The following is a 50,629-nucleotide window of genomic DNA, read 5'->3' as shown; positions in this document are numbered from 1 at the left end:
GAGACTCTTTTATTAATATGCCAGAAATCCGGAAACTGGGTTTTCTAGGCAACCGATCGCCAATGTACAAAACCTTGCAGTGTCACGCCCGCTGTCCCTAGAAATGATTGTCTCACGGTGTGGAGTAAGGCTGGGGTGGGGGAGGGCGCGAGGAGGGGCGAGGTGGCATCCCCCAGCGTGGGGGAGGTCTCCTGGTCTTAGGGGTCCCCTCCAGCTCTGCTGTGGGCGGCAAGGGCGTCAGAGTGGGGTGATGTCTCGTGTCACTCAGACTCTCAGCCCTGGGCGAGCCCTGCTTCACGGGCCTGTGTACAAGCTGGAGGGTCCTCGTGGCAAGGCCCCTGGCGACCCCACGGGGAGAGCTGACCTCATCTCACGACGAGGGCGCCCCCCACCGGCTGGAGTCCAGCCTGTGGGTACAACTGCTCCGTGGCCCTCACGGCCCTGGCTGTGACCAGGCCTTCCCCACACAGGGCTGGGGGTACTGGCCTAACCCCGCCTGGCCTGGTGCCCCCTAGGTTCGCAGCCCCCCGGGGGACTGGCCCCTGTCCTCACCACCCATTTCACTGCACAAGAGCTGAAAGGCACCGGGTTGTGCAAATACAGCTGCCTCTCTGGAGGGGAAGGGGCCTGGCCTGGGGCTCGGTGCCGATTCCCCAGGGCCAGCGGCCCTCCAGACAAGAGGATAACGTCAGGCTCCTGATCCCCTGTGGGAATCTCAGTGGTCCTCCCAAAAGGCTGTGCTTTTAAAACAAGTGACCACCACTGCTCCCTGGGTGAGGGACTTGGGGGAGCCACCCCTCCAGGGATTGCAGATGGCCCGGGAGAGGGGCTGGAGAGCCAGGTACTGAGCTCCTGGGATCAGCCCTGTCCTGCTGGGTGAAGGTCGGGGCGAGAGGGGCCTCTGCCCGCTCGCCTTCCTGTCATGGGAGGTAGTTGGAGAGCTGGGGTGGGACCAGGCTGCCCAGTGGGGCAGCATCCCCTGCCGTTCTACCACCTCTGCCTCCTGCACGGTGCTAGGTCTGCGGCCCTGGAGAGCCGACCCCAGCAACCACCAACCTCAGCTCTGACCCTGCCGCTGCGGCCTCCACCGCACCCTGGGCCCGGCATCCTGACGGCCTTCTGGAGACCCAAGCGCTGCCCCGACCCCACTGACCTCAGATGCGCTTAACTGAGGGCCCCCCAGAACATACTTCTGCACCAACCATTCCCGCTAGCGAGGACTTTGGGGTGAGCAGAAGCCCCACTCCTGCCTCTGCTAAGCCCACTTCATGGAGGGCGATGGCCAAGGTGAAGGGTGCCGGGCCAGGCAGCCAGGCCGGCTCAGCCTGGGGCTGCTGTGGACGCCCTCAGGGGCACGCGCACTCTGCTCCATTCTCATCTTTTCTGCCTGTGCAGGGCCCGGGCTCTTGAGCAGAACCCGACTTAGCCAAGGCCCTCCTGCTCCACAGGAAAACCGCAAGGAAAGGGGACTCTGGGGAGAAAGCCCCCTCCCAGGAATCAGTCCAGAATGGCAGCTCTTGCCTGCTTTCCTCCTCCCCAGGGCCTAGAGGCCACAGGCCATCTTAGGATTTTTCAGCAACAAGAGCAAAAACCAAAAATGAGAAGTGTACAGGGCCAGGGCCTGTGCCCCGGGCAGTCTCTGCAGCCCAGAACCAGCTGGGAACTGACCTCGCTGTAGAACCGCACCCCTGGATTATTCCCCCCCTGAGCCCGAGGCACGGGTCCCCCCGAAGTGGGGGACATTCTGTGACATGATCATAGAGATGCAAATACCCCAAAGATGTGGGGCCTTTCCTTCCTAAGTGGTTCTGTCCCTAAAGCAAGACACAGAGGCCCCATGATGTGGGGGTCTGGGGGGCAATGAGGAGGCTGTCAGCTGGGACGTGGGTCTAGAAGGGGCATCAGGAAGCCGGTCTGGAGCGGCCGGGGGGAGGGGGACTGGCCCACTTTGAAGGCAAGCCCTGCGGCGCTGGCAGGACCTACACAAGTGGTCTGGGAAGGGCCCTTCTGGAGCTTTCCATGCCACCAAGGGCTCCCAGGAGCCCTCTGGGCCCCTGCAAACCAACTGACTTATGGGGTTCGGGAACACCGGGCAGGGGGTTACAGACTGAGGCCATCTTGTCTGTCATTCCCTCTTCCTCTATATAAATATGTGCATATATAGGGACGTGTGTGTACACCTGCACACACACGGTCTCGATACGTCGTAGTAAAATAATACTATCGTGTTATTGCATAGAAGAGATGGCTTTCTCCAGCGGGGCTTAGGTGATGGTCTGCGAGCGCTGGCGGCCGCCTGCGGGCTGCCTGGCGGCGGGGAAGCCACTGCCGCTGAGCTGTCGCTGTTCCTCCTGCTTCCGGGCGTGCTCCTCGTACCACTCCTACAGCAGAGAGCCGACAGGGTGCTGAGGGGGCCGTGCATCCCGCCATGCATCCCCCCAGCCAGCCCTGCACTGCCCCGGCCTGACCAGGTCCCCGGGTCACCCGGGCTGGGCGTCTGTGACCTCCCAGCCGAGGCCGGCAGCAGGGGGGAGGTGTCTTTACAGCTGAGAAAATAGGAACTCAGAGCAGAGAGCAGATGGGGTGCTCACCCTACTCATATAAAGCAGGGTGCAGTCATCTGCCCCTCTGATGCCCACGGTGCTTCTGCTGCCCCCACTAGGGCTGCGAAGTCATTTTGGCAAAAATCAAATGGCCCACCTGCCTGGACCATTTCTGTGACACCTGCAGGACGGGGTTCCCCAAGGGGCTAGGGGATTAGAAGTACCCCCTATGCTTTGAAAGAGTCAGAGTCGCAGAGCTTTAGAGGTTGGAAAAGCACCGAGATGCCCTAGGTGTGCCCCCTGTTACAGGGGGAACATGGAGGCCTGGCAGCAACCCCCAGTCCTGAGGTTATTAGCCCCATGTCTCTCCCACTGTATCTGCCCCAGAACCCTGGCCGGGGCTCGTGTTTCCAGAGAATGCCAGTCCCCCAGGGTGCCTTTGGGCATGGTCTGGTGACCCCTCTAACCACAGAGAACAGCACGGGCACAGCGCTGGCACAGGAGACCCTCCCCAAGCCCCGCCCCCCCCCCCCGGAAGGGAAGCCCCAAGGCAGGGTGGCCAACCCGCATGTTGCTTTGCAAGATCTTTTCCTTACCTGCTAATGAGGAAAGGCTGGGAGATTTTGTTTGGGGAAAAGAAAGGGCGGGGGGGGGGGGGGGGGGAGGGGGGGACTTCTCCTTTCTCTTAAATTAGAATGGAAAAAGCAAATAGTCAAAAACCCTAAGAGACCTGGGCACAGCGGGGTGGCAGGCCCACTGGGGAGCGTGGGAGGGACCTTGAAACAGGCCTGCTCTTTGAGGAGCGAGTCCTCGCCAGCCCAGCGTGCCTGCCCTGGCCCTGCCCGGCCGACTCTTGCCACGCACGCGACGTGCACAGCTGGCTCAGAGCAGGAAATGGAGACAAGGCTCCGCAGAGAGCACAGCGGCAGAGACCAGACAGGAGTGCTGCCTACCAGGGGAACCGGGTCTGGGTTCAAGGTGAGCCCCCCATCCCCCCAGGGCCCCCCAAACCCAAGTCCGGGACACTGCTGCAAGTGGGCCCAATGAGTGGTCTCAAATCTCCCCAGCAATCCTCCCACCCTTACTCGGGCCGGGGGGCGCCCCATCCAGCACTGGGGGCCTCTCAGGCAGGGGCTGGGCAGGGTGGCCTGGGCGCTCCCACCTGAATCTCCTCCTGGTACATCTTCAGGCTCAGGTCACTTTTGGTCCTTGATCTCCGCCCCAGGAACACCACGGTGTTTTGCTGAAGAACAGCAGAGGCTGCAGGGCCAGGCCGAGCCCTCACCCGCTCCTCTGGCTTTCGTCACCGTGCCACCCAAAGGTGTCACCAGGAGCTGAGGGGCGGGGTGACGGGCAGCTACAGCCCCCCTCCCGTGGTCGGGCTGCTGCCCCTCACCTCGTATCTCTCCATCTGGGACAGGATCTTGAGCAGCTGGGAGACGTCGGAGGCGGCTCCCCGCACCTCCCGGTACGGCTTGAGGATGGCGAGCAGCTCGTCTTTGGAGATCTCCTTCTCAAGGGTGATGCCTCCGTCAACTGCAGGAGGGGGGGCAGCGTGGGAAGGAGCCTGGGGTCCCCCTCTGGCTGGGTGGGGGTCAGTCACTCTCCCACTGCCCCTGCGGGCACACACCTGGGCCAGCCCCACAGGCCCTGCCCTCCCACCGCAGGGCCCCCCTGGCCCAGAGCGCCGGGCAGGCAGCCCCTTGCAGGGGATAGCGAGGGTTGGAGGGGGTCCCCAAAAACATTCAGGCAGCTTAATACAATAGAGATTTGGAAACCAGCAATAAGTACAGGACAGTTTTGATGAAGAATCTGGAAAGAATGAAGGCCCAGGGAAGGGCCGCTCGGCAACGCGGTTGACAGCCCTCACACCTTGACAGCCCTCACACCAAGGCGTGCGTGTTACTCAGAGACATGGAGACAGAAACCGCAGAGGCAGTTTCTGGGGTGGGTGGGGTGGGGGGTTCTGGGGAACAGGCCGCTGTGTTCACATTAGCACCTCCACCGCGTGATCTTTCTTAAACTGTGATGTGTCATGGGTGTTTTTCTGTCATTAGACATTTGAAATCAGTGCAAATGAGAGGTCTAGGAAGGCAGAGAGAGCAGCTGAGCCGCCAGCCCACCGCCCGGCGTGCGCCCCAGCTCCCTGCTCACCTTCCGAGTCCTGGTTCTTGCGGCTGAAGTTCATGCGGAAGACGAAGGCCTCGAGGATGAAGGCCACGATGATGGTCATCACCACCTGCGGGCACGGGGCAGCAGGGAGAGAGACCGTAAGTGAGCAGGGGAGAGGCCATGGCCCCACCTCGGAGCCTGGATCCCGGGCCCCTGAGCCACCACCCGGTGAGCAGGGGCTGGGGACCATGGAGGACGGGGCTCCCGGTGCCTACCATGGTCACGATGTAGAAGGTCATGAAGTAGAGGCGACTCCAGTGGGAGGTCTGAGAGGTGACGCCTTCCTGGAGGCAGGGAAAGGGCCAGTGAGTGGGGGCTGGTTGCTGTCCGCTCAGCGGCTCCTGTGCCCTGGCCCTTTCCAATGGGTTGAGGGAGACGCGGAAGGTGGCCTTCTCCCCAGGGTCTAGAAATTCCTCCGGGTGCATGAGCCCTGGACACTCCCAGGTCTGTGTCCCCAGGAGGCACAGCACTTGGAAGCGGTTGGAGACTAGGAAATGCCCCAAACCAGCAACCCTGGCCAGGCTCCTGACTGAAGTCACTCGCTTAGCGGTGAGTGGCGGCCAGAGGCCGACCGGCATCTCTGGCTGCCAGGGCGTGTGCAGGGACAAAAGCCAAGTCCAGCAGACTTGGAGAGGGGTGGGGTGGATCCTCAGGCCCAAAGCTCCTGGGTCAGGTCCACGCTGTGACCTCGCTGTGGAGCCCCGACCTGTGACCCAAGACCTACAGCCCGCAGGGCATGGGAAGGGCAGTGTACCACACTGGGGGAGGGGAGGCCTGGAGCTGCCTGGGATAGTGGGAAGACACCCAGGAGCAGAGCAGGGTCCTTACCATGATGATGTACCAGTTGTTGACAACTGTGAGCTCGAACAAGGTCACTGCCAACAGGAAGAAGAGAACCATCTCAGGCAGACCCACTTTCCCAAGTCAGTTTCAAGGGGCCTTTCTCCCCCATCCTGGGTATCACACCCCTAAATGATGGCGCCCTCATCTGCCAGCTTCGAGAGATCAGCTCAAGAGATCAGCCACGGCCCTTGCCGCATGCCCAGCTTACAGGGCCTGCTGCCACTGTGACCAAAAGGGCAGACCCTTGGCCACGATAACCTGTGCTGGGCAGGGCTGGACGGGGTACTTGGTGAGGATCTGGGATGCCACGAGGGGCTCCCCCTTCCTCTTGGAGAAGCTGCGTCTGGTAGAGCCACAGCCCTTCTCCTCCACCCCTCCATGGGAGTTAGGAGCAGAGTTGTGCGGACCTGAGCTGGGGCCGTGCAAAGGCACTGAGGCAGGCTGAGCGGCTGACCCCGCCTTGGCTGGAGTTGTTTCTATAGTACTGGCTGTACCCCCCGCCCCCGACAGGTACCAAGCTCTTCTGCTCCTGATACTGAAAACATAGCAGCAAATGGACTAAAACCTGGGTCCTGAGAGAACCCTGGGATCTGGGCTGCACTGCACCTCTCAGGCAGACAAACCACACACTCCATCCTGACCAGAGGGCCCCAAGAGTGGCCGGGGGCTTGGGACGGGGAGGCCTCGGACAGCTGCGCCCACCACACCTGGGACCTGCGCGACAAAGGCAGCGGCCCGGGGCGCCTGCCCATGATGTCACTCACCAAAGCTGTTCAGGATGTTGTCAAAATTATTGAGATAGTAGTAGCCTTCCTCCACCACGGTCCTGTTGCCCACGGTGTGATTGAGCCAGCGGTAGGAATCTGCTACTGTGCTCGAGCTGGCGGGGGGGACGCAGCAGGGAAGGGGGTTAAGCAAACCAAGGGATGTCCCACAAAGCTGTGCCCTGCCACCGCCCGGTCCCTGCCCGGTGCTGGTGGGAATCCCCAGCTTGTCCCCCCTTACTGACCTCTCTCGGCATTTCTCTGCTCCAACTAGGCCCCCCCTCAGGCACCCAAGGGAGACACTGCTAGGGAGGAGGGGAACAGAAGGCAAGGGTTCCCCGGCATTCGCCCTGGAGGCCAGGGCTGAGGTAGCACCCCAGGGAGGGGGCGTGGCTCTCCGCAGCACCTGGGGAGGGTTCTAACGGCTGACCCTGCTCTCAGGTCTTATTCGCTGCTCTCTTTCCAACCCTTTCTGGCTGATTTCTTAAAATCCATGCCAGTGTCTCTGTGCCTGCTCCTGGGCCGCCAGGGAGCGTGTCAGGAAGGCTCTTGCCTGTCTCAGACACACGAGGTGGGGTCTGGAGTTTGTGCTTTTGAGCAGTTCCCCTGGTGATTCTGATGCACCCTCAAATGTAACCCACCCCTCTGGGGTCTGGTTCCAGGCTGAGCTCAACACTCCAAATGTTGTTGAGGCCTCAAGGGCCGGTTTGCGGGAGAACACTGCAGGGTGAAGTGACGGCAGAGCCCTCCACAGCGGTGGCCCAGGAAGAAGGGAGGAGGAGAGAGGGAGCCGTCAGGAGGCTGTGCTCCCAGCAATCCAGCCCACCCTGGACCGTCCTAGCGTCTGTCTTATCCTAAGAGGCGGACCCCGTTGATGCGTCAGGTCCCAGATGCTGGGACTTGGGCCTCCAGCCTCAGCTCAAAGGGCGAGCAGATCAAGGCCCAATGGGAGTGCAGTCCCAGCCCATGCAGGGGGCTCGCGTCCTCACTTCAGAGACTACCCCTGCATCAGGCCCCTCCCTGCAGCCAGGCAGGGGTTCCCAGGGCTAGAGGCGTGTGTACTGGGCGCGCTCAGGCCCTCCGGAACATGAGCTGCTGCGGGCAGTGGGCTGAGCACACTCACTTGCAGCAGTTGGGGTAGAGGATCCCACAGAAGCATTCCATGCCCACGATGGCGAAGGAGTAGTAAAAGATGAGCAGGGTCAGGCCCAGGCTGGGGAGGAGGGTCAAAAGGGACAGGGTGACTGAGGGCCAGGCAGGGACCGGCTCCTGCGCAGCCCCGGCCTGCTGGACCCTCTGTGCTCACTGTGGACAGGCATGCCCCTAGCCAGGTGCACCAACTGGAAAGTGCCTGCAGGGAAGGGGCCTCTGATTCAGGTCTGGGGTCAGAAACGGCTCGATCAGGACTCTATTAACAGATGCCCCTTTACCTGAGATTCACCCCTTACCTGTGAAGGTAGACTCACAGGTGACCCCTTACCTGTGAATGTAGACACAGGTGAGAAGTGAGTTGACAGCTCCCTGCCCTCCCTACTCAGTGTCTCAGGCAGGTCAGAGGAGCAAGTGCTGGAGGAGACCTCTGTGCTCAAGAGTCCGGTCTCCTTGAAGCCCCGCCGACCCTGCGGGCCAGTCCCTTCCGGGAATCCTCCTCTCCCCGCCCCCAGCAGCGCCCCCACCCTCCTGGGGCACAAGCCCCGCAGTGCCTGGCCCTGGGGGCCAAGAGGCAGGGCCTTACCTGGCCATACGGGGCAGCAGCTCAAACATGGTGTCCAGCACGTTGCGGTAACGGGTTTTCAGTTTGAACAACCTGAGCACGGGAAGAAGGCCGGGTCGGCTCCAGATCACCCGTGGCTGCTGTGTGGCTGGCCACGGCCCCGTGAGCGAGAAGGGCTGAGGGCCCGCAGCTCATTCACCTAAGCCTGCTTCCATCCCCCAAGTCAGCCCGGCACTCGCCCAGGTACTCGCCCTGGGACATGGGGCCAGGTGGCCGCACGTGTCTTCTCAGTCCTCACTCAGGTGAGGACAGTCTATTCTCCACAGGTTACAAAGCCAGCCGGAGAATCGTGGCAAGACCTTGCTCAAGACACTGGGGCACCCCCGCGGGGAGGGGACAGACGCGAAGGCCCACGAGGAGCAGGAGCAGCAGGCAGGGGTCAGGGGACCAGACCCTTGCCTGGCAGGCCCAACCTCGCCTCCAGGGGCACATGGCAGCAGGCTCTCCAGAGAGACACGTCTGCACGGCCTTCCTACCTCCACCTCTCCTCAGGAGGAAAACCCGGCTGCTGAAGACACAGCAACCTCCATCTGCACAGGGCCCTGTGGATTTCTGGCAGCGGTCCCCAGAAATGCCCCTCCTGGCCCTCAGAGGATGCGGCTCTCTGGTTTATGACTGTGAGCCTATGTGTCTGTGGCTGCAGCTGCCCCCACCGTGGGCCGAGTTCAACTGAGCCGTGTCCACAGTCAGGGTGACCAGGGTCTGGTGATGTGAGGGGCCCGCAGGGTGGAAACAGTGACAGGCTCTGACCCCAGGCTTGCGAGTCTCCTTGCTCCAGCCGGGCACTTCCCAGCCCACCCCAAGGCCTTCTAGGCCCTCCCCGCTGCCCGCCTCCCCTCCCCATCCCGGCCTGTCCAACTCACCTCAGCAGTTGGAGGGGGCGCAGGACCACTATGAAGTAGAAGGGCTCCATGTTGAAGGCCAGAGCGAGCAGTCCCAGGAAGGCGAATGCCGTGACCGAGAAGTCGAACCTGGTGGCAGAGGGACGGGCCGGCCATTCATTCAGCCCACCCGGCCACCCTCCTGGCTGGCCCCATTCCTGGCCTTGCTGTCCCGGCTGCCACTCAAGGGCCCACCACCAGCCAGGCCAGAGAGACAGCGCCATGGTGCCCGTTGCAGCCAGCCTGGGAGAGGATTCCTGTCATGTCGGGTTCCTGAGGTTGATGGGCCAGGCCCCCGCTACAGCTCAGAGGTCATGGGCTCTGACCCATGGGGCAGAAAAGCTTGGAAATCCCCTCCTGAGGGTCCTTTCTGCGATGGACTAACCAGGGCTGGCAACCAGAACGAAGTTACTAAGGAAGAGGCAGGGCTGCAGGGAGATGGGGCAGCTCTGCTTAGACAGAGGGACCCCTCCTCTACCACACACATCGCAACCCCAAAACAGCAAGTACGGGGCTGCCTGTTCTGCCCAGCCGCTGCTCTGTGAATGTTAACTTGTTTATTCTCTGCCTGGTTTCATGTCCAGAGGGACAGTGCGGGTGGCCTGGGAGTGAGGTTAGAGCCAGGGCAGGCAGACCTGCGATGGGGACGGAGGCCTTGGCCCCGCCATAGGCCTTGAACCTTCTTCCTGCAACGCAGGCACAGGGCGTGTGCTCTCAGACAGGGCTAGGAACCCGCTCTGCACTTACAGGTTCCATCCGGAGGACAGGTACTCCACGGGGCCCAGGCCGGCCACTTTCAGGAACAGCTCCACCCCGTAGACTGCAAGAGGAGGGCAGCAGTGAGCAGCACCCCCCACCCCAGCCCTGGCTCAGTGTCCGCCCTGCGTCACCCCCAGCTCCGCACTTGAGAGCGGGCTCTGGAGGAGCCCCCGTCAGCACACTGAGGCCTCTTGGGCAGCGGAGCTGAGGCAGGGGCTGCAAGGGACGAGGGCACTGGGCAAAGAAACCACCCGCGAAGGCCCAGAGGTGAGAGGGGAGGGCGCTGGTCAGGGGCAGGCACGGGCATGCAAGGACCACCTATGACTGGAAAGGCGGAGACTTGACCCTGACGGCAGCGGGCATCCTGAGAGAGTTTAATCAGGGAAAGGGGGGCAGACTCAGCTTCTGCTCCATCCTGAGAACCAGAGAGAAGAGCCCCGAGCTCGGCAAAGCCGTGGTGGCAACTTACTCGTGAGAAAGACGAGGTTACTCCAGGGCACGTGCTTGGAGAAGAAGTTCCCACCTACACGGGGAGGAGAGGCAGCTGCTCAAGAGGTGGGCGGAGTGCACGTGGGGCGGCCGGACCCCCAGGCGGGGCTCACCTTTCAGCATGAACGTCTCCACCAGGACCCAGACACCGTTGATGGCCACCACCAAGTCTGTGAAAGACAGGCCCATGAGGGATGCGGGAGTGCGGGCAGGGGAGGTTCCGGGGGTGGGGGGCGGGGGGTGCATGCAGCGGAGCGGGGCTGCCAACCCCCACAGGCCAGACGCTTCTCCCCACCTAGTGCCTGTCCCATGAGCTACAGCCACCAGCGGCTTTGCAGAGACACAGCTAGGGGCTGCTAAAAACTGTTCAGATAACAGTGAAGTTCCAGTAAGTTCCACCGATTAGCTCAGGTTGGTGTAAAAGAGGAACAACATCCAAAATTCAAGTATTGGGACACTTGAAAATCAGGATTTTAAGGCGGGAACTCTGGATAAGTGAGAGTGATGGTGTTAGGGAAAACCCCGTGGTCCTGAGCTTGAGTGAGAAAGCGCGGGATAGACTCACGATAGTTTATCGTGAAAAAGAACATTCCACCTCCGTCGGAGGAAAGCCCTAAAAACAACAGCCAACTTCAAATAAGGAGCCCACAGGCATGTCCAACCCGGGTCTCTAAGCAGCGCTCCCCGCCCGCTGGAACCACAGCACTGTGGATGGACTGGACCCGCCCAGCCCTGCATCAGCTCAACTGCCCAAGAGACGCCACTGTGCGGACGGGGCTCCTCCGTGCAGCCCCTTCCGGAGTCATTAGCCCAGGCGGCTGCTGAGCGTGGAAGGTGGCTACTGGGGGGGGGGGGAACCTTTATTTTAAGTCAGCTTAAATGAAAACAGCCACCACTCTAGATGTGACTGCTCCTCCTGGGAAATGAAAGAAACAAGACTCAAGGGCAAGCCATCTGCTCCTCCCCTCGAGAAAGAGGGGAAGGGACGAGGAGGAATCTACAGAATAAAATAGACTTAAGCGACGTTATCAACCAACCACTCCGTGGTTCTGGATTTTGCTTCTGAAACTCTGGTCTGGGGAGGGGACGGTGAGCCCGGGCGGGAGGTGGCGGGCACCAGTGCCACCGGGCGACGGCGCGTGGGCCGCGCTGCGCTCTCTGTTCTACACGGGCTCAGCGGGACCCCGGGACTCAGCTCTTGAGCCTCCGCCTTCTGGAACAGTGAGAGGTGTAGGAGGAAAGGGCCAGAGCTGAGTTCTCATACTCACACATGAAATACTGGAAGGCCTTGGACTTCACGAGGATATTAATTCCTATTGGAAGAGAAGAAAGGTTCGTGCTGACATCTTCAGAGGCCACGGCCCTTCCCCTACCTGGCACTGCACTGGGCAAGCAACCAGGGTGCTGCTGCCCGGAGGTAAAAAGGGACCCCCAACCTCAGAGGGATGCCCCGGTACAGGACAGTGCCGACGAGGGGTTTGAGGGGTCCCAGCACCCGAGGCAGGACGGAGCTGAGCCAAGGTCAGCTGGCGGCTGCTGGAAGCGAAAGCGCCGTTACTCATCCACTTAAACGATGTCGCCCGTGGAGTGGACACTCCTCTAAGGTCGAGTGCCCAGAGGCCTCGCCAGGGAGAAATCAGAGTGACCACAGCATCTTCACCCTTCTCTGAAGCCTGACCTGAAGCTTCCCATGATGGTGCTGAGCTACCCATGCTCCCAGGTGGAGCTTCAAAACCAGCCTTAAGTGAAGAGGCAACTATTTGGTAAAGTAAGTAAATAAATAAATACAGGCATCCCGATTTAAAATCTGAATTTTATACCACGCCAGCATGACCCATAGATCAGGCCATCAATGCCATCAGGAGGGAAACCAAAATCCATTATCAGATAAAAAGGCAGAGGGTATGATATCATCCTGTTTCAAAGATGCCCAGAAAAATAACACAGCAGAGTGACAGTGGTTATCTCTGTGTAGTGATTTTTTGTTTTCTTCTAATTGTTGGGCTTTGTAAATTTTCTTCAAAGAATGAATATTCATTTTACAAGCATCTTTGCTTTGGTTTTTAAGCTTCCTTCCTAGTCCAACACTTATTTCCCCGCTAGGGTAATCACACTGTTTCTTTCTTTTTTTTAAAATGTGTATTTATTTATGCATACAAGAGCTGGGATGCAGGCCAGAAGTGTGGGGAAGGGAGTGAGAAGATTCACCAGAGCCGGAGCGGGGAGCAGAACAGACGGATCTACTGAAATACACTGCTGAGGGGAGCAGCGGGAGAATCAGGAGAGGTCTGCTGCACCATGTGGGTAGCTCCCTGGCCAGGGATTGAAGTCATGATGCAGGGGCTGCTGATAGCTTCATAGTGCTGAGACTTAACCCCTTGCATCACCAGGGAGGCCCACACTTTTCTTTTCTACACACACACACACACACACACACACACACACACACACACACACACGAGCATGCTATTTGAATGCTCATCTGTGGTCTCCAGAACCTCTGTGTGTGCCCAGCACTAGGCGCCCACCAGAGGGCCTTACCTTTGAAGATGAGGAACGCTGTCCTGGGAAGCTCATCAAACCAGTGCTCTCTGTTTTTCTTTGCCTGGCCAGGGCAGGGCCATGTGAAAGAGGGCATTAGGACCAGACCAGCACCCAGCCCTCGGGGCTGGGATGCCAGTGCACCTTCCCTGCTCCTGATCCCCCAGCTAACGTGGGGAACAATGGAAACACTCACTCTAGGAGCAGCGGCGCCAGCAGTGTTCACTGAGCACGGAATGTGCCATGCATGGCTCTGCCTGTACATGACCCTGAAAGCGACTGTGGTGGGGCTGATCGCTGTGGTGTTCCCCGTGTGACAAGCACTGGGAGGCTCGGTCACTGGCCTGACACCACAGGTGAAAACGGGACGTGACAGGTTTGGCGCTCTCAGCCAGGACACCATGTGGTGAATGTGCAGGCAAATGCAAGGCCAGAGGCCCTGGGGTAGGGAGTGAGCCCTGAGGTGCAGGGTGCCTAGCCTAGGGCTGAGCAATCCCAGCAGGGAGGGCTGGATGCCGCCCTCCAAAACCCTGTAGGGCTGGGGCTGCCCACCCCTCCCATCTCTCAAGAGTACCCACCTTCCATTTCAAGGCTGCGACTTCGTAGATGTCATAAAAGTCCTTCAGGCTGTCACGAGCAACATGCAAAGCAGAGTAGTGAGCACGCTGGCACCGAGCATCAGCGCTCACGTGACTGCCTGTGCACCCTCTAAGGGGACCCCAGCGCAGCAGGGCACCTGTGGGTCATCAATCGCTTCCTCCCTCCAGGTACCACAGACGTTGCATCAGCTGACTGCCCTGACTGCAGACAACCCCAACCTCCCTGGAGAGGCAGCCCCCCGGTTCTGATCACCCACAGACCAACAGAAATGGAGCCTCGTTCACAGAGACTTAACGGGACCATCGGGACGGAGCCCGGGCTCTCTCCTGTCCCCAGCGGCTGCTGCTTTCCAAATCGAAGAGAAGGGTTTTGGTTATGAGCCATTCAGAAGACCGACACTGCTGTGGGGGTCCCCGGTGCATACTAGGGGGTGTGGGGGTGTCCCCTCTATGCATCTGCTCATGTGGGAGAACCTGGCCTTGCGCTTGGTTGGGGGTGGGAGTGCTGGGCCGGTCCACTCATGAGCCAATATGCTCTTTTCTTAAGTTGCCTTGTACTGAGTTTGGGTTGGACTTTCGTCTCTGTGAAGAAAACTAAAGTCTCTAACAAGTCCCTCTGCCCGACCATCTCCGGCCACACTAGCCAACCTTGGGGCCTGCTCTTACCTGAGCAGAGGTGAGTTGCTCTGATTCAGGGCCTTGAAGGTAAGGTAGCGCTCCCCTGCGCTCATCCGGGGCTTATAGAAGCGCATCAGGCCCTCAAACCGCCTGTAGGAGATGCCGCCAGGCTCCTGCGGGAAGAGGAGGGCAGCAGTGGGGGTGCAGCCCGGCCCAGCCTGGCAGCGCCTCCCTAGGGGTGGCCACTCTGATGCCCAGCTCAATGGGCTGCCAGGTGCCCAGCACACGCCTGCTCAGGGCAGAGGAGGGAGAGCAGGCCCAGCCCCACCCCCGCGCAGCCGCGCTCCTTACCCGGGGGCCGGCGAGCAGCCGGTAGGCGTGCTGGATGGCAGTTCGCTTGTGCAGCAGCAGAGACTTGAACTTGCGTTTCTCGACGTCGTTGAAGGTGTCGAACACCACGGCCAGAAGCTGTGAGGGGAAAGCACAGACTGGCCCCCTGCAGGCAGGGTGTCCCCGAGGTTTGGGGGCTGGGACAGACCATCTGGCTGCCCTCCTGGTGTGGGGAGCTTGTCTCCAAGTCTCAGAGAGGAAGGGCGCTCGTGGCCATGCATACATTTCCTGGCTTCAGATACAGGAGACACTGCGTCTACACTTTCCAGCTCCCTCTGCTCCCACCCACTGCGCACCCCTGGCCAGGCAGCTTCATAGAAGAAGGAAGTGGCGGGAGGAATGCCGGGTTCAGGCCCAGTCAGCTCCCCAAGTGGGCCGGGGAGTCTGTGCGTCCATCCTCAGAGCAAGAGGGAGCCACACTGGGGCTGCATCCTCTGCCCACGCCCTCCTGGAGAGCCAGCCGCAGGCACAGCCCCCACAGTCAGGGCAATGAGGCGGCCTGCGCCAGACACAACATTCTGGAACCACCTCTCACCAAAGCCAGCCTGCAGGACACAGTCTGTGTTCTCGGAGGGCGCTGAGAGGGTGGGAGCAGAGGGCAAAAGAATCCTTTCTGGAAACACTTTCTGTTATGAATATCTGAAGGAAGACTCTTTTGTCCTTTCCACCCTGTCACATCAGTCCCCCACCCTTTCTTTTTTCCCTGTTGGCCCAGGGTCAGCAAACTTTTCCTTAAAGAGCCAGAGAGCAAATATTTTAGGTTCTGAAGGCCAGATGGTATCTGTTGCAACTACCCAGCCCCGCAATTGTGGCAGGAAATCAGCCACGGATGAGGCGTAAACAGCTGGATGTGGCCGTGTGCCAATAAACTTTATATAAAAGACAGGCAGTGGGCCGGGCTTGGGCCCCAGGCTGTCCCTTGCCAAGCCCCATTCCAGATTCCACAGCTGCAAATATCTCACAAATTAAAGCAAGTCAATTACATATCGTAGGTATTTCTGTTTCTAAACTGACAGCAGTCATGCAGGAGCTCTTATATGAACAGGAGAGAGCCAACGTACTTCCTTTTGGCTTTGAGGAATTTTAAAAAGATTTTTTTAAATTGTTTTCCCCTTTTAGCATTTAAGACTTCAACTTTTTTAGATTTTACAGGCCTGTACCAGGCCTGACATGGCGACCAGTACGAGAAAGCTCATGGGAGCATAGAAATAAGACCTGCTGGGGGCCTCTCCCTGATGATGCTGATGTGGGGGGCCCCAGGGGTGACCTGCTGATATCAGGAAAGTTCCTGGGGGCCAGCCTGCCCCCAAACACCTCCACAGTCTTGGGGTGTATGGGGAGCCATGTCTCCTAGTGGAATAGGTTCTGGGCTGGATTTTCCGGTGGGCGTGACAATCGGGGTGGAAACACACAGGCCATTCCTAGGCCGTGGGTGCTGCAGGATGGAGGGGACCAGAGCAGGGCCCTGGAATCAGATGGGCTCATTGACTGCCCAGGCTGTGTAGCTGAGTAGCCGCTCAGGCAGTCTGACCCTGTGTCCTCATCTATAAACTGAGACTCATCTCTGGATTCCCACGGCTTTTGTGTTCATGGGGGTCGTCCTCAGGCAAAGAGCACTCTGCCCAGGCCCGGCTGAGATGGAGCGAGGGCCAGTCTCTATAGCTGCTGTGTCTGCCAGGGGAGTGAAAAGGTGGCAGCGAGGCCTTGGCTTCTACGGTGGCGGCAGCAGCAGTGGCAGTGTCGCCAACCAGGAGGCTGCTTGACTGAGAACCAGTTGGGGAGTTCCCTGCCATGCCACACCAGGGACCCCCAACTCTGCACCCCAGAGCCCGAGGCAAGGCCACTCACCAGGTTCATGATGAAGTACAGCTCAATGGAGAGGTACACGATGAAGAAGACACAGGACCAGGGGTTCCGGGAATAGGAGGGCATCATCACATCTGGAAAGCTGCATTTGCGGAGGGTTACTCTAGGGCCCCCGTCTGCCTGTCCCCATCTCTTTGAAGGACACCTCCTGCTTTCCTGGCCCCCCCACCCCCCCCACCACTCTCAGGGCACGGCTTTGAGAGCACCAGACCACTCCCATCCTTGCAGGGCCCCAGCACCTGCCTGTACAAAGATGTGGAACATTCTCGGCTGGAAAGAGGAGGCCCTGGACACTAGCAGAGGGCAGAAGCCAAAGCAGAGCCCAGACTTACTTGGCTGTGGTCAAGAGGACAAACAAACTGATGATGCTGTTCTCCAGGGTGCTGAAGTACTGGGAGCGGGAGGAAGAGGAAGAGGGCCTTGGCACCCGCGAGGCACACACCAGTCTTCCCCCTCCCACCCACCATCTTGTCCATGGAACCCCTCCAGTGCCTCCCAAGGAACCCCACCAACTCCTCCCAAGGAACCCCAGGGATGGCAGAGAAACAAGCAGAAGTGGAGTCCAGGACTCCACCTTCCTGAATTTGATGCTTCTAGCAGAAACAGCCAACGTTGTCCTGTTCTCCCAGAGAATCGGGTTTAAATAACCAGCTTGACTCTTCTCCACTCAAATGTTCCTATTTTCCAAATCTGATTCTGGAAATGGCTCTCTTAAGGACAGGACAGAGACTCCCTCAGGGCTCAAGTCTAGGTGTCCAGAACTTTTAGGAGCCATAAGCCATGACGAGAGGCCAGGCAGGGTGTCCTTGCCTAATCTGGCTAGGAAGGGTCAGTCCAGTTCCCCGGCCTGAGGAGAAAGGAGGAAACTGACAACGTTGATTACTTACGGGGTCTGAAGGATTAGGGGAAAATAAGTAGAAACCTGGAAGGTGGCAGAAAAACAGAATGGAAAGAGGATTAGAGCAGAGGTCCCAAACCCCAGGCAAGAGCAGCAGGAGGCCAAGCGCATGGCTGTGGGCACAGCTTCCACAGCAGGTGGGGGCTGCAGGGGCATTTCAGGGTCATCTCATCCTAGCACACTGTGTCCAGCATTGAGGGTGGGGACAATAAATCGATTGCTAGCACCCTCAAAAGGATTAGACAAATAAATGTACATGAGTACAGTGTACCGAGAGACAATAGGGAGTGGTGGGGACTGTGGCACTCTGGAGAACACCTGCTCTGTATAAAGGAAGGAAATGTTAGCAGGCATCGGATAAATGCTGTCATTTGAGAAAGTGACCCAAGTACCTTCAAGTCTGTTATTAAACAAGGCTGGATAGCTGCATTTTTATGTTAAGTGTCTAATTTTAAAACACTCACTCAACATTTTCAAGCCAAATTAAATCGATTTGTAGGCTGTGTTTGAAAACCAGACTGTTGGTTTGCAATCTTTGTTTCTGAGAACATGATAGACAAGTAGCAATTTCAAAGGGACCCCGTTGATCCCCTGCTCCCTGCAGTCCAGGGGGAGAAATACCACTCAGTGTCCCCTTTCTCAGAATGGACTGTTCCCTGAGTCCTTGTGATTTGAATGGGAAAAGGGAGAAACTCCACCCTTAGGAGATGTCGGCCCCCGTGGAGCACATGGAAATTCTATCAGCTTGAGGCGGTGGGTGGGAAGACGGGGGAGCTGGTGGCCTGCATCTGCGTGTATCAAGGGGAACAAGCTTTAAAACCATAATGTTGAGCTGCTCAGCAGGGGATGCGGTTACTACGTGACCATTTACAGAAACCTTCCTGATGTGTGAAGCAACGCCATCTATTTGTTGCTGAAGGAAACGTGACTATAAATTAAAATCAGAAAGACAGACATGGCAACGATCAGACGAGGACAGGGGGCCATGGAGGATGGGGGGACTGAGAGCCTGAAATGATACAGAGGCAGCTTCCATTTTATTTCTAATACCTCGTTTCCTATGGTGGGGTCCATGGGGTTGACACCACTTTCAAAACCTTTCTAAACCGGCCCAGGTCCATCTTCCGACACCCGCACATGTGCACCTAGACACGGCCTTGGCCCGGGTTGGGGGGGCTCACCGAGGATGGCGAAGATGATCATGAAGAAGAGCAGCAGCAGCAGGATGTCCATGAAGGGCGGCAGGGACTGGAAGATCTGCCGCAGGTTGCTGGGGAGGAAGACAGCAGGCGGGTGAGGCGTTGGCTGGGGTGGGGCCCCAGGACACGCTGCCTGAGGTCCCCACGGGGCATAGTGGTGGGGGTCTCCAGCCCATAAACACTGAACACCCCTGTGCCCGGCTTCCCGTCTGCCTGGAAGACTGCGCTGAGGGTGAAGGCGAGCTGGGTGGGTCAGCACAGCCCCTCCAGTGCTAGCAGAGCCCAAAGAAGTAGGGGAGCAGCAGGGCACCAAGCGCATGGCCGTGGGCATGGTTCCCACAGCAGGTGTGGGAAGCAGGGGCATTTCAGGGCCTCCTCATCCCAGGACAGTGTCCAGCTTTGAGGGTAGGGCCAACAACCGACCCCTAGTCCACCCTCACCAACATCCCCCCAGTCTGGAGATTTTCCAGATGGGGTCTTCAAGGTAAGTTTAACTCTAGGCCGAAGGTTTAGGTTCATCCCCCAGGCTCAGTGGCATCAAGAGAGCCTGCTGGGGCCACGCAGACATGGCCAAGGCACTGCAGCTGCCACAGTGTTTAGGCAGATACCAGCATCAGAGAGCGAAGCCGGCCCCAGCAGGCTGCAGGTGAGACCCTGGAACCCGCGCCTTGGGTGCAGCACACCTCCCTCTCCGGGGGGCCGCCAGCAGAGGGCAGAGAGTGTGCTGAGAACCTCCCAGTGTGTAGGGTCTGATAGGTCCTTGACTCACTGGGTCCTGCTCCACCGGCCCAGGGGGGCAACCAGGCCACGGCAGCAACTGTCTGAGAGGCTCCTGCCCAGGCCTTACCGCCGCACGCCGCCGCAGTACCGACAGTCCACCAGGAAGATGCAGCGCAGCGCCCGGGTCACCCGCACATGGGACGTCTGCCGTACCAACACCACGATGGCCTCAACGAACTGCACCGCCAGCACGGAGGTCTGGGGGGCAGGCACAGGCACTGTCAGCCCCCACCCAGCCCCTCCTCAGTACCCCGAAGCAAGGGCCGGCTAGATACTGCCCATTCTGGCCCTTCTCTTCTCGCCGGCCCTCTCCTATCTCCAACATCAAGCAGCCCCCAGAGGGGCTGCAGCTACTGGCACAAACATGTGGCCCCAGGACAATGAGCCCAAGAGGAGAGCCCCGGGAGGCCCTCACTCGGAGTGCAGGGTCCCTGAGGACTGCGCCCGTTGTGCCCTCCGATTCTGGGGTACATCTCCCAATACAGGTGCACACTTTACACTGCAAAGTGCCTCTCTGACACAGGTTGCGGGTCAGCATGGGCCTGGAGGCCGGACAGCCCGGGGTGTGAACCCCAGCTGCCAGGACCTAGTTCCCATTCTCTTCCAGCCGAGTGTACAGCAGCGCCCATCAGATGCCTCTCTCAGGGTGACCATGCCCACCCTAAGCTCTGAATCACGTGGGGCGTGTGTAGCACGTGACACAGTGCGACAGCATTGGGGGGGACGGGCCACGCTCACAAGCCTGGGAAGTGCCCCGAAGGTACGGGCTTGAAGGCAACACAGGAGATGACACTATACAGAGATGGACACGTCACCTTGACCATGGTCCGCTTGTGCCGGATGAAGGTGTGGAGGCCCAGCCACCGCAACTTCATGCAGAGTTCAAACACGACCACCATGAGGGCAAACAGCTCCAGGGTTGCGTGGACCTGCAACCAGATGGTGTGGCCATGGCAACACTGCCTGCCTTCCTGCCCCCCTCCCCCCCAAGGTGGGAGCCAGCGGTGCGAATGCAAGCCAGCCAGGTGCCCGACCCACCTGCAGCCAGGGCACAGGCCCTGGGCCAGAGTCAGGCACTCAGAGGGCGGCTTACCCTGGAGTTTTCTTGTGAGCAGAACTAGCGAGACCGGCTGAAGTCAGGGTTCCAGCAGGACCCCAGGCAAGAGGGCGAGCTAGGCCCACTCCCTGCCACCTCTAGCACTTCCCAGGGCTGCCTTGTTTTAAATCTCTTCGCTATGTCTGCCCTTCCAAAATGTTCCTGCCAGAGCACTCACGTAAATGCCAAGCCGCAGCGCAGGCACGGCGGGGGCCTCGCACAGGGAGAGCAGCAGCAGGAGCAGGGCCGTTGACAGCTCCATCAGGTAGAAGAGGTGGTTGTGTGCAAAGAGGTAGGCCGCCAGTGCTCTGGCATTCTTGGGGTGGGTGATAAACTTGTCGTTATTCTCGCCTTCCTGAGAAAACACAGCAGAGGGGAAGGGTCACCCACCTCAGCAGCTCCAAGGCTTCGCTGCCCCAGCTGGCAGCCCCCACGAGCATGTCCTCGCTTGGCCAGTACCCAGGTGCACCCCCTTGCTTCAGAGCTTCAGTGCTACAACCCCCCGTACCACTCTATCATGGAGACACGTCTCAGTGGCCCAGGAGGGGTGCGGGTGAGCCCAGTCCCGGGCTCCGTGCCACCAGGGCCGAGAGCACACACGGCGGCCTGGGAAACTCCTGGGCTGGAAGACTGCAAAATGTAGTTCCTGGATAGTTCCTTAGAGCAAACTGCCAGGGATGAAGGTCTGGCTAGAGGAAGCCACCCACGTGGGGCCCAGAGATGAACACCAGGGCTTGGAATCACCCCTGAGGGGACAGAGGAGGAGCTGCCCCCCCTACAGGGCATAGCGAAGTATCACCCCTGCCACCCATGTGAACCCCAGAGGTGCTCCAGCCTCGGGGCCTGGCGAGAGCATGAACCGGATGAGGAAAAATAAGGAGGCAGCCAGGAGTGGGTGACCTCAGGTCTCTGCTCTCTTCTTCCCGGGTGAAGCCCACCCTACGTCAGAGCTGTCTCAGAGGCTCTGGGGTGAGTGAATCCACAGGTGAGATTTGGGAGGAGGAAAGGGAGGGCGTCAGACACCTCACAGCAGCGAGGGGCTGGACACCGGAGCATACCAGCACACATATGCCGACACACCAGCACACACGTGGTGACACACCGGCACACATGCACCTATACACCAGCACACACCCTCCAAAACACCAGCACACACATGCTGACACACCGGCACACACACACCGACACACCGGCACAACATGCTGATACACCGGCACACACGCGCCGAACACCGGCATGCACACATTGACACACCAGCACAGGCTCCCCACAGCCAGACTACTGCTCTGGAGGCAGCTCCAGACTGCCCTGGGATTACACTTTGTACCAGGGGAAACACACAGTGCAGGATAAAGGGAACATGTGGAGGGAGAACGCTCCACCTTCACAGGATAGTTGGGTAAAGGAGGCTACATTTGCCAGGTATGATGATAAAGTCACTGAAGCTCTTGTAAGAGTTCTAACAGCCTAAGAAAAACGCTGCGGTGACTGACACACCACGGGGAAAGGCAGACCGTGCAGCGGTGGGCACCACGGGACCCATGTGTCATTCTTAACATAATGTGGATGGCGAGTGTCTCAGATTTTTTCCCACATCCCCGTTGTACCTCAGCTTGCTGTAATGCGCGTGTAATATTACTTTTACTTACATAGAAAATGAAAACGTGAGAGAGCAAAGGTGAAGTCAGTGGCAGCCAGCTCAACAGGAAGGGGGTGACCACCACTGGGCCCACCCCCAATGCCCACCACCCCCTCTCAAGTCCCTCCCGATTGCTGGCCCCCAGTGTGCCCCCGAGAAGAGGGAGAAGGGCAGGACAGGCCAGGGGGCCAGACAGGAATCCTGGGGGCAGGCAGAGCCACAAAGCAGGCGCCTGAGACCAGCCCACACAATCCCACCGTGGAGGCACCGCCAGGCTGGCTTTCCAGCCCAGGGACAAAGAGCAGGAACAGGAAGCAAAGCCCCAGCCACCCCTCCACCCACGGTGCCAGGAGCAGTGGGGTCCTGAAGGGGAGACACTCACCTGGAGGTAGACGGCTGCCTCTTGGTAATTCATCTCCCAGTTGTGTCCGGTGGGGCTCGAGGGGAAGCCCTCGTCCCCGGAGCTTGGGCTGGGAGCCTGGGCATCGTGGATGGCATAGGTGCCTCCGTCTGCATTGAAAGAGGAGAGGGTCACCCACCACCAGACTTAAGAGGATAAAGACACCGTTGCCGTGCCCGCCTCTGCTCTTGGGTCGCGTTCACCACCTGCGCAGCCACACTCAGGCCTGAGCGCAGCAGGCGCTGGCCTGGCTAGTTAGCAACAGTTTTCCTCATCTTGTTAAGTGAAAACAAGCAAATCAAAGAGCACACAAAGCTATGCCATCTCTTGGGTGCAATGGGGAAGGAGCAAGGAAACACAGACACCTGCTTATCTTTACAAGAAGAAATAGGAAGGATAATAAAACTCAGTGAAATTGGTTGCCTGCAAGGGGTTTGGAGACGGCCAGAGGGAATGATCTTTTTGTACACTTCTGACTTTTGCAAGCATGTTAATGTTCCCTCAGTTAAAAACCAGGAACAGCTGGGTGGGCCCGTGGTGCAGGAACCAGCATTGCTCTTCTCTGCTGACGCTCAAGCCTTTTCTCCCATGGTCGCCACCCCGGTTTGTTGCCCTGGGCAACAACCTGTCCTTCCTCTCCATCCATAGTCCTTGGCTCTGCTGATTCCACCCCAGCTGTCCAGGGAGGCGACCCAGACGCTGTAAGAGCCCCCGACCTCTCCTGGACAGGACCAGTTTGGACAAGGGCAATGGCCCCAGATCAGCAAAAGTGGGTGAGTGGTTCTACCCGAGATGGAGCGTCCCTGGGCTAGTTAGCGGGGGGGGGGGGGGGGCGGGGGGGGCGGGGGGGGGCTCGCTCCCTGTTGCTGCTGGCTCCAGGAGGGAAAGCCTGCCTGACAAGGAAGCCAGTGGAGAACAAACCAGTAACAGGGAACACACTGCCGCAGCCCTGAGAGCTGAGCAGGAAATCACCCTTAGCGTTTCCAACGCTAGCGGAGAGCCTTTCCTACTTAAGCCTGAGTTGGGCTTGTCACACACTCAGCTGTCTCTTCTGAGCAGCGATGGCCCGAGAAATGACTCTCAACTTGTTAATTTAAGAAGTGAATCTAGGGGGAGGGATTGGGGTCAGAATGGGGGGGCTGCAATTGTATGGGGAATATAAAAATAAAATTTATTATTTAAAAAAAAAAAAAAGAAGTGAATCTAGGAAGAGAGCTGGGTTCCCTGTAATCCACACTCTAAAGGAGGATAAAGAATCAAATGTTTGGAATCAAAGAGTTGGCAGGAAGCAAATGTGTAAAGCTCACGATTGAACAGGAAAAGGGGGGGAACCAGCAGGGGTCACAGGGATGGTGGGTCACAACTGGTTCTTCTGACCTTGAACTGCCAGACGGGACAAATGGCTCATCTATCTGCAAAGCTCCTTCCCACCCAATTTTACAAACATATTCATTGAGGTATGTTTGACACACAATAAACTGAACACATTGCAAGTGCACGCGCTGATGTTCTGACATATGTACACATTTGTAAAACCATCACTACCATCCAGAAAATTTATGTCATCCCTGCAAGCCCCCTACCTATCCATCCCCAGGCAGTCACAGATCCGCTGTCACTATTAGCTGATTCTGCAGCACCTAGAATTTGATAGAACGGAATTGCAGAATGTGTTTTTGGTTTGGCTCTTCCGCTCGGCAGCATGATTCTGAAATTCATCCATGTTGTACAGAGAATAAGAGAAATTCCACGCCCTCACCCAAACCCTTACTTGGTACACCTCAGAAAGTGAAGTACATCCCCCCAGTAGTATATGAGGGTTCCCAGTATTATAAGAGGGTTCCAGTTCCTCCACATCCTCACCAAGAACTCATAAGCTCAATCTTTTTAATCATAACCATTCTCAAAGGCATTGATGGGCACTGAATTGTTTTTCAAGGCAACGCTTTCACTTGCATTTTCCTGATGCCTAATAATGTTGAGCGTGGAGTCTCATGAAGACACACCAAAAGCAAACAAGGAAGCCCCTGCCCCTCTGGAAGTGAAACCAAAGCAAAGGCTTTGAAGGCCAAGAGAGAGGGGCTGGAAGGCATCCACAGCCACAAGAAAAAGGTCTTCATGTCAACCCCTTTTCAACAGCCCAAGACACTGTGGCTCCAGAGGCACCCCAAATATCCTGGGAAGAGCACCCCCAGGAGAAACAAGCTTGACCCTCATGACGGCATCAGGTACCCCCGACCACTGAGTCAGCCTTGAAGGAGACAGAAGCAGCAACACACGAGTTCCCGGTGGATGTCAAGGACAAGCAGCGGGTCACACGGGCTGTGGAGAAGCTCTGGGACACTGACAAGGCCAAGGTCAGCTCCCTGATCAGACTCCACGGAGCAAAGTCCCCTGTTTGACTGGCTCCTGACTACAATGCTTTGATGCTGCCAACAACCTTGGGGTCCTCTAACCTGAGTCCAGCTGGCTAATTCTAAACACAAACCATTTCCCATTAAAAAAAAAAATAAACTGCGTATCTTCCCACAAACTTATTTGCCATTTGCGGATCTTCCTTGAAATGTCTTCAAATCTTTTTTTTTTTTTTTTAAAGAATTATTCCTTTACTGTAAGATTTTTATTTATTTTGGTATAGAAAAACTGGGGTGTAGGCCAGAGGTGCGGGAGGGTGAGAGGATTTACCAGAGACAGAGTAGGGAGCAGAATGGTTGGATCTACTGAAATCTACTGCTGAGGGGAGCAGCGGGGAGACAGGAGAGGTCTGCTGTGCCATGTGAGTCAGCTCCCTGGCCAGAAATCAAACTCAGGCCATCACAGTGACAGTGCTGAGTCTTAACCCCTAGGCCACCAGAGAGGCCCATTTTCTTTTACTTCTTCTGATTAGTTATTAATTGTATCACCTTTGACTTCCAAGTCGATGTCATAGAAAAGAGTCCACCTTTTCCCCTTGGGACACTTGCTCTAGGCACCCAGCCACCATGTCGTGAGGAAGCTCAAGCAGCTGTCGGAGAAGCCAGTGGGGAAGAATCAAGCTCTGTGGTCCACGGTCCAGCTGCACTCCTGGCCCACAGCCACTAGCAACTGGTCTGTCAGGTGACAATCCATCTCAACAACCCATCCTCCATCCCAGTCAGTGCCAACGCATGGAGCAGAGAAGACCCCATTCCAAATTGCAGACCATATAAATGGTATTACTGTCTTAAGCACTATGTTTTGGGACTCTTTGTTATATAGCAATAGGTAACGAGACATCTCAGAGGACATGATACCGATCAGCCCATTTTATTTTTCAAAACAATCCTACAAAAAAGGTAATATTATCCTTGCCACCCCCACCACAATCACGGAAACTAAGGACAGAAAGGCTAAGCGCCTTTCGGAGGCTGCGGAGCTAATGAGAGGCAGGGCTGGGATACCAAACCAGGCGGGCTGGCAACATGCCTCACAAGAACTTGAAACCGAAAAGGGTGAGAAGGTAGCATTAAGAGGGCCAAAAATAGACCACTGGTCCCATCGCTAAAATGGAATCACAGAAAGAGATGGGACATCTGGATGCAGTTTGCACTCAATAATTCTGGCCCTTCTCTCCCCAATGCCAGCACGCCCAGCTCTGATCCCAGAGCCCATTTCTGAAATGGGCCCAGCAGAAACACAGGAAGGTCAAGCCTCCTTCCCACCTTCTCAGGCAGACCAGGGAGGCACAAGCCAAAAGGTGACTCCTGGGTAGCAGCCACAGGCAGGCACCGGACTGGGCTGAGCAAGCAGAGCTCCCAACAGTGCCCAGGACAGAGGGCCTTCAACTTGGTCATATTCAAAATACTGAAATAAGCGAATGCCACGTTCTGTTACAGTTAGGGACACACATCCTTGCTGTTTTATTCAAACTATGATCTGAAAGTTAGCAAAAAAAAAAAAAAAAAAAAAGCGTAATAAAAGTACTTTAAAGCCAACAGTGGCCTTATTCTTCTACTCGCTTGCTCAGCATCCCCGGCGATGGAGGACAGCCTCCAGGTGCTAGGCCCTGGGTGAGGACTGGAGGTACCTGGGCAGCCCCTGCCTCTCAGGGCTCCTTTCTGCTGAGGCCCCATCTCCACCAGGCCTCACGAAGAGGACATTCATCGGGGATGTTTGAAGAAAGGTTATTCACCAGGGAGGAGGGAGTTGGGTTGGCTGCTGTGCACCTCATTGCAACTGTAGGTTTAGATCCAGAGAGACTGTGAGGTGGCTCTCTCCCTCTCGGCCTGCCATGCGCCCTTCCAAGAGGCAGCTGCCTGGCAGGGCACTGATAGACTCTTGGCCTGTTTCCCTGCCTGGGGTGTCAGGTCCATGAGGACAGGACAGTTGTTCACTGTGGTGGCCGCCGAGCCCAGAACCGTGAGGCAGTGTACGAGTGAACAAGGTAAAGGGAAAGCCAGGAAGGTTCCACACACAGGAGGGCGGGGCCCAAGGGGCAACCCGCAGGGTGTGGTGGGGTAGACCCAGGGAGCCAGCATCCAAGGGCAGTAATTTTCTCTGTGTTTTCCACACGCATCATTCTTTTAAGGACTTGCTGGAGAGGGACCACTTTGTGTAAGAGCAATTCAGGGCAGGACTTTTAAAAAGAAAGGCGAACTCGGACAAGGTGGGGCTAACAAAGACTTCTCCTCCCCCAGGATGGCCTTGGTTCAGGGCTTCAAGCATCCTCCCTGATGCGATCTCAGAGAACGTAACTTGGCTTGCTCTTGAGGCCCCAAAGGCCAAGCAAGACAGAGTGCTTGTGTCGCATGAGGAGCGGGCTGAAAGGCCCAGGGGACCAGGAACACCACGGGGCTTTTCCAGAAAGTCACAGGTGACTGCAAAGAGCCCCCCGCGCAGGCTCAGGGGCCAGGTGGCACATTTAGGGATTACTGAGAGGGCCTTGAGGAAGGCAACTGTTCCATTTAAGTACAGCCCTTGGGCCTTGGGGCCGCTGCCAAGTCCAAGGGCACTTTCAGAGCCTGGCAAGAGGCGGGGCGGCACCGCCTGGGGCGGGCTCCCTCCATCTGTTCTACTCTAACCCTGACGCCCACATGTGCTAGGAGAGAAAGGCCAAAGAGGCAATGGAAAGGCTCCAACTCCCAAGGGCTTTATTGTTCCAGAACATGACTTGCTCAGATGCTCAGCAGCTTCTCAAGGCAAAGGGCAATTAAGGTCATAAAGAGGGGAGCATGGGGGCAGGTGTCTCGAAGGGCCTGCGTCCAAGTCTGCGTGAGACAGACTGGGGACTTGAAGTTCAGAGGGGCTGTGTCGGGCACGAGGCCCTGACTCCTGGGGACCCAAGCCCCAGGGGCGGGTGGAGTCCCAGGGCAGGTGTGCCTCCCGTCCCCTGGGTCTGACCCCGCCTCTGCCTGGCAAGCCTCAGCCCTAGTGGTGGTAGTACCCGCCTGCCCAATACCCTGGCCTGGTCTACTCCTGCCCCCCTGGAGTGGATCTGCACTTCCTGGGAGACCACAGGCCTCCAGGTAAATGACTGGCCAATGAAAGGTACAGTGGGCTTTTGACATAGACCTCTCCAGCGTCCCCCAACCCCAGCCTGGCCCCCGTACATGGGTGATAATTAAAGACTGTGAATGAATCTATGGGCAACTTCAGACTTGGGCACCTTTCTCGCCTAGGTTGGGGGGCTCTCCTGGGAGCTGGAAGGACAAGGTCAAAACATACCACGAGGGCCCGGATGGAAGAGATGGGGTGACCTCACGACAGGGCAGTCAGGGAGCCGGGTCCCTACTACCTCCTCCAGGAAGATGACGGCCAGTCTCTGCATTTTGGCCTTTCTTGGGAGGCAGCTGGACTGGGAACAGGAGGGACGGAGGGGAAAGGATGGCCTCGGGAGGGCGGAAGGAGCAGGAGGTGGAGGGAACAGGGGGTGGAAGAAGCTTCTTTCTGGCCCTCTCCACAGACAAGCTTCTCCCCTTGCAGGAGGTTTTAAAGGGCCAGAGGGAGCTGACCAGGAACATTCTCGGTGACCAAGAAGATCCCAATCTGTGCCTGCGGGCAAAGTTCCAGGAAGGGAAATATTCTGCTCTGCGTGCCTGGAGCCTGACAGATGAGCTCACATGAAAACCAGCCCGCAGCCTTTTCAGGTGCACAGACCTTGGTGACTGAAGATTTACGCAACCTCTACCCCTCACCTGCCCTCCCCACATTCTGGCCATCAGCCCAGGGAGATGAACTGAATCACTGGCAGGAGGTGGAGAAGGAACTGAAAGAAACCGGTTGAACTGACAGGCGGCAGAAAATAAAAGAACAAAAAGCTCTAACTCAAAGCGGGAGAGTTCCCGTCCAGAGGACAGGCAGACAGACCAGGATGACCTGTTTGCACAGATGGTGACGCTTCCTCCATGCTGATGTAACAGGGCCCAGGCGCTCCCTGCAAACAGCTGGCTGCTTTGCATGCAGCCCTGAAATGACCCTGCGGGGAATCCAAGGTTTCCGTTGCTGGAGCACAGCATGCAGCGGGTCCTGGCAGAGCTGGGTAAATAGAAACACTTTCCATATGCCAGCCATAAAGTTGCACCAGGGAAGAGGGAACTGCAGGCAGGAGGGGCGTGCTCTGCAACATCCCTCCCCCCAATCCAGAGAGTGCAGGGTCAGCTAAGGCTGGGTAAACCACTTGCCTTCCTGGGGTGGCCCTCCTGGGGCACAGGGTTAGGAGGTTGCTTAGATGGAAGGCCTGTGAGCTCCTGCGGGGAGGCTAGGGGGAGGCAGCTCTGCTCGGAAAGCAAGGCGGTGACTGCTGGCGGGCAGGTTTATGCTGAAGACCCTGCCCCCATTCAACCCTCTCTCCTTTTCATCTCATTCTCTTCCATGCACCATCTCTTCTCAAACGCACACCCTGCGTACCCTCTTCAAGACAAACCATAGCCCTGGACCCCCAAGTCCACTGCCAGCTGCACCCTCCCCCTGCTCCCGACGTTAACCCCGCTCCCGACGTTAACCCCTACAGCCTCAGTTTCTTCATCCATTAACTGGGATGGGTGCCAGCTGGGCTCCAGGCATCACAGAAACAAATACCCACAAAGTACCCCGAGCCCTCCGGAAGCCCGTGCCCACCAGAATGACAACGAGCAGCCACCCGCCCGTTTGCCAGTTGTCGCTGAGAGCCCCACTCCATGGGAGAAAGCTCGAGGAGGACAGAAAAATAAACTAGATAGACACAGACGAGTTTTACAAGCGCAGCCGTGCCTCGCTGCTGCCGAGCTGGCTGGCTCTGCAAAGGCCCCCAGATAAAAATCAGGCAAAGAAACCAAATGGCCAAAGAAAGTCGAATGCACATGTCCTCCTTGGGGCTGTGCTTTGTGATGACCGCTAGCGAGACCGCGTGGGACAGACCCACGTTCAGTGCACAGTATGAAGGCACCAAACCCAGGCAGAGACCTGGGCAAATAGACCGGCCTCCAGAAAGGCAAGAACCGGCGCAGAGTCCTCCGGCTGAATCGCTGGCCTCGTACCCAAAACCTGTTCTGCCAAAGGCTTAGGCTAGGGGAGGGAAGGGTCACCCATGCCGGGGCAGGGGTCAAGCGGTATTCTAGAAGGAGCGGGCTTAGTCAGAAGTGGCTGGGGTAATGCGCTGTACCTCCTCCAGTTTGCTTCCAGCCAGCTGACGGTGGCCAAATCCAGAGGGAGTCCCAGCAGAGACATGAAGCCAGCCATGGAAGGGACTTGAACTGGAAGGGGAAATGGTTAGAAGTAGGGAGAGGCAGCTATAAGCAGAGTATGGAAAGACAGGAGGGGTGACAGCAGGGGAGAAGGGCCAGAAGCAAGCTTAGTGCTCTAGGAGAGCGGGTCCTGTCCTCAGCGCACTGCCCAGGGCACTCGCATCCTGAGGCCGTGAACGTGACCTTGAGAGCAGCTCTGGTCTTACAAAAAAAATCAAGTGATGACTTTGAGGAGAAAAAGGGTGAAATTTTAAAAGGCTAACTTTCTAAGGCTATAAGCAAACATGGCTTAATTGAGGAGACATTTATTGAGCACCTACTGGATGCCAGGCATCATTTTGTTCAAGCCATGATGTCTGGTATCCAGTAGGTGCCTCATGGAGCTTACAACCCCAAGGTGAAAGCAGCAGCGTGATTCCAGAGCACTGAAGTCATTTGTTAGTCACAAGGGCCTAGAGAAGAGTGTGGCATCTCCCCTCCCCCAGCTGCTGGGCGGAGGCAGGGAGACACACCTGTGCTGACTTCTGAAGGCTGAAGGCATGTCCACAGGTGGGTGGGAGTGGGGTGAGGGGTACATTCCAGAAACAGAGATCACACATAAAGCACAGAGAAGCAAACAGCAGGTGTGCTTGGGAAACTGAGGGAGGGTTCAGTACCCCTGATGCTTAAAGAGCCAGAGACGCGGCAGTCCTGGAGGCGAAGAACACACACTGCTCGCACGCACCACCAGACCCCCTTTTAAAGGGCCTACCTTTGCTAATGCTGCTAAGTCTAAAAAAGTCTGGGGAACCAGCTACCAGCTTCAGGCCACTGAAGGGGAACTAAGGTTCAGAGAGGCACCGCGATGTGCCCAAGGTCACGCAGCGAGGAAGTAGCCAGAATAGGGTTCCAGCCCAGGCAGCCTGAGGGCTCGCCCTTGCCCCCCAACTGCTGTGGTGTGCGAGCAGCGGGTGGGCTGTCAGCCAGTTGAAGGCACCTGGACCCCACTACTGGGTTCTACCAGACAAGCAACTTGAGCAGGTGAACCTTTTGGAAACGCCCACACAGGCAAGGTGGTTGATCTGGGCGAACATCGGGACCCCATATGCAGGCTTTCTGCCTGGGGAAGATCCTTCCCCAGGGGAGCGCGCGCAGCTGACTGGCCAGGTCACTTCCAGCCTCTCACCTGCCTTGGAGAGGAGACTGTGCCTGGCCACTGCCCACCCCGCCACACCCCTTCTGCCCAAGCAGAGAGAGAACGAGCAGCTGGCCCGTGTCCCGCAGGGAACCTGGTGAGGTGGGAGGGCTTGATTTTTCCATCTGTAGTCTGAGAATTTCAAGGCCTGGCTTGCAAGTGTCCTCCCTTTTCCGGTGGTAACAGGTTGATTCCAAGGCGAAGGGCCTTCTCTCCCACCCACCCCTGAGAGCCTGTGGTGCACAAAGTGCTTCGGAGGCTTTGGAAAAACATTTGTAAGGACGGCGCGCATCTCAAAGGCCTGCGTTTCACACACGTGCACACACACAAACTCCGCTCTGTTTTCCCAGAGCAGAGCGCGGCACCTGCGTGAGCATCTGTCCCATATTCACTTGGAAGCATCAGAAATGCTAATTGTGCCGCGTGCGCGGGAGCACATGGAGATGAAAAGCACTTTTCTCCACATTCTGGCCTCCCCGGGCTCCTGCAAGAGGCCAGCAAGCACGCGGGCCCGGAGGACCAGGTCTGGCCGTGAGACTCGCCGGTCACCAGGCCCTGCTGGCTCAGCGGATGGTGTTCACTGAGCGAGGACAAACGTCCCTACCCGGAATACCCCAGCAGACACAAACTCAGCCACACCCAGGCATCTGGATCTTCTGCAGCTGCTAGAGGTTCCCGGGAGATAAGCATGAAAGGGGAGGAGGTGGGCGGGACACACAGGCCTGGGGTTGCCCCAGCTGGGAGGAGCCTAGAACCCTGCAGAGAGCGGATGGCTGCAGCCACTTCTCAGGGACCCAGCTTGGCTGCTGCTGCTCCTGCAGTCAGTGGCCTAGCACTGGGCTCTGACCCTGCTTCCTCTTTCCTCAGTTTCCCTTTCTGCCGAGTGTGGAAGGCAGCCCCAAAGACGCATCACAAACAAAGAACACTAAGCAGAAGCCGTCAGAAGCAGGAGGCAGGAGATGGAGCTGCATGAGCCATTCTGCAGTGCCCAGGAAGGTGGTCGTGGAAGCTGACATTGTCCCCGCCTTGGTCACTTACAGGCACCTTAAGAAAGGTTAAAAGGGACCTCCCTGGTGGCGCAAGGGGTTAAGACGCAACCTATGAAGCTATCTGCAGCCACTGCAGCCGAGATCAATCTCCAGCTGGCCAGGGAGCAACCCACATGGCGCAGCAGACCTCTCCTGACTCACCCACTGCTCCCCTCAGCAGTGTATTTCGTCAGTCTACCTGTTCTGTTCCTCACTCTGTCTCTGGTGTATCCTCTCACCTCCCCGCCCCCCACACCTCTGGCCTGTACCCCAGTTATGTACGCATACATAAATAAATCTAAAAAAAAAAAAAAAGGTTAAAAAGCCGTTAATAATCCTTCTGAGGGGAAGCCAGAGGACACCAGCAAAGGGAACAAGAGCACAGACCCTCAACGAGGAGTCCTTATGTTACTGGCTGGGGAAAGGGACGCTGCTGCTTGGCTGACAATGAAACCAGGATACTTGCAAATTTCTGTTCATTGAGGTGGTACCCTGAGATCACAGCTTAACCCTCCCCATTCGTCTTCATGTCAGCCCTGCATGGAGACATGCCATCCCCCATTTTGCAGACGAAGAAACTAAAACTAGGAAGAAATCGAAGCTTAGCTGCTCGTTCAAGGTTGCCTGGCTACCCAGAGACGATGCCAGAAAGTCAGCCCCAGCCTTGCTGGAGATGAAGGCTGAATGAGGCAGAGCATGGCAGGTGCCACCACTCCCAGCACACGCACTTCTAACCATCTGAGAGTCTCCCCAGCCCCCCTCCCCCATCGCCAGACCTGGAAGCCCCTACACCCCCTGGGACAGTCTCTGGCCTCCAAATGGCTCCACATGACAGGCCACCAAACCAAGCGGGCCAACTGGCTGGGAGGCTGGACGGGCTCTGGTGCCAGCCTGGCTCCTGGGCACACAGTAAAAACTACGACTCTACACGACAAGGCAGGCCGGCCAAGTGTGGGCAGCCGAGCCCGCAAGAAGAGGGGGCCCTTGAGAGTCACAGAGAGAAGACATCACACCCGTCATGACCACCCACGAGCGAAAGCCAATGCACCCGGCAGCCTGGAGCCACTCCAAGCCATTAGCCGCGCTGAGCACAGCAGCTCTGCCCGAGCTGGTTTTCAGCAAAGCTAAAAGAATAGGGAAAAAGCCCAAGCTAACGAAAAGAGAGATTACTGAGAAAAAGGCAGCCCACAAGTGGAATGGCAGAGCTGGGGAGGGGGGGCAGGGGGAGGCTCAGACGTGAGGGAAGGTGGGTACGGGGCATCCCACGTTGAAAGCATGACGACGGGACCGTGTGGACTCCAGGGCTGTGTGGGCTCCCAGAGAGAGCAAGCACTAAAGCAGAGAACCAAGCCTCTGGGGAGCAGGCTGCTCAGGGGCAGGCATGGGCCAGGCCCCTCCATGTCACCCAGGAGGTCTCTGGGGACTGGCCAAGCTATGACAGACAGCATCACGTGAGACCCTGTGTTTCTGGGACCTGGTGACTCACTCCCAGATGCGTGACTTCATGTGTTTATTACATGCCCGGGGTATGGGTAGAAAGGACTTGGGCCCTGGCTCTGCAGAACTTGTACTTCTGGACAGAGGCACAATTGTGTAATCCTCGGCGCCCAAAACAACAGCACCCAGCCAGGCGTGACACTGGGCTGGGCTCCGCGCCTCCCTGCCCTCTCCAACCTCGCCACCTCAGAGGGCGTCACAGCCATGCCAGCAAGAAATCCAGACAGGTTAAGCCTTAGGGAAGAGACTGTGATTTACAAAAGCCCCATCCTAAGCTGGAGGAAGGGAGTGGTATGAACCACCCATGCCAGGTGGCTTTGCCAAACTCCTCTACCAAGATTCCATTTCCTCACCACCTTTAGGAATCCATCATGGCACAAAGCCAACCCTGATTCAGTGCCTAAGACACTCATTGACTCTCTCCCTCTTAGGTGGAGGAGGGCCAGGGGCCTCGGCACGTGGAGAGCGAGAGTGAGGCCTCTCGTCCTGCAGCCACTGTCCTGAGTGGCCCGGGGGGCGCGGGGGCTCTGAGGAGAAAGAGGACAAAGGCCTGCCGCTGGAGGAAGCTGTTGCAGCCATGTCAGAGCGGGCGGCTCACGGGGAGGCGTGGCCGTGCAAGTGATGTAAATGAAAAACTACGGGCAGTTGTTATATACATGCGATCATACGAGCAGCCCCATGCTTGAAGCTGTTTGACTCATTGGTTCTGATTTCTGGGGTGGAGTCAGCCAGGAGTCAATAAACGGGGTGAAACTTCTCATGGCATGGAAAGTGCCAGGGCTGCTGCCAGACATCTGGGGCCAGGCCCAAAGGGAGGGGCAGACACTCAGTGTCTCATTTGACCCAAGAACTTTGGCTTCACCCTCACCGAGTGTGTTTGGTTTCTTTAACAACGTGGGGAGGTGAATGAAACTTTGAAGGCCAGTAGCACCTAGGAGGAGCAATGCTCCCTCTGGGCAAGGCCTGCAAACCGAGGTGGCAGACTTGGTGATGAGGGCACCCTACACATCTGCCCGGGTGCCTGTTTGGTACGCAACAGCACCCTGATATTTGCTGAACAAATGAATGAAATAAGCCCCCCTGCCCCAACATCTGCCTTTTGGGTCACTGCCCTCTCCACGCCTCGAAGTGCCCAGCTGAGAAATGCAGTTCAAGAGTGTTCCCGGGCAAGGGCTATGCGGATAAACCACGGACACAGACCTCGCTGCACACACGCTTGCAACCGATCGCTGTCACAGCGCCTGCCGCCTCCAACAGGAGAGGGTGGCGATGGCCGTGAGGCAGACTTTACTCAAAGAAAGAATTCTCCCACCGTGGGGACGAGAAGGAGGTGGGACCCAAAGAGAGCTCCCGGGGGAGACAGGCAAGGGTTCCAGATGCACACGCAAGTCCACCGAGGAGACAAGACTCTCCCCTAGAGAAACAAAGCCCCGAAATCAGGTCTTAGAAGAAAAGCCAAAAGGCCACGTGAAATGCCGCTCTTGCTCCTGCAGCTAAAACACGCGGGGAAAGAGATGAAAAATTTTGTTTTTTAATGAATTATTTTATTTTATATAATTCTTACATTATTTTTCATTTTTGCATAATATATGCATTTTCACTTTGGTTATATTCCCCATACAATTGCACCCCCTTTTTCTGACCCTAATCCCTCTTCTCCTCCCCCTGCCCCCCACTGTAGTATGTCTCTGGTCTATAGCTGCTTGTTGATTTTGATTTTTACTTTATTGCAACTAGTCTTTTAACCCATAATCCAAAGCCCCTGCCTGTGGTTGTGTGCTGACATGCTGATTCTGCCACCCATGAGGGTGTTTATGAATCCACTCTCCCTTTCCCTGGGGAGGGGAAATGAGTGCTCAGGCTTTATCTTAAGGGAGAGAGAAAGTCAGACCTGTGCTTCCTGGCTGAGCAGATTGAGAACTTCCTCATCAAACCTCAATTAGAATGAGTTGTTTATTTAGGGCTGTACCCATGCACCGGGAGCCAGCAGAAACTTATCTCCCGGATACAGCCAGGAGCCGCATCTTAGTAAGTCAGGAGAGGGGTCCCTGCTGCTGCTGAAAAGGCCACAGACTGGGATAGGAGGCCTGCGGGGCCACGGCCAGCCACAGCAGAACAAATTCATCTGGCCATGCTCTTCTTTCACCAACTGCTTCTTCCTGGCCTGGTCCACTGCGGGAGTTTCTAATAATACAGAGGGACCTGCCTGCGCCCAGGCCCAGTGAGCCCATGAAAATACTCATAGGGTCCTCCCTGGCGGCGCAAGGGGTTAAGCACCACACCATGAAGCAATCCGCAGCCTCTGCAGCACAAGTTCGATCCCTGACCAGGGAGCAACCCACATGGTGCAGTAGACCTCTCCTGACTCACCCGCTGCTCATGGGTCCGGTGTGGTCCAGCCATTTGAGGCTGGAACTGCACTGAGCCTGGGTCCATACAGACCTCCTGCCCTGGGAAGTGCAGAGTGTGGTCAGGGAGATACACAGGAGGGAACAATGCCAAAGCTGGTCTTTCCACTATAGTTCATTCTGGCAGTTTCCACATACCTCCCAGTCTCCAGGGAGGAATCTAATCCCTATACCTCCCCAGTCGAAGCTGGAAAAAGAAATTCACAGCCCGGATCCAATAACCAGGAAATGAGAAGACAAGACAAAGTTGGATAGGAAGCAGATAAGAAGAAAGAATGGGAAGAAACAGGCCTCCAGCAGGGAGAGCCACGTGAGCCGCCAGAGGAAGGAGAGAAGGAGCCGGGAAGGAAGTGCTGGGGAGGACGGGTGGCAGGAGAAAGCTGTGGTCTCACCGCGGGGGCGAAATCACGGGCAGCCCGTGCAGTCAGGTTTTTTTTTACTTGTCTTCTAGTTTCTTGGTGAAGAATCAACGCCACTTACCCCGGAACCCCATTGGCTTTGCTATTTTTATACTATGAAAAGAACTCCAGGTATGGAACTCTGATTTAAAATAACATGCCTGGTAGAAAATAAAAGCTTTGTTTAAAAGAAAGCACTATGATAAAGATAGAAACCAACTTCCTTCTGGAAAAGAAGATGGAGGCTGAAGGCCCATCTCCTCCCCGTACTTTGTCTCCTGCCCCCTGGGTCTGCCAGGGTCGTCTTCCTGGGGCTGGCTCCCAGGGTGGGATACAGAGCCCAAGGGTGCAGGTGAACTCATTCTCCCCTGCGAGTGGGCGGTGCCTTCCCTCTTAGGCTGAGTTCTGCAATTCAGTCGGGTGGGTTCAGGGGATGCCACGGCCCTTCCGAGTCATCCAATCCTGGGGAAATTCAATCTCTTGGGCCCTGAGTTTTGCTGCTGCTGGAGGATATACTGATCACCCGGATCTGCTGGGAACACCCACAAAGAAGCAAAGCACAATCCAGGGGTTCTAGACACTGCCCAGCACATGGTGTGGACTCAGCATCCGAGAGCCGTTATTTGCACTGTGAATGACCTAACTCAGCTTGGGCTGCAGGGGAGAGCAGGGAAGGGGCAGGAATGTCCAAATCAGGGGAGTCACCCAGCAAAGGGGTAAGACAGGAGAGCTCCACACAGGCTTCCTGGGCTAGAGTATGGGATGGATGGTCTTGGGACCAACATCCCTCCAGGTCCCTCGGCCTGGCCTCTGAAGAGCAGGGTCTCCTCCCTGGGCTGCTGTGCTGTAATTCAAGGCAGGCCCGCATGGGCACTGCCACCAGAAGCCAGGGAGGCCCCACGCTGGGAGCCATCGAGCCCACCCACGAGCCTCGCCTCCGCGTGGAGGCTGGTTGACTGTTCTGGCTCATGAAACGCCCTCAGAGCGAATGTGAACTTACACCTCCCTGCAGCGACGGGGAGTGAGCAGTGCAGCGGGCGCTTCAGCCTGCACCCAGCTGCCACCACCAGCATTTGGACGCAGCAGCTTTCATGCAGAGGGGAGAGATGGCATTTCATGGCGGGGGGCCCGAGGCAACAGACAGGGTCCCCCCATGAAGACTCAGAGGGCCTGGGAAGCGAAAGGCTTCCCATCTTGGGGACGAGGCTGGAACCCAGCATGTCTGGTGCTTGCTCATTTTAATTGGTGCCTCCGCCGGTCTGGTGACACCCACATTCTGCCTATGCGAAGCCCTAAGAAAGCCCCGGCAATGACTCCATTGGAGACAAATGCCCAAGCTCCCTGGGAGGCTGTGAAGTCTAATTGCTGTTTGGTCTCCAGCTGTCTAGTTGCCTCTGCTTCCTGGAGCAGCGGTGGCCACCTGCCATGCTGGGGGGAGGCAAAAAGGATTGGGATCCTGGCCTGGGTTCAGGACCCCCGTTTGGGTGCGACGGAATTCCAAGGAAACGGCCTGACTCCACTGACTCCAGTCATGACGGTAACACCGACAACAGGCCAGCACTTCTCAGGGACCACACAAAGGGGATCTCACTAACTCCCTGAGGCTCTCTGTGGGACAGGCTATCAAGACCCCGATGGGGAGGCTGAGGCTCAGAGGCACTGAGTCCCATGCTCGGGTAGAATTGGAAGCCTGCAGCTTGACCCAAGCCCACCCACTTCCCCACTCCACCACCCCGGGGTGTACCACAAGTAACAAGAGCTGCATGCGTCCTTTGGGGTTCACTCTGGCAAATACCCCAGGGACACTTGGCCAAGGAGAGAACCACAGGTGTTTCGATTCCCACAATGGAAAGTTTGCCCTGGAGTTGCTCAGACCTTGTCCCTATGTCTCTCATGCCCTGGAAACCCCAAACCGCCCAGCACTAAGCAGCCCATTGACGGGCCACGCCCTGCTCAAGCCTCAGTCCCTCCCCATTTGCCCTGATTCTTTTTGCACCAGAAGAGGCATCCTGGGCAGCTGTTGGGTATAAGGGCAACGAGAAGCAAAAGCTGCATATACCTAGCATCTCCCTGCAAAGCCCTGTGTATTGGGCAGTGTTCATGCCTCCCTGAACGAGGCATCTAGACCGTGGCCTGAAGCCCAATGCGGATGGGCCACCTCTAAACTTCACAGTCAAATGCCAGCCTCAGAGACTGTCGCCAAGGTTATTTCTGATTTCCAGGCTTAAATACCTTTGCTCATACCTGCTGCCATTATCAACCTGACATCTTCTGCCCATGAGTCATTCATTAGCATTTCTGCAGCGATGCTTGCAGCCCAGAGACCCAGAGACATCTGAGTCTTAGATAAAATACATCCCTACCCCTATAAGGAAGCTCCCAAGCCTCCAGTTTCCTGCAGGGAGAATGCCCGGTGCAGGCCAGCCCCAGCAGAGAGGCCGAGGCACACCACCTGATTCCAGGGTGCCTGCATCCGAGGAACAGGCAGGAGTATTACGGGCTGAACCTACCCCGCTAAAATTTCCATGTTGAAGCCCTCAGAATGTGACTGGTTTGGGGAGCTGTAATCTTTAAGAGGTAATCAAAGTAGAGTGAATTCATATGGGGGGACCCTAGGCCAATCTGCCTGGGGTCCTAAGGACTCAAGTGCAGAGCAAGGAGCACACTTTAGGACACAGGAGACGCTGCCGCCCACAAGCCAAGGACAGAGGCCTTGGAGGAAACCAAACTGCTGACATCTCCACACTGCGAGTGTCCAAAACCACGAAACAGTAAATTCCTGATGATGGAGCCCCCCCGCCTGTAGTCTAGAGCTCAAGCTGACTAAGGCCAAGAGCACATAATAGCTCAGACAGCAACCTGGGGCAGGGCGGGCACCCCTCGGAAGCTGGCTTTGTCCTCAAAAGCTCATGCCCACGTCACTAACAACTCTGTTGAGGGCCTTTTGCCAACTCTTTAAATCCTCCAACATTTATATCAGCCAAGAACCAGGGATGGTGATGGTGGCCTCAAGCACAGTCAGCTGCGCTGGGCAACATGAGACTCAAATCACTGGTGGGAGACAAGGCTGACAAGGCTGCCCACCTCAGAGAGCCAGGGCCCAGCAACGCAGCTAGCTTGACTAGGCCCATCAAGGTTGAGACCCTGCCTATTTAGTCACCCAGGTAGGTGGTACAAAGATGAAGTGATCCAGGGCCACCAGGTGACCAGATGGTTCCTCCCAGTCCATAGCCACCACACAGGAAACTACCGGTTGGGGGGGGGGCCGGAAGTGTAATCTAGATACCAAAGCAGCAAAGGAGACTAAGTAATTAGCCCTATCAGCACTCAGGATGGGGGAGGGGAGCTCAGTAAAGGCTTCAAAGAGATGGGATTGTGGGCAAGACTTTCAAGACAGAACTGGAGCTCAGAGCAAACAAGAGTATGAAGAAGGCATTCTGCACAGCAGAGCTCAGGCAGAAAGGCAGGGAGGCTTGGAAAGAATGCCCAGGGATTCTCAAACTAGAAGCAATGTGATATTGTGGGGAAGGCAAGAAATGGGACCGGTTGGGCAAGAAGATAAAGGCATATGCAGGGCCCCCAGGCTGACCAAGGAGCTTAGCTTGCATCCTCCAGGGGATGGGAAGGTCCAGGAACTTTAAGCTGGGGAAATAACTAGGTCAGATTTGTGTTTCAGACAGACGGCAAGAACAGGGAACTTGGGTGGAAGGCAAATGCCAAACCTAAGCACGAAGCCAAAGCCAAGGCCTCACGGAAAGCAGAGGGGGCTCCTCCAAAGCGTCTTCTTTCCTCAGAGACCCCCTGACAATTCTCCCAGCCAGGCCTGGTGGAGAACATCCATTAGTTCTTCAAGATTTTAGCAAAGGACCTAGTAAGGGGGCAAGGGAGGAGAGTGAGGTGCAGAAAGCACAATTTCCCTGGACCTTCTACACTTTTTTTTTTTTTTAAGATTTATTTTATTTTTATGCATACAAGAGCTGGGGTACAGGCCAGAGGTGTGGGGGGGGGGTGGGTGGGTGAGAGGATTCACCAGAGACAGAGAGGGGAGCAGAACAGGCAGACTGACTGAAATACACTGCTGAGGGGAGCAGTGGGCGACTCAGGAGAGATCTGCTGTGCCATGTGGGTTATTCCCTGGCCGGGGATCGAACTCAGGCTGCAGTGGCTGCAGATTGCTTCATAGGTTGCGTCTTAACCCCTCGAGCCACCAGGGAGGCTCCAACCTTCTACACTTTTACATTTCATTTCTCTTAAGCAACAAATCGAAATAGCCACCAACTTCATCCAGAGAAGAACAGTGGCATCAGCAGCCTAGCCAAGATTATTTACGTTGTCTCTCTGGCCTATTTCCTACTCATCAACATCTGATTTAACATAGAACTAGGGTGCTCTTCCCATTTTGATCCCACAAGAGCAAACACCCACCATCAGCTCTGCTTTGGAAGATGTGAAAGTGGTACCCGTGACAATGCCCAGGATTCTAAACTAGAATCTTGAGCCTGGCTCTTTCCAGAATGATCCATGCCTTAGTATGTCAAGCACCCTCCTCCCAGTCCATTCCCTTGCTGGACAGAGATGGAATGGAATGGCTTCCCTCTCCAGGGGGTATCTAATCTATTCGGAACCCAAGACCTTGTCACATTTAATGACATTTCTATCCCCAAAGCACCTTACATAGGGGCATGAGTAGGAAGGTCAGCAAGGCAGTGCTGCTTACCAGCTGAGTGACTTTAGACAAGTCACTTAACCTCTCTGAGGCTGACAAGTATAGACAATAATAACTCTCTCTTGAGGTTGTATCATGAGATAACATACATCAAAATCAGCACTCACATTTATGAAGGGCTTGTGAAGAAAAGAGGAGGAGGACAGAAGCAGGGGCGATGAAGAGGGAAAGAACTTTGGATTCAGACAGTCCTGGGTTCAAGTCTGCTCAACTGTTGGCTTGGCTGTATGAGCTCAGCCAAGTTACTGAACCTCTATGACCCAAGGCTTATTTCTCAGCAAAACAGGGATAATCCTTTTGCCAACTTCGCAAAAGGATCTCACTGAAAACAGCAGGACAGAGCCCAAACACTTGGCGTGCCAACGGTGGGCACAGAAGAAGTGCCACTGCTTTCTGACTCCGAACAGAGCTTAGCAGGAAATCTGGCCTACAATTTAACCCTCTTGGAACACCCTGCATTGCCACCCTACATGGGGGTGAACATGTAAAAAAAGGAGAAAGGGTGAAGCCAGTTTGTAGGGAACCAGGCCCCCCACTGCAGCCCCATCTACAGGAGACTCTTCTCCTTCATCGCTTCCAGGGGAGTCTGCCTTGCTCCCCACTAAACAACTATGTCCTCTCTGGACAAAGGCGACGGGAGAGCCAGACTCCACTTTCCTGGACCCACATCTTCTCCTGTTACCTGGACAAGAGCAAAATCTCTGCCTGGCTGAGGCATGCTGGCTGGCGCGCGGAGCATGACTTGCTAGGGAGACCCTAGAGCACCATGTCTCAGGAACCCCCATAAAAGGCAGGTTATTTTGAGCCTCTCCTGAGCCCAAGGCCTGAGCAAATGAAGCAAATGGCTTCGGGACAAGGACCAGAAAGGTTTTTAAGGCCTTTCATTCTGCCAGAAACACACTTAAAATTTAAAAAATTTAAAGCTCGCCACCTCTCTTGGGTTCCCGCTGTGCTAGGCTTTGGTTTAGAGGAAGACAAACAAAACCTCAAACCCTCAAATCAATGGTCCATGGTAAACGCCAGCCCCCGCCCGCTGTCCTGTGGGTGCTGGGACTGAGCTTGTGAGGGAGAAGCAGTCAACGCAGCTCTCCTGCCAGAGGCTCGGACTGGAACACTCTCAGAGGCCCAAGGCCGGCATTAAAATCACTTTCTTTTCTCTTCACATGGGGCAGGCCAGGGAAGTTAGCCAAGGAGCAGGTTTGCCTGAGGTACCCACCGAGCATCCACAACAAAGCCAGGGTGCCTCGGGTACAAGAGAGCCAAGGTGCTGAGGGAAGCGAGGGCCCCAAGAAGGCAGGCCAGTCCCTGGAAGCATCCAGAAATTGTGGCTACAAGATTAGGACCTCAAGGCTCACAGTAGTTTCTGTATCAGAACTTGGAGTTCAGCTGTGGGATCGGGCATTAGGATAGATGCCTCTACTCTCAGACCACCAAGGTCTCAAATCTCACCCCGAAACAGAAAAGTTGAACTGCCCCCACCCCAGCTCATACCACCACTTACTTCTGCTCGGCAGCTCCTCTTGGCCCAGGCTGTTGGAGGGAACCAGAGGGGCAATGCCACCCTCGTCCAAGGTCAGGATGAGGGGAACGTCGTCATCTAAGCTCACAGCCATGCTCTCCTCTCCTGCAGCCCTCAGGATGTGATGTCCAGGGCTTTAAATAGGCTCTGGCTTGGGCTCCCTTTCAAAGCCACTGACCCACGGGTGCTTCTCAGGAACTCCGCCATTAGAGGCATCTTCTAGGGCTTAGAGGATAAAAAAAGAAAGACAATTATTCAAATTCAACCCCTACCAATGAAAATGTTCTGGAATTAGCAGTGCTGGCTGCAGCACCTTGTGAATATGCTAAAAACCAACCACTGAATTGCACACTTTAAAATGGTGGATTTTATGGTATGTGGAATATATCTCAATAGGAAAAGAAGCATATTATAGTAAAATAGCCCTAAAAAATGGGGAGATTCACTATGCCTGGAGACTGAGATATGATTAATAGCTTTTGCTCCCCGCCCTCCTTTATACTTGTTTGTGTTGTGATTTTGTTAAAGATTTTAGGGACTTGAGGTAAAATACCACCTTACAGATAACAGAGGTTAATACTCAGTGGGTACTTAAGACATAACCAGGGGCTCTTCTAGCAATTTTAAAAGCTGACTGCAACTTCGTGATAGGTAAGATTATTAAGCCCTGTGTAACATTTATTATGTTACAAAGAGAGACTTTCTAGGCTCAGAGAGGTTAAGTAACTTGCCCAAGAACCCACCACTCTAAACTCTGCCCTTTGCCTGCAGACCCGTTCCAGGCCACTACAATCCCTCCACGTCGCATCCTTGGCATTTAGACTCCAAAGGCGTGTAAAGAGTTAGTGTGCCGGGTTATTCATACCTGCCCACACCCCTCTTTTATAGATGTTGTTCTCCCAGATTTAGGTGTTTGAGGAGGAAGGCGAAAAGAACACAAGAGTTATTTTTTTAAACAACTTCCACGGTCGCATAGCAGAAGTGCTCATTCTGACCTCCCAATCCCAAACCCTCAGGACTCGCCTGTTACAGTTCCTATTTATACACATTCCCATTTCCGCTGCGGAGGACCAGAAGAAAAGCAAAGACTCAGCAGATCTGAAGGCAGACCTTTGAACTTGGAAACAGCAACAGGACCTTCCCTAAACTATGGCCTTCTGGGCTCAACTTTGCCTCCAAACTAACCCAGTGAATGGCAACCTGGCATCGGGACAATTTCCTTCTTGACAGGTTCCCGTGTGGCAGTACCTTCTGAAAACAGCAGCAAAAGTGAGTCCCACTCTGCTTGCTGTTGTGCCTGTAGCTCTCTGCCGGGCAAACTTCCTGTAAGAATTTTTTTTGACATTTCCTCCAGTTCTGGGGATTTCTTTTGCTTTGCAAATATCAGTAGTGGGGAGACAGAGGAGGAAATCCCAAATGAGATGCTATCATCAGGCTGTCTTAAGAATTATGTGCTTTTTCTTTTCTGTTTAACTTTTTATCACAGATATTTTCAAACACAACTCAAAAGTAAAGAGAACGTGTAAATGAAATTCCTTGCATTCCACCACTCAGCTTGACAATTATCAACAACTTGCCATTCTCTTGAAGAGTTATTTTGAAGGAGGGAGGCTCTATTAACCCTTCCAACTCATTAAGAAATTTTTTTAATTTTATATGTTATAAAGGGGAGTGGTTTTTGTTTTTTTTTTTTTTTAACTGTTTCATATATAACTCTGCTTGCATGCATTGTGTTAGCTTTGTGGCTCTCAACTGGGGTGATTTCGCCCCCCAGGGGAATGAAGATATTTTGATGGTCACACCTGGGGGGAGGTGTGCTAAGTAGAGGCCAGGCAAGCTAGGCATTGAACATCTACAAGGCACAGGAGAGACCCGCCCCAGGGTAGCAATATGTGGCTCAGAGTGTCCACAGAGCTGCTGCAGAGAAGTCCTATCTAGCTAACATCCCCACTTCACAGGTGAAGAAACCGAGGCTTCGAGGGGTCCACTTAACTTGCCTCCTACAAGTAAACAGCAGGGAGTGGTGGAGCCCAGACTTCAACTCAGGCCTGCACTCAGGGAGCCCGCCTCTCAACCACTGCCCGCACTTTACAGAAAGGGCAAAGTGAGGCCCAGGGACAGAGGGGTTTGCCCAAGGTCACAGAGCGCAGGAGCCCGGGCCCCCCGACTTTGCTCCCCTGTCCTCTCTCCGGAGGCCCCGGCGGGGAGGTCGCCCCGCGGACAGGTCCCAGGGGGAGGGTCACGCCGTCCGCCCCCCGCCCTGTCCCTCCAGCGGCCTGGCGGGCTCTGGCCTCCGGCGGGGCGCCTGAGGGCGGCAGGTCACCGAGCAGGAGAGGGAGGAAGCGGGGAGAGAGGAGAGCGGGGTCCCGTTCCACGCGCTCCCCGCCCAGGTCCGGGCCCCCGCGTGGGGGTCGCCCCAGAAGTCGGAGGCAGGCGAAGGGGGCGCAAAGCCCCGGCCCGGGCGCGAGGAAGGGAAGCGCGACGCGACTTGGCCAGGAGCGCCCCCGGCCCCCGGCGCCCGGCCGCCACCCCGCCCTCCGCCCCCCCGACCCCTGACCCCTGACCCCTGCCCTCTGCGTCAGGCCGTCGCTCGCACCCCTCGGATTCTTACACGCACCGCCCCAGCAGCCCGGCCCGCGCGCCGCTCCGCCCCGCGCAGCTCAGCCCGCCGGCGCCGCCGCCAAAGCCCCGGCCCGGAGGAGCTGCAGCCGCCGAAGCCGCCGCCACTTCGGCCGCCGCCGCCCGCGCAGCTGCGCCAGCTCGCCCGCCCGCCGCCCACAGCCCCCGCCGCCGCCCCGGCCAGGCCCGCCCCGCCGCGGCTATTGGCCGCCGGGCAGCCGTGCTGAGCTCTGATTGGACAGCGCTCACGTCCTTCCCGGCTTCTCGCCCGCTGCCGACGCGGGATTCCGGGCCTGCCTCCTCGGGAAGGGGCGGGGCGAGGAGGCCCCGCCCCCTCCCGCCGGGGCGCCGCGGGCCCTGCCATTGGCCGAGACGCGGGCGACGCGGCCTCCGACTGGCCGCGCCGCGGAGACGCGCGGGGAGAGCGCCGAGGCCCGGGGGCGGGAGGAGGCCCAGGGCCCGCCTCTGAGCTTGGCGAGCACCTGGCAACGGAGACTCCGCCGAGGTAACTATGGACAGTAAAACCGGGACCCCCGGGAGCGGGTGAGTGACCCGCGGGGACGGGCCGGGGGCGGGGGGCGGGGGGCGGCGGCCGGCCCTCTCTGGCCTTCCCGAGCGGTCAGCGGCCGCGTCCCGGCCCCGGGGGACCCCCCCCTCCCCCCGGTCTGGCCTGTCTCCGTGTGCCCCCCTCAATCACCTGCGAGAACCACTGGACGTCTTGGGGTGTCCCTGCCTCCACACTGACCGTCGTCACCATCTCCAGGATCCCACTTTGCTATCCTTAAAACGTGGGTCAAGTGGGGTCACATCAGGACCAACTGATTTCTCCTCGGTGGTGGGGGTGACTCTTTCTGAATCCTTCCACCTGGGGCGCATGCTGTGATCCACGGGAACATGCACTGAAGGGCACCCCACTTGTGCAGATTTTGTAGTTTTCATTACACCAATTTTTTTTTAAAGATTTATTTATTTTTATAGAAGAATTGGGGTACAGGCCAGAGATGCAGGGGGTGAGAGGATTCACAAGAGACAGAGTGGGGAACAGAACAAGCAGACGGACTGAAGTACACTGCTGTGGGGAGCAGCGGGCGAGACAGGAGAGGTCTGTCCCACCATGTAGGTTTCTCCCTGGCCGGCCGGGAATCGAACTCGCTGCAGAGGCTGTAGGTTGCATCTTAACCCCTGCGCCACCAGGGAGGCCCCATTACAACAATGTTTTGTCTTACCTTTAGGACTTGACTGACATCCTTAAAATTTAATTTTATTTATATACTGAAGATACAGGGTTCATTGTGAGACAAAGCAATGGAGTTGGCATGGAGCAACACAGTAAGTGCTCAGGAAAGCGTAGCATTTTTTCCTTACAGCACAGTCCACCCACCACTCTTCTTGCTTCTAACAGCTCCCAGGGAGTTATCTTGTTCCAGACCTTAAATATTTATATATTCAATGAGTATTTGCTGAGAACCTACTACCAGATAGTAGATAGGAGATAGAGCCTTCAATTAAAGAAACTTCATTTCTCCCCTAATGGAACTTAGGGTTGAATGTAGAAGATAGTCATTAACCAAGTGAAACACATAGAACATATGTAAAACATTAAATAGGCATATACACACAAACCCATATACACAAATACAAATGTAAAGTTAAACCTGTGGAGATTCGCTTCCAGAATGATGGACTGAGGAGTTCGACAAATCCTCACTTCAAAAAGCACATACTGGGCCTCCCTGGTGGTGCAGGGGTTAAGACGCAACCTATGAAGAAATCCGCAGCCCACTGCAGCACGAGTTCGATTCCTGGCAGGCCAGGGAGAAACCCACATGGCAGGACAGACCTCTCCTGTCTTGCCCACTGCTCCCCTCAACAGTGTACTTCGGTCCATCTGTCTGTTCTGTTCCCCACTCTGTCTCTGGTGGGTCCTCTCACCCCCTGCATCTCTGGCCTGTACTCCAATTCTTGTATAAAAATAAATAAATCTTTAAAAAAAAAAAAGCAATTACTGTCTATTGCTGATGAGAAACATAACATATACAGACAGGAGAATATTTCAGTCTTAACGGGGAACAAACTTCTGATACATGATACAACGTAGATGGACCTTCAAGACATAATGCTAAGTGAAATAAGCCAGACGCAATGGACAAATATTATATAATTCCACTTTTATAATGTATCTAGAATAGTCAGATTCACAGACAAATCAGAATAGTGTTTACCAGGAGCCTCTGGGAGGAGAGAAAAGGGAGTTATTATTTAATAGGTCCAGAGTGTCCCTTCGGATTATGAAAAAATTTTGGAGGTGGTTCAGTGTAATTTTTTTTTTTAAGATTTATTTATTCATGCATACAAGAACCGGGGTACAGGCCAGATGCACGGGAGGGTAAGAGGATTCACCAGAGAGGGAGCAGGGAGCAGAACAGGCAGAAGGACCAAAATACACTGCTGAGGGAAGCAGTGGGCACGACAGGAGAGGTCTGCGGCGCCATGTGGGAATCTCCCTGGCCGGCTGGGATCAAACCCACACTGCAGAGGCTGCAGACAGCTTCACAGTGCTGTGTTTAACTGCCTGCACCACCAGGAAATTACACTTACAAAGGATCACAATACTAAACTTTATGTAACCAATATTTTACCACAACCAAAAAAGCAACTATAAAACCAGAGAACATTGTCTAGGCTAATGAAGCTTGACTAGAGGAACGCAACAAAATGAACATTTACTGGTGAAAACTACCTTGTTTGCAGGTGCGGGGGGTATTTACCAGGGCTTCTCCGGTTCCACTCCCCCATTTCTATGGCATGAATTCCATCAGGGCCGGAAGCCCATGAAAACCATAGCTTCACTGTCTCTGGCTGATGGCGCTCACTTGCTTTGGAGGATTGTTGGCAAAAGCGTGATCTTGGTGGCAAGAGAATGGGAGGAGCCAGCAACTCCAGTCGGCCGGGGTTACAGCCCTCTTTGGGGGACAACAACTGATGAGCAGCTTAGAATTCTGGGAAGTGAGACAGCCACAGGCCCTTGGTACGTGCTCTGAGGGTCTGTGTAGACAAGCAGAGAAGGCTGTGTATACAAGCAGAGAAGACACAGAAGACACAACATTATGCTAACTCGGGGTTTCTCAATAGTGGCACTATTGGCATTTGGGCTGAATAATTCTTTGTGGTGGTCATGGGGTGGGGGAGCCCAGTGCACCCTATGATGTTTCTTTGGCATCATCCCCAGCCTCAACCCACCAGGTGCTCCCACCAGGAGCACTCTCCCCCGTTGTGACAACCAACTCTCTCTCCAAATTATTATCAGAGGTCTCTGGTGGGCAGAGTCAGCCCAGGTTGAATCCACATCTATGATTTCGTTTCTAGGAAATCTCCAGAAAAGTTAAATGTGGTAAGAACAGAAATATTTTTACAAGTAACTCTCGGGAATTTAGGGGAATGGTTGAAAATTTGGGGGTGATGTGGCATATTTTTGGACATTTACAAAAGGTCATTGGCTTGTACACTTTTAGTTGGTGAATTTTATGGTGTAAATTACACTTCAGTAGACCTGTGTGTGTTGGAGGGGAGGGGGGTTTGGAGAATTACACCTGTTATGAGTACCAAACTTTGGGCTGAGATTTGAAGGATGCCAAATTGCTAATCCAGGCATTGGGAGTTGGTTTTCTTCTGAAAGGAACATCGTGGGTCAAGATCCCTCTATTCTGAGCCTTTCCAGAAGGTCAGTGTGTTTGCAGCCCAGAGAATGAGGGCAGGGGTGGGGGCTCTGAGATACAGAGGCAGGACAGGTGGGTGGAAGCCAATGAGAAGGAATCTTCTCACAACAGTGAGGATGCAGCCGCCCCACCATCACCGTGGCATTAGGCACCTGCCGTGTAGTGACAGCTCTCATCGGTCTGTGTCTCCTTTCTCAGGCTTTGCTGACGTCTACTCCAGCCTCTCCTGCTCATCGTCCTCATAGATGTCCCGCCCAGGCAGCTGCTCATCTCCCTAGGTGCCTTGGTGGGAATTAGGAAGGGGCACCCTCTCTGGGCACACCCAGCCCCATAGTTTCAAGCTTGGCAAATGGGGAGCATCAGCAAACACCTCTCAACTCCCAATTTTCTTCCGGTCTTCACCCCTCAACAGCCCAGCTGACAGCCCCATTGGAACACTGAGCACATCCCTGGCTCCTCCCTCTCTTTCATCCCCAAACCCAGTCCCTCGCCTCATCCCACTGATTCCGCCCACTCCTTGCCCTGTCCCTAGTTGAGTCCATCTCGTCGCTTCCCAGAGCCACTGGGACAGTCATCCAAACCTAACCCTCTCATCATCTTGCACCTTCTAGCCCTTCCACGCAATGCCCCGGGCTGCAGGTCACTCCCTGCTTAAAACATCTTCTGAGCCTCTTGAGCAACCAGGGAAGCTGTCATGGCAGAATTTTCTTCTTTTTTTTAAAGATTTATTTTATTTATTTATGCATAAAAGAACTGGGGTGTAGGCCAGAGGTGCAGGATGGGGAGGAGGCGGTGAGAGAATTTACCAGAGGATTCACCAGAGTGGGGAGCAAAACAGGCAGATCTACTGAAATACTCTGCTGAGGGGAGCAGTGGGGAGACAGGAGAGGTCTGCTGTGCCATGTGGGTCAGCTCCCTGGCTGGGGATTGAACTTGTGCTACAGTGATTGCAGATAGCTTCATAGTGCTGAGACTTAACCCCTGTGCCACCAGGGAGGCCCTTTGGCAGAATTTTCTAACCAGTTGAATCAAGGTAACATCCAACCCCAGTAGAATGATTGAGAGGAAAGGAGACTAGAAACTGGATAACCGAGCCAAGCCAGAGTGGAACAGGGTGAGTCCTGAGGTCACTGCTCATGCCTTGTCTGAATATTACAATGTTGGGAGTAAACAGCAAGAGTCTAATCCGCGTTCCCTTTCCGAGACGTCACCCTCCACCCAGAAAGTCCCAGATAGCCTTTTCAATGGGAGCAGCAGTGACAAAGTCTGCAGTCTCAGCCCCATGCTCCCTGCCTCTGGGCTGGGCAGGCCCTGGCATCCCTTCGGAACGCATTCCGGGCATAGATGGTCGGACAGAAATGCCGTGGTTTGAGCTTGTGGTTTTCACTTGATTGACAGTGAAAAGTTAAATTAAAGGGGTGAGTGTCCCCTGCCTGCTCAATTGCTAAATTCCTCCCACGCTTCCCTTTTCTCTAGGTGAGAAGAGTTCAGGCTGATGTCGCTGATGTACCCCCTGATCGAGCCTTCAACGTATAATCACTCACCTTTGAAGAGGGCTTTTAACTCTCCAAAGATCTGTCCTGTCTATTAACTCATCCCTGCACCACCCAGTTC

At 55.9% G+C, this 50,629-nt stretch overlaps 1 protein-coding gene across 1 annotated transcript; it reads right to left on the bottom strand.

The window, feature by feature from the left end:
- Positions 1–2,264: 2,264 nt before the first annotated feature.
- On the bottom strand, positions 2,265–45,403 carry TPCN1 (two pore segment channel 1; the record flags this gene model as incomplete). Its single annotated transcript, XM_084253383.1, has 28 exons — positions 45,292–45,403; positions 42,663–42,896; positions 22,234–22,361; positions 20,391–20,567; positions 19,932–20,045; positions 19,184–19,314; positions 18,319–18,407; positions 17,127–17,161; positions 16,572–16,630; positions 16,222–16,321; positions 14,335–14,451; positions 14,032–14,156; positions 13,345–13,393; positions 12,767–12,830; positions 11,494–11,538; positions 10,339–10,395; positions 10,206–10,259; positions 9,725–9,797; positions 8,960–9,067; positions 8,058–8,129; positions 7,446–7,535; positions 6,323–6,438; positions 5,544–5,590; positions 4,931–4,999; positions 4,698–4,782; positions 3,940–4,079; positions 3,706–3,786; positions 2,265–2,381 (listed from the first exon to the last, which is right to left on the bottom strand). The coding sequence occupies exons 2-28, from the start codon at positions 42,772–42,774 to the stop codon at positions 2,265–2,267; spliced, it is 2,454 nt and encodes an 817-aa protein (XP_084109509.1). The 5' UTR covers positions 42,775–42,896; positions 45,292–45,403.
- Positions 45,404–50,629: the final 5,226 nt, after the last annotated feature.

This window comes from Talpa europaea (assembly GCF_964194135.1).
Source record: "Talpa europaea genome assembly, chromosome: 14".
NCBI classification, from domain to species: domain Eukaryota; kingdom Metazoa; phylum Chordata; class Mammalia; order Eulipotyphla; family Talpidae; genus Talpa; species Talpa europaea.
Note: the sequence above shows the minus strand (reverse complement) of the source record. Positions and strands in the feature narration are given on the sequence as shown.